The sequence below is a fragment of the Bacillus rossius genome, chromosome 17, assembly GCF_032445375.1.
Source record: "Bacillus rossius redtenbacheri isolate Brsri chromosome 17, Brsri_v3, whole genome shotgun sequence".
Classification (NCBI taxonomy): Eukaryota; Metazoa; Arthropoda; class Insecta; order Phasmatodea; family Bacillidae; genus Bacillus; species Bacillus rossius.
Window position 1 is genome coordinate 31,322,823 of NC_086344.1, and position 72,089 is coordinate 31,394,911.

At 37.0% G+C, this 72,089-nt stretch overlaps 2 protein-coding genes and 1 long non-coding RNA gene across 10 annotated transcripts in view; 2 read left to right on the plus strand and 1 right to left on the minus strand.

Moving 5' to 3' along the window:
- The first annotated feature begins 4,197 nt into the window (after nucleotides 1-4,197).
- Nucleotides 4,198-15,475, plus strand: LOC134540778 (uncharacterized). The gene is made up of 2 exons (XR_010076508.1): nucleotides 4,198-4,589; nucleotides 14,885-15,475. It is a non-coding gene; the product is annotated as an uncharacterized LOC134540778 (long non-coding RNA).
- On the minus strand, nucleotides 8,430-54,840 carry LOC134540773 (mRNA-capping enzyme). 5 transcript variants are annotated; one of them, XM_063383690.1, is made up of 15 exons: nucleotides 54,683-54,800; nucleotides 50,665-50,863; nucleotides 48,041-48,233; nucleotides 45,175-45,286; nucleotides 42,825-42,928; nucleotides 42,662-42,731; nucleotides 40,164-40,295; nucleotides 35,251-35,352; nucleotides 30,830-30,965; nucleotides 29,343-29,468; nucleotides 23,892-24,077; nucleotides 22,644-22,715; nucleotides 18,528-18,656; nucleotides 14,971-15,110; nucleotides 8,430-11,820 (listed from the first exon to the last, which is right to left on the minus strand). In XM_063383690.1, the coding sequence occupies exons 2-14, from the start codon at nucleotides 50,857-50,859 to the stop codon at nucleotides 15,018-15,020; spliced, it is 1,650 nt and encodes a 549-aa protein (XP_063239760.1). In that variant the 5' UTR covers nucleotides 50,860-50,863; nucleotides 54,683-54,800; the 3' UTR covers nucleotides 8,430-11,820; nucleotides 14,971-15,017. The 5 variants fall into 5 exon arrangements, 3 of the variants coding, with proteins under 3 accessions (XP_063239760.1, XP_063239759.1, XP_063239758.1); XR_010076506.1 differs by having other exon boundaries at nucleotides 8,431-11,820; nucleotides 18,466-18,656; nucleotides 54,683-54,840; XR_010076507.1 differs by having other exon boundaries at nucleotides 8,431-11,820; nucleotides 22,615-22,715; nucleotides 54,683-54,829.
- Nucleotides 54,841-58,757: 3,917 nt separating this feature from the next.
- The window catches only part of LOC134541002 (uncharacterized), a 14,743-nt gene continuing 1,411 nt past the window's right edge, over nucleotides 58,758-72,089 (plus strand). Inside the window, exons 1-5 of one of the 4 annotated variants that reach the window (XM_063384120.1) lie at nucleotides 58,758-58,854; nucleotides 61,855-62,824; nucleotides 64,693-64,902; nucleotides 66,065-66,326; nucleotides 69,349-72,089. The exon at nucleotides 69,349-72,089 is cut by the window's right edge and continues 1,411 nt beyond it. In XM_063384120.1, the coding sequence (XP_063240190.1) occupies nucleotides 61,914-62,824; nucleotides 64,693-64,902; nucleotides 66,065-66,326; nucleotides 69,349-70,659 (2,694 nt within the window). In that variant the 5' untranslated portion in view covers nucleotides 58,758-58,854; nucleotides 61,855-61,913 and the 3' untranslated portion in view covers nucleotides 70,660-72,089. The other 3 variants (XM_063384117.1, XM_063384119.1, XM_063384118.1) reach the window with 3 other exon arrangements.

Below are 72,089 nucleotides of genomic sequence, written 5' to 3' on the forward strand. Positions count from 1 at the left end.
TCAAGCGTTGTAACATGAATTTTGATACATCCTGTATGTATATATATATATATATATATATATATATATATATATATATATCTTTGCTTTACTAGTAACTGTTAACGTCAGTAGTATTGGTACAATTATTTTTTCTTCGTCAGGTGTGCATTGTAACTGTGGGGTTCGCCACCTTCAAAATTAAAATTACTCTAAATTTCCAGTTTCAGGGGGGGGGGGAAATCTATAAATACAAACATTTTTATTTTGTAGGTTGAATTCACCTTCAAAAATTCAACCATTTTAAGTTCCTCGGAGTGTTTTAAAAGTCCTTAAAGTGACCTAAGCACCCTTTTAAAAATAAATATTAAGCTGCTGAGCCTGAATATTGACCTTTAACCCAGCTGTCATCTTGTACCTATTCGGTCGTTTTGAATTATGTGACATCCACCATATTGTAAATCCATATATATTATCAAAAAACTTGGAGTATATATTTGATTACAAATTTAATAGAAATTGCACTTATATCATAGACATTGCAGTCCTTGTTTTAAACCTGTGAAGGCAAAAACAATTGGTGATGGTTCTTTAATTGCTGAGATTGATGCGTAGTTTTGGGTCCAAAATCTATGTAGTAGCTTTCATAATATATTACTAACATAACTACATTAATTGTGAGATGTAATGTACAGCTATTATCAGGCAAACTAATCAGTGAAAATTAATTCACTTTGTTTTGTACCCTACCAGAAATGATACAACTCGTTCTCAATTTTATAGAACAAACTTTTTTGACGTGACAACGTCTATTAAATCGACGAACGCTGGCTGCACGCTCGAAAAAGTGTCCCGTTACGCCCATTGTACGCTTGCGCCGCATATATCTCTCTTCCACTCGATTGGCCTATGCGTCCGAGGGGAAGAAAGACAGCGGCAGCACACAACTTACATCTACACGTGAACCGGCAATAAAGGTTAATTATTCTTGCATTTTAAAAATTTGATTACTAGTATTATTTCAAGTATTTATTCTTTTATTATTAAAAAAAGTAGCATCTGTCGGCGAGTGCAGTAATAATAGGTTATGTTAGGTATTTGATGAGAGTTTATTTATATGAAAACTTGTTCATAATTATATTTAAACGAAAAGTTACTACTAGCTCGCTGTAGGAAATTTCCGTCACTCCCCTCTCTGTCGCAAAGAAGGAAGGGGGGAACCTAAGCTGCGCAGTAGGAGCTAGTTTTCGTCAGTTTTTAATATCCAGTAGTAACGTGGTTTTCATTGCTTATTACAACAACAATTTCGTCAATAAAGGTTAATTATTCTTGCATTTTAAAAATCTGATTACTAGTATAAATTCAAGTAATTAGGTTATGTTAGATATTTGATTACAGATTATTTATATGAAAACTTGTTCATAAATTGCAGTAATAATAGGTTATGTTACAATTGACAAAAAATTATGGTGATTCATACAATTGATGATAGATTTTTGATTACACTTTATTTATATGAAAACTTGTTATTGATTATATTTAAACTTTGTTGCTAAACACCAGTTTTTAAAATTAATTACAAGTCATCTACAAGTGAACTGTTTCGTCGACTGTTTATAAAGTGAAGTGAAAAGTTAATGTGGTTTTAATTGCTTATTACAACAACAATTTTGGCATTAAAGGTTAATTATTCTTGCATTTTTAAGAATCTGATTACTATAATAATTTCAAGTATTTATTCTTTTGTTATTAAAATAAAAATGATACAATTTTATTCATGAAAGTATGCAATCATTTCATCACTGTTTTGTTATGCCGTCACGTTAAACTATCGTCGTCCGTAAACCGACTTTACAAACAACCAATTTTTTAGATCCGTCCGGATTAGCGAGACTCTACTGTAATTATAATTAAATGAATAATAAGGGAATAAATATAAATAAAAAATAAGATGGTCTATTTTGTTAACTCGTAACTAGTAGTGTATGTTTTTCCGTAAATGCTGCTAATGATATATATATATAAAGTGTCAAAAATTGTAGTTTTTACACTTGCAACTACTAGGGTTTTTTTTTTGTCATTAAACGTTTTCTACATTGCATTACTCTTTCGCAGTGGGTGGTGCAGGCATGAAGCTCCAGGCACAACCTGTACAGAGATGAACGTACTTATCTGTCCTCATCAGTCAGTGTTGGAAGCTAAACCGATTTAAACTTGTTATATCTGGACTTTGGAGCCCATGTTGCTACTCATTCTCACAGTCAGCCAGTCGAGTTGTGTTAGTGAAGTGAATACAAGTAGTTGCATGCAAGTGGTTACAAAAGTTTGTGCGATTCAAAATGTAATTGTCAAAGATGTCTCATCGTCGTTGTGTTACCAGTCCAGACTACTTCTGTTTTATCTGTGGTGAGTACACAATCAAGAAATACCAACGAAATATAAACGATTTCGTCAAGAAGGTATATTATGCGTATTTCGGGTTAAGAATAGGTGATCAAGATAAAGCGTGGGCTCCTCACAAAGTATGTCATAGCTTCATAGAAAAACTTCGCTTGTGGTACAAACGAGAAGCAAAATCGTTTAGATTTGCCATCCCAATGATGTGGAGGGAGTAAAAAAACCATGTGGATGACTGTTACTTTTGTACCTGTGATGTTCAAGGTTATAATTCCAAAAACCAGAAGCTCATTAACTACCGTAATCTTGAATCTGCTAGTCATCCGGTACCACACGGTCCAGGATTGCCAGTTTCTCAGCCTCCAGATGACTTGGACAGCCTTGATTGGGAAATAAAGGGGGAAGCTTCCAACGTAGAAAAATATGAATCAAACCGTGATAACGAACCACAGCTTTTTTTCACAACAGGAGTTGAACGATTTAGTGCGAGATCTTGGCCTTTCGAAAGATGCTGCTCAGTTACTTAGCTCCCGCCTTAAAAACAAAAATTTATTACATTTTTTTTTTATGGTATCGACATCGCAAAACAGTTTTTGTGCCTTACTTTGCACAGGACGAGAATCTTGTGTATTGTACAGACATTCCTGGACTGATGGGCCAATTTGGTGTACAATATGACTCAAAACAATGGCGTTTATTCATTCACTCTTCGAAAAGAAGTCTGAAGGCCGTTTTATTACACAATGGCAATACATATGCCTCTGTTCCGGTTGGCCATTCGGTGCATTTAAAAGAAATATACAAAAATTTCGCCTTACTTCTCCACAGAATTCGTTATAATGAGCATAAGTGGTTGATCTATGGAGACTTAAAATTAATCACCATGCTGTTAGGTCAACAATCTGGGTGCTCAAAGTTTCCTTGTTTTTTTTTTTTTTGTGCTTATGGGATAGCCGTGACAGCAATTCCTACTGGAAAAAAAGACTGGTCATCAAGAGATTCTCTGCCTGGAATTGTTTCAAGGAGCTTGTAGAGAAGTTTTTTTTAATTTACTATAATTTTGCTTTACTTCACATTTTCCTGCCTCTTTCCCATCAAATTGTGTTTATTAGGACGTTAGAACCGTAACACATTTCCTTAACTTACCTTTCATGTATTCATTTAACCATTCCCTCATAGCTGGGTGATCTAGCTTCTCAAGGGGAATATTGCAGAAACAAATGCACAAACTGTATCGCTTGCAAATTTGACTTTAATTTCCTTTGCTCGTTTATGGAGGACAATATTATCCTCGAGTGTCACTTGCCTTTTGACTCCCTAACCTGATGGTGATGTTTGACTTTTTTCCTTCTGTTGTTTGCAGTGTTTATCACAAGTAGCCTATCTTTTATTTTTCAATCTACTACTGTATTGCAAAATTTACACATCATTATCCGCTTTTCTTTATTAAAAACAACGAATCCTTCATGCTCGTATTCTTTAGCTCGTTCAAACAATGATACGACCTTGGGCATTGTTAAGTATCAAGTAAACTTCAAACAAATCAAACCGCAACTACCTATTTTCGTTCACATTTAACTATTTGCATGAAAAGTAGGATCTTTTAAAACCTCATTTGGTCATTTCACATGACCGGCGTATTGCGACGTTAAAATCCCATAACCTCTCTTATTATTTACAAGCAATACAACAACGGAAACGAATATGGCCAAACGGCTAACTTCATCCACGTCCCGCTAGGAACGCTGATAAATGGTTGCCGCTTTCAGGCCGGGTGTTTGTTATTTATTTTGCTTCAACTTATCTATGGCGCTTTAACTTATCTATGGCGCTTTTCATAATAAAGATGGCTTACAATGTTTTTGTTAACGAATACTTTTTGCGGCATAAGTATTATTGTGAAACTTAATATTCATATCGCGTTAAAATTCTGACATTTCGCGGATAATTCGTGAAACAACAAGAATATAGTGAATAGTAACGAAATGCTGTAAAATCAAAATAGGCGTTTGGAAACATTTGTAAGTGCTTAGAATGTAGTTCCAAAATCGTTTGTAAAATTTCACGATTTCGTCATTAACGAATTTCGAGTACCTCTAAGTATAGTTCAACATGGGAAAACCTAAAAACTGTCAGCCGATCGTATCCATTTATTGCAGTTCCCGTCTGTACATGTTGTGCCTGGAGCTTCATGCCTACAAAACCAACTGAGGGTGAGTGATATTAGAATTTATTACTTATTGATTATTGTAGTATATTTTATATTGTATTGTATGTTACATCATTTTATGTTATTGTATTTAACATCTTACCAAACGTTCAAGGGAGAACAGTACACTTTCCACGTCTATTATATACATATAGGTATGCTATACACCTGCTACTATGTTACATGGTTTGGAAAAAAAAACTGTACGTGATGGAGATAAACGGACATCATTTTCGGTTTCAGCATACCCAAAAACATGAAGATTAGCCACTTGTATCAAATCAAAATTTTGGTTGTAGACCTGTGTTATCATTATAAACTAACACTTTTGAAGTGAACCTTCCAACCAAACTGAATTTTGCTAGTAGTTATGGGGCCAACCAACAGATAGCGTTACAAGTCTAGCAAAACATGGTTTCAGTTTCTACTTTAGAGTTGCACTTCTACATGTATCTTCCACAATTAGCAAGGAATATGATAACTTGGGCTTAGTTCATAAGTGAGTATAGCAGGCCGTTCACACAACTTGTGCGAATTCGGTTCACAATTGCAAACTTAATGTTCTTTTCAACCAATGAAATTTTGGGATGTATCCGACATCTATTGGCAGTGTTAGTTAAGTAACAATATTAACTGCCAAATGATTATTCCGTGACATCTGACCAGCATTTTGTTAGCAGTTTCAACATGTAAATAACTAATGTAGGCTAGTATATAATTTTTTTTTAGTTAAGCATTCTAACCACAACACTTTATTTTTTAACATGCAATCTTTGCTTGTGACTTGTAAGTAAAAGCAGGAATTACACCTGAGTATTGTAATATCTCGATTTTTTTCTTGCTTTCTTGCAACAATATGATTGATGATAAAAAAGTTTTCTAGTTCCGCCAAAATGACATCCTACTCTACTCTCATTGGTTGTTGCGTCAGTAACAGAAATAAAATATATTCATTTACCTTCTATGCGCTATTGTGAATCAGGTTGGAAAACATGGCGGTCAATTCTTGAATTTTTTGCTTGGGCTTAGTAAAGTCAATACATGGTCACCATTTTGGCCACTGAATTAAGTGTATGAAATTATTAGCCCATAAATTTGTTAAAAAAAAACACCTTGGTCGATGGAAAAAATATTAGTTATTGTAATGAATATGACGAAGTGTCCCCAAAGTGGCATCAAGTAAGCACTGAGGTAATCTTGAATATCTTAAATTATTAATGAAAATTTTACCTGGTAAAATGTATTTGTTGTTTCGATCGATTTCTTGTCTTGGTCTGTTCCCTTTGTCAATTGTAAGAAAGGTTAAAAATCATTCTTTATATAATTACTTCCCAAATTTCATTGCAGAGAGATTACTAATCTTAATTCCTGACACCAAGTATTCTATATTTTAGTCTCAAATGCTTTCCAAACCATAAATGGCTTACTAATTTATTTTTATTGTTCTTAATATTGGTTTTACATTTATTAAATATGTTACACAATATCACTTGCCTACCCCTGAGGCCATAATACTTTCAACCGAGTAAAAACCAATTGAATGGGTGAGTTGGAAAAGGTCCCGCAGATAGTCCGTATGGGTCTTTTCACATTATACGTAATTTTACATTATTAGTTTGGGCGTGAGTTGCGACTCAAAACTAATTAATTAGAAACATGACAATCCCCTGCGGTTCTGCATCCACATTCTATTGAATACCGGCTTGGCTTTTCTTCGGTTTGGCGATTTTTGTAATCAAACTTATTTTGATCGGATTGTTTGGTTGCGCTGCCCACATTTTTTTTTTGTGTTTAGTTTCTCTTGTGGGTCATATCAGCACAATATGTTTTTTTGGCTGACAAACTTTGTCTGCAGGTACATTGTGACAAAATAAGCGTGGAAATTTTTTTTATTAATCTTATAGTCTAAAGTGCTTCCCAAACCATAATGGCTTGCTAATTAATTTTTATTGTTTCGAATAGGTATTGGTTTCACACAGATTTATTAAAAATTATTTTACCATAAAAATTCAGCATATAAATTTTACCCCTGTTTAGGTGGTGGTGTGTGTTGCAAAACAGCTTTTAAAACCATAAAACTTGTATCTGCTGCTCACACTTACTTGAACCTTGAACCTGTGTATGAAAATTTTAATCAAATAAATGTGTTGCAGAAACAATATTGCATTCTCCTCTAAACTGTATTTGTGGCGTTGGGATTTCATTTTCCGTCCCTGTACACATGCAACAAATATTTTTCATTCATATTTACATTACGTAACTTGAGAGTGGGAGCAGGCTTTATTTTAATTTTATCCACAATATTGGTGTAGTATGGGGAGAATGTGATCTCATCTATGAAAGAAGGCCTACTTTTAAAGTAAATCATTCATCAATTTAATACTTAGTTTAGTGTGAATTTTTGATTGGAACGTGATGTTACACACTACTCTTATAACAAAAATTGTTGCTTGAATTTTTAACTTTGTATCATATATGCATACACACACACACACACACATATATATATATATATATATATATATATATATATATATATATATATATATATATAATGTGTGTGTAAGATTTATTTCCACCTATGTACTGATTCATCATATATCTCTGGAACCATAAGGCCTATAGACTTGAAATTTGGTAGGAATATTTCTTTCGGCTGAGTAGAGGTCAGCTAAGAACGGATTTTACGAAATTCCACCCGCAACGGGGGTTGCGGGAGCGTTAATTAAAAAAAAATTAACATTTTCAAACTGTAGCTCTTATAGGTATATAAAACTTGGCCAGAATATTCTTTTTGGTATGTTAATGTTTACCAAGAACGAATTTTATGAAATTCCACCCGCAAAGGGCAGTGCGGGGGCGTTCAAAATAAATAAAAAAATCTAACTTTAATCTATAGCTACCCGGTACGTACAGATTTGAAATTTGGCGAAATTATGATTTTTGTCATCTTGAGTTCTACTGATAATGAAAGTAAAAAAAAATTATTAATTATACTTCAGGCTGTAACGAATAATAGAATTAATATGTGGTATTATATACGGGTTTAAAATTTTGATTGCTGATGTTGACAAATATGCTTTTGTTAAATAAATTGAATGAGAATTGTAAATTTTTTGTTTGTCAATAAACTCATCAGCATCTTAAGTATTTGAACAAAATGAAGAAGATTTTAACTAACCGAGTATTTATTATTTTAATTATCACATTATAAATGAAAAGTTATATTTTTTCCTTATTGATATGTTTACATTGCTGAGAATACAATTGAACTTGGAATTCAGTTTTCGGACGTAGATGACGATGGCATTTATTTTCTCTCCTTTTCAATTCTCAATTTTAGATTTATTACCTTCTGTGACTATTATTACCTCTGAATTTGCAAATCTCCAGTTCCAAAGATTACAATTAGGTAGAGGAAGAATAAGAAATTTTACCGATTAATTGAATACATTGAATTTAATTTATTGAGGTCCAAATGTATATTCTCTATTTATTAGTAATTGCTTTAAATCTTTTTTTTTTTTTATAAAATACTTGCCAAATTTATTTATTTATTTATATATTTGGTTATAAAATAACCAAATATAAACTATTTATTTCAATTAGTTAATTATTTTGTAAATAATATTGTTTCAGTTATGGTATTAAATTGAAATAGGTTATTTATTTTGTAAATAATATTTTATTGTAATTTTTAAATATTACAATAGTTGTTATATAATTTCATTATGTTTATAGATTTGAAGTTATCTCAGAAACATATTACATTCATTTTGATACTTTTTTTTATTGTCAAAATAAAATTCTAACCAGACAGTAACTGATCAGATTGATTTAATCAAATCAAGTAGACCGGATTTAAGTGAGCTTAATTGTTCTTATTATTTTTTTAGTTGAGTAGGATGTTAGTTAATGTGGTAGTTGATGATAATTTGGTTAATTGTTACTCAATCAATAGGAAGTTTTGGTGAGTTGTTATCTAATTGGTTTTTCCGTTTAAACGTATATTATTCTAATATACTTTACTTTTATCACCATCATTTTAAATAATTCAACTTATGAAGTAATAATTTAAATATTTATTCCATCTCCATTTAGTAGTAATTATAGGATTCAATCTACAGTATCTGACTATATTAACAAAAAATTAAATACCATCAATAACATAGATTTAAATTCTCTCCTTGGTTCATTGTCAACTAGAAGAACAATCTTAGATGCCATATTTGTTTTCAATTGTTATAATGGTAATCTTATATATGTCCTCATATATTTGATGTTACTGGCATTAAAATTCCTTCATTTAATACCTGTAACCCACCTTTTTTTATGTTCACTTAAATACAAATGATATTATATTTAGACTTGTTAATAATTTAAAACCTACCAGAGAGAAAAAACTTGGTTCAAAAAATTATTTACCTAATCATCTTTATGTTCAAGTGTTTTTTCCCTAAATTATTTAATACTAGATATCTTTTATATCAATCTATGTATACCTACTAACTGTAATTATCTACATAATATTATATGTTCTGTACTTACCTTAGTTACATGTAGTATATTCCACAGTGTTGTAATGCATAATATTATCTTTTACTTTATGCTTAAATTATTTACACTAGATATAACTTCAGATAGTGTGTCAATGTGCAAATTCTTTTTGTTTTGTATTTGTTAATTGTCATTTTTATGTATGGTGGCTACCACCCCAGCTCATTGCTGTTGGTAGTCATCTCACAACTAAAATAAATTACTAGTTTCTTCATTAAATTTAAAAACATCCGTTTATTAAACATAGTGTTTTTTTTTTAATTAGATTTGTTATATTGATAATCAATATATTTTATTTATGGTTGTAATGATTTTTTTTTATTTCATAAAATTCGTTTTTGGCAAATTTTAACATGCCAACAAGAATATTCTGGCAAAGTTTTAAATGAAACTCAAATAAGTTGTTCACTGTCCAAAAACTTCATTTACTTAAGGGGTTTTTTTATTTACCCCTGGTCTGAACAAGCATTTTGGGAAGCTAAATAGCATATAACTTCTTTAATACTTTGTTTATAATTTGCATATAATGTAAATGAATTATTAAAAGTGAAACTATTCAAAAATATTACATAGCAAGAGGAAAAATTGGTGAAAACCAACTATGAGTTTTCAGCAATTTTCTCTCTTGCAACATAACATATTTTTAATGCTTTCAATTAATCATTCATTTTCATTATTATCTAAATTATGTGCCTCAACCATCATTATAAACAATGTATTAAAGAAGTTCACACAATTTAGAATCCCAAAAACGCATGTTCATACTAGGGGTCTCTTACTGCCTCGTAAAAAAAATAACTCAAAATTGAATTGTATAAATACCTTATGTGATACAAGAAAAATTAACAGCATAAAAAATAATGGTAAGGTTATTTTAGTCTCTAATCATCGTTTCAATAAGTATTTCTCTTTATGTTAATTAATTGTATCAATGTTAAACTGACTCCAATACCACAGGTCATACATGTAATAAACTAATCAGAATTATAAACTGAAAGTATTTATTACGATCAAGTTCAGATTTTTGTTTCAACTTGTGCACAGTGAAGTCTCATTACAACTGAAATACACACATTTGTAATTGTGAAAGTACTACTATACTGAATTGTTACTTAACTAAGAACATAATGTAGGGCTCTGAAAAGTATCCTTTAAAAACACTGAATGTCCCAGTTTCAATGATATATTTCAACAGATTAATTTAGACTTTATTTTATGGGCAAAATGTGAGAAATCATTTGAAAGTGCACTTGGCTAAGTTTCTCGTTGTGAGCCAGTAGCGTGCTCTCACTGTTCACATCTGTTATTCACACCTAAAAATTTTGTGATAATTGAAATTTGGATTCCCAATATGAATAGGATACCTACGACTTTCTCACTGCAGTATCTATAACAAATGCTACAGATAGGTTTGCTGCAAAATTAATTGTGAACAAACTATATCTTTAGGAAATTTTTCGCATATATCATTTCCATTAGTCTTGATGTGTACTTCTTTCCCTATCAGTTTTCCATTGCCTTCTGAACCACAGATTTGGGAAGAAAGTGTTTTTTCACTATGCTTTAACTTTCTGTAATTTTGTATACCGTGTTTTCTCGCATAATTGTTGCACATTTTATTCTAAAGTCAAGTTTGTAAAGTAGGGGTTTGACCATTATGTGATAAAAGAGTGTAGTTATAACCCATGTCTAATAATCAATTTGCTCTGGAGCTTGTTGAGAGATCTAGTTTATTCCTGTTTTAATGATAGCAGGTGGTCGAATATGCTTTTTCTTGAGTATCTTGTTTGTTTTTATGAAGAACGTATGTTTTATACTTTTACAAACTCTTTTATTTCTTGACAGAGATATCTGTAATAACGACATATTTTGATGTACAGTTTCACATTTGTGTGTGTGTGGGGGGGGGGGGGGGGGGGGGGGGGGGGGAATGTTAATCACGGGCGTTATGCCAAACGTTTGTAATAATGAAATTCCACTGCATCACAAACAATAATAATACTATTCAAGTAATATATTTTTTTTTTTTTCCCAAATATTTCTCATCTAGATCTTTGCTTTACATTTACAATATTGTAGTGAAAGCAACTGCTTATAAGGAATAAAAATCTCTAATGTTCACTGAAGATAACCATTTTCACAACAACAAATACATGTATAATTATTCTTTAAAAGTTTTTCCAATCAGAACTAAAATTTTGAAATACTTGTTAACATGTATGCAAATTAAATTCATTAAAATAAACTTGTGTCATTTTATCACAAGGCATACTAATTTAATATTGTGCCCATATTTGAATTACATATATCCATCCATTTGATTTTTGGCAACACATTTAAATTACATACACTTTTTTCAATGGAACTTCTTATAAAAGCATCAAAAATTTTGTGATTAAATATTCTATATCTGACTTTCCTGATAAGACAGCTGCAATTAAATATAAACAATTAGGACATTAGGTCTATTAACAATTAAATCCACTGCAAATAAAAAAAAAAGAGCCCAGTTAAAACTATAAAGCCTCACAGTCTGTAACATAAAAACTTACTGGCTACATGGTAAATATAAATATACAGTCATGTTCGATTTGTAATCACTCTCATCTCTTCTTTGAGCATCAAACTTTCGGCCAGATGTGTGTGCTTGATAAAAGCACAGTCTTAACTTCTTTTGCCTGCAAAGACAACAAAAAAAATTTAATTAAAGCATTGATATTCTGATACATGCCAGGCGGTGTTTAGCAGGAATGTAGGGATTTTAAATTTCTCCACGAACATAAGTAATTTCGGCTAATCCCAAGTTGTGTAGCGAGTGCTTCGAAAGAAAATCTAGAGCTTAACAGTCGGAAATAGAATAATGCAAGATATTGTAATTTTTACAATTAACGGGTAAATACCAACATCAACATTTCTTAGTTTTTAAAGTACACAGAACCATATCATTTTTAATTTACTAAATGCTATGATATGTTGATTCTCATTTTAAAAATAAATTGTTAGTTTACAGAACTCAAATATCAGGGCATAATTATTATTTCAGCACTCCACTAAAATACCATGAAACTTTAATATAAGCCAGAGGAGGCAGAAATCATACATACATTATGCCCAAAAAATATGTGCATTCTTATAGTAGTACTACAAATCTGAATCTTCTCGTAAGTAAAAACATGGTGGCTCCTAAATAAAAGTTTACACAAAATTATTTACAATTTTCAATGGTATGTTTGCTCCTCAGTTGTTATACAAACACACATTTGGATATATTCACACGATTGGTCAAATGCTGTGATTGTTTCAATGTCAGTAATGAGGGAAAACTTTTAACTCATCTAATATATATATGTACCTCATTTCCTGTATGTATACTTTCACTTAACATTAAAAAGAAAAAGTAGGGTGTCTAATATTACATAATTTAAAAAAAAAACTACAAAAAGTTTAAATTTATTTTTGATTAAATTAATACATCTTGTATTATATGGTTGTACAAGCATACAAAATATTGAGGCATTTAAAAAGTTTTCAAGTGTTAATTTACACATCAGGTACTCTACTTTAGCATTTGACTCTCTATGACCAGTAAAAAAATTATACAAAACTAAAATATTTTGTACAATAACATACATCTATGAGGGAAACTATTGCATTGCAATTATTGACGCTAATTGCTGGAAACTCAAATACACGGTTTCACTTATGTATTATCAAACACTAGTTTTGGACTACAATGGAACTTCCAATTACATTTCACTGTTTTTCGTAATATACAAATGAATTTAACTCTAAAATTCCTATTCACTGGGGATTTAAACTTGTTTGTAAGGATTTTGTTTACCTATAACATGTGGAATTATAGACCACTGCTATTCCCCAACTTTGCAGCTTTAAGACATATACTGCATTACAATATCACCTGATTATATAGTTAAGGATGGTGATGTGTGAGTATCGGCATCATCGAGAACGAGTCGAGACAGAAATTTTCTCGATCTCGTCTCGAGATCATTTTTTTGGCTCGGAATTTTGTAAACAAGAAATAGGTTAGGTAATATAATATATTGAGGCAGCATTTTGCGTTGCGTGTTGAAATAATTAACATATCTTCAACGTAACGTAGATCGAATAATATAAAATATACTTGTTACGATAGTATACATGATAAATTATTAAAAAGTTAAAAACGAACAACTTCCGTTCACAAGTCACTATATGAAACGGTAAACGTAAACAATGAATTGTGCTGTGGTTATCACATTAAATTCCAGAAGAAAATGATTATTTTCCGTTAATAAAACCAACATTAAAGTTAAAAATAAATCATTTTCGGTATCAATATCAAGTATCAACGTAAAACGGTACGGTAAAAAATAAAAATATAAACATGACTGCAGAATTCTTCCGCGATTGCATTTTGTTTTATGGCCTTAGGTTATACATACGGCCAGCAGTATATAACAAGCGACATGATGTTTAAATTGCGGTCCGTATTGATAGTGACATATCGATAGTGGGGAATGTTCAGACTTTCATGATCAAGTACCATCCATGGCTCAAGGAAACTGTATAGATTATGGAGTCAATAACGTATGTTTACATACGACAGTAGGCAAATAAACTGTTGAGTGTTAAGGTAAAGTTGCAATTGTGGATACGTGATAAAATTATTGAATAATTATGTATGTTTGTCAGATTATTGAGTTTTACTTTTTTGGATCATATTATCCTGTTAACTAAAGTATAGATTTTTCGATCTCGACTCGATTCTCGAGAATTTTTAAATTGCTTTCTCGATCTCGTCTCGAATTCAAAAAAGTCTTTCTCGCACATGCCTAGTTAAGGATCATGACTTTTTTGTAGTGCATGATGTTCATAACAGAATGTACCAGTTTCAATAGTAGATTATGGTGAACACGTCCGGGGTAATGGATGTAATAGCTTCTTCAATTCTGTGTCACAATTCTGGCAAATCATTACGTAGACACGATCCCCCAAAAGAAAGAATTGCATGGTGTTGTCAGGTGAATGTGGACGCCGGCGAAAAAGAACTCTGTCATCTCGACCAATCCAAATGGTGTGTGGGGGGTTGGGTCCTTCGGACAATTGGACTGAAATTACAGATTCAATAAATGCTTTATATACTTAGGAGTTAAGACTTTGTGTAGGTGGCGCTGCTAGCGGGAAAACAACAAAGCAGTACTTGTGCATGCATTTATCTAAAACATTTTGAGAACTTGGATATTCTTTCAAGGACATACTGAAGTTTGTGGTATTTAGTAATGATTTAACTGGTTTTTACATTGTCGGCTAGGTTAATTTTTGTCTAGAAGCATTTTTCAGTATTGTTTTTATGCCTATATTTTACATTTCAGTTTATTTAGAAGATTTCATTATTTTTATAGAACATTGTGTATTGTTTTGGGCATAAGGGAGGACCTGGGACGGGTCTGTAACATGGCGATGCCAATTTTCCAGACATTTTATTGGTTACACTAAGAGAGATTCTGGTGCTTTCTACATGTAGTCGGATTGTTTTAGCTCTCACGGGACATTGCAAATTTTCACAGTTTTGTCACAGCCAACCAGTAGGGAACTTTGAAATTGTATTTCTTATTACAGAAACAACTCGATTTCAGTATAATGTATTTTAAGTGGTATAGTGTCCTCGTACGAGGAAACTGTGTTGTGGTTGGCTGAATCGTCACACGGGTACTAATGTTCCGGATTTCTTTTCCTCAGGTTTCACACGGTGTTTTTTTGAGGATCTGACTGGCCCAACACCATGGTCCTGCCTCTATGACATTGAAGATGGAGTGTGCACACACCTTCTTGTTGTAGAGGTCTCATCTGCGCACTTTGCTGGGAGGAGGCATCATGCTGTGGTCATCGTCGTGCCACCTGTGGTGCTCGATGAAGTCGAACAGTTTCTCTTTCGTGATCGGGTCACGGATGCTGTTGCACACGCCTGCGACAAACACATTACGATACTTTAGCCCAATGAAATACAACTGTCAACTTTTTTATTTGGAATATATAAGAAAAATTAGTCATATTTTTAATAACCAAAAATTGTGTGTGGAATTTGCTATTCTTAAATAATACTACACTTTAATTTTAATAAAACTCAAATTAGAAATAGGTAGGCCTGGGTGATTAAGAGTTTTTTTTTTAGTTTGAATTGAATACAGATATAAAATTATTCTTGAATTCAAATGGTAGGATAGAGTATTAGACGTCAACTAATTTTTTTTCCTCTGGAAAAAAAAAATTGGCAAATATAGTAATGTGAGAGGTCAGCTACAATAAATATGTGGGAAATGTTTATTTAAATTATTAAATTTTTTTTTTTCAACCAACCTTCCATTTCAGTTCCTATTCCCCTACTTTCCACAACCTGCTACTCTATATATTAATCCAAAAATACTGTGAAATCCATTGCAATCTATTTTTTGTAACATTATTTAAAATGATGTACACCTAAATTAGTGATTGAATTAGCTCAAATTTACGTATTAAAACCCTAGTTATTCATAGGTTTTCTTTGTTAGTTCAGTAATATTATAAGTACAATTTTTGCTCATTTCATCTAAACCATTATTTACTAATCTTTTATATATTTTTGAGTCGCAATGTCTTGTTTCATCATAGATGTATACGTCAAATAAGATACAGTGGAACCCGGCAATTACGTTCCCGCGAATTACGTTTTCCCGTCAATTAAACCATTTTTTGCTGATCCCACCATTTTTCCTATGTTTACAATACATCACATTCCCGCTAATCACACGGTAAAATCAAATGCCTTCCCGTGATATACACCGTTGTTGTCATCGAATAAAGCGCTTGTTGTTACGTGTTGCCAACCGCAACTGTAGTAAGAATACATATTCTATCGATTCCTCGAACCGAGTATCGTTCCGTTACGTACATGCATGTTGTGCACTACGTCGCACATGGCAATTCAGGTGCTTTTATTGTTACAAAATTTTTTTCATTCTTCAGATCGTTCCGTGTAGTGAAAGGAATACGTCGGCGTAGTACATACATGTACATTTTCTCGCTCCTTGGCAAATGTTGGCAACATTACTGCGAACCGCTGTGTTCGTGTGTTGGTTTGGTACTACTGATTCTGGGCTTTATTTTTGTTTACCTTGACGTAACTTTATTGACACATTCTACAGAGAATTTATTCACGTTTGTGATTTAATTTTCGCAATATCCGTGTAATGGCGAGTAGTCGTGAAAGAAACGCTTTAACAGTTGAGCAAAAATGTAATATTTTGAGGTAGTTTGAAAATAACGTTGGATCGCGTGTGGCCTTAGCCAAGGCATTGGATATTCCCGTGTCTACATTGAACATCAATCGAAAATGCCGCAGAACAAAGTTGACCAATGGCAAAAAAAAAATCGAAGGTGTCCAAATATCAAGCACTGGAGTGGTTTGATGCTACACGGGCAGCAAACATTCCAGTGGACGGCAGGTTGATTCGCGAGAAAGCAACGCAGATTGTGGATCGCTTAGGCATTGAGTTTACCCCCTCAAATGGTTGGATTGATCGGTTCAAAAAGAGATATAATGTTGTGTTCCATACTGTTTGCGGTGAAAGTAAGTGTTTATCTGGAAACAGTTGAACACTGGAAAAACACTTTGCCAGATGTGTTGAAGGGTTATCACCCTAAGGACATATTTAATGCCGATGAGACCGGTCAAGTTGTTAAATGTTAGGCCTATATCATATTTTTACTCAAGTTTTGAGATTGCCGTTAATTGCAAACAAAAATAATACCTATAGTTATTGTAAAACTTTATTACAGCAAGCGTTGACTTGAAGAATTATACATATCTTCATGAAGTTTTTAGTAAAATTTTACTTTCCCCTTACTTACACTTTCCTCCGAATAACACCATTTTCAGTTTTCCCCTTGAAAAGTGTAATTCAGGGGTTCCACTGTAGTCAGTTTAAAATTGTTTAATATTTAAACAGGCCTAGTCTTATATGATGATAATATGTCTTGTATGTTATTTTTGAAACCTTTGCTTTATTTTTGTGTGTAGCCTTATTATCTATTTCTATTTTACAAATCCTATATTTAAAAATAGTGTGTTGGTACGATGTCCTGAAGCACACACTCACTCCATAGCTACATTTGGGGAGGTGATGGGCGATATTTATCACAATCCCCCACCCCCCTCCTTTTAAAATAGAATCGATCAAACAGTAGGAAAAGTGCTTCTATTTCTACCCCTACTAGGAGTTTAATTCTGCTTCTGCTCTAGTTATGATGGAATTATAATCATTACATTACTGTTATGTGACATCGAGGGTTGTGTGAATGTTGCTATTTTATTACCATGCCAAAATTAATGAAAATAGTTCCCGGAATTACAAACGATTTGTTTATGATTTGGAAAAAGTGAAATTTTTTTGTACAAAGTTGTACTAGAATGAATATGGTACTTAAGGTTTCAAAAATAAAATTAAAAACTGTATTGTATTAACTAGAACAAATTGATTTTTTGACATTTCATTATTAATGTGCATGATGTTCATAAAAGAATGTCCTAGTTTCAGTGGTATATTATAACAGTTTTATTTGGCCCATTTTATAAATTTGAAGGTAAATATCCTTGTAAAAAGAAAAAACTACGGTTCAATATGTGCACCTTTAGTTATACGGTGCTCTTCCCACATTAGCCTCTTCGATTCTGTGTCTCAACTCTGGCAAATCCTAAGTAGCGGTGGAGAACACACCCAATCCTTTATTAGGCCCCTAAGGAGACAATCACACGGAATTATGTCAGGTGACCGTGGAGGTCAGAGAAATAAAAAAAACTATGTAATCTCAACCATTACAACCAATCACAGGTCAGGGACATTCGACCACTCTAGTATAGAGATATTTCAATGGGGGAGGGGCTACATCCTGTTGCCCAATAAAGTTTACGGGTTCACCCTCTGCTAATTGGGGGAAGAGCCATTCTTTTCAACACAGGTGGCGTTGCAAGAGGGGAAATCAACTTGTGCATGCGCTCATTTTAAACTTTTCGAGTTGCTCTTTGATTGTGGACTTGAACCAGCAACGCTTACAGTTGATGCTACTAAAATTTATTACCGGGACATTCTTTTAATGTACACCAATGTGCAGTATTGCGGCCTTGAACCAAACACTCTGCAACGCTTACGGTCGATACTACTAAAATATCTAACCGGGACATTCTTTTAATGTACACAATGTGCAGTATTATAATTTCTCGTGAGAATCAGAAACTGTTGTGTCACACCGGGCACAACCTCCCCCCTACGGCGAAGCGGCATTACCCGCCGCCGTGTCGAAGCTGTTGGGGAACGACTTGTCCGTCCGCTCCCGCATGAACACCCACTGGTTGTTCTCGAACTTGCACTCCACGATCTTGTTGTTCAGCTCCTTGACGGCCTTGATGGAGCGCATGGTCGCGAACGGCCGGTCCATCCCGCCCACGAACAGCTGTCCCACCTTCCGGGGCACGATCCTGCGAACGTCATGCCGCATGTCAGCGGGGCTGCCACTACCTCTTAAAATAGTGATCACCACATCAGAATATTGAATTGCCCTTTTTAATAACTTCCTCTTAAAATAGTGATCACCACATAAGAACATTGAATTTTTTAGTTACATATTTGTGGCAGTAGTTGATCAACGCAATTTTGTTAAAAGGTAATTGTTATTACTTTTTTTTTTAAATATCTGATGACGGTACAGATGAAATCTAATTTTTTTTTAATCACCGATTTTTATAAAACCATTAAATCTTGGCTTTACTCATCAGTTTAATCGGGCAAGATAACAGATATACTACAATACACATTATTATCAAAGGTAAATAAGGTGTGGAATTGATTATAATTTCTTTTCCTTAACTATACACGGTTTGTACCGTTACATGTACACTTTGACAATGCGTAACCAACACTGCACTATAGTAAATAAATGGTTAAGGACATTTAACAGCACACTAATTTATGATACAACTACAGTTTTTTAAATCATTAAGATAAATAATAGTAAGAAAAATATGTTACTAAAATATTATTTTCCCTATGTTTACACATCTTCAAGACTCCTATTGCATGTAAAGTGCCCACTCCAGGTAGAGTAAAACAAGGGGTGGGTGGATTTCAAAAACTATTAGTAAACCTTAAACTATGAGAAAATTTTGATTTAGGCTCTGAAACAAAATTTAATGTTTTTTTTAGGGTTGTGCGATTGTTCGGTATACCGAAACCGAAATTTTGCTACTTTCATTTTCGATTTCGGTAAGAATTTCATCTGTCGAAGTTCGTTTTTAGCGAAATATTTCGAGCCAAACGAAAGTTCAATAGCTTACCGAAGTTCGTTTGTTCTAGTTGAAAAATAACTCGTAATTTAATAAAAATGTAATGTCTTTATATGATTTGCATATGTTATTACTAATAACGTAATAACATATGCAAATCATATAGACATTAATTAGAAAAAAGATTTCCGTTAATATTAATTTACGTGGGGATGAAAATACGGTAAAATCATAATGATTGTGAACAAACATGGCCGATAAAGTAAACAAAATTTAAACGTGATTAGAGTAGGCCTAGGTATCAAAACAAAGTCATGCAATATTTGAAAAATTACCTGATTAATTTGCTTTCAAACAGTAGTGTAGGTACTATATTCGTAAAACGTACATTCCAAAACTGTTAGTACCTACACTATTTAGTATTTACCTTATACACATAAACAAAGAACGTTCCTACTTTTATTCGCGCACGGCCAAACAAAACACTGTCGTCGGCTTTATTTTAATTTTACATACTCTGTCCGGCGTATAAAATCCTCATAATATATAGCCTATTAGACAAAAAGGTCAACGAGTCACTGCGTGTAATGACCACTCGGCAGCAAACATTTGTTATATTTTGTTTTGACGATGTCCCTTGCCTGGTCTACAGCTTCTTGAGCTAGCCATGTGTGACGGTGGTGCAAGATGGCGGCCGTTCCGCAGTAGTCACATGTTTTTTCGTCAGTACCATGCACGTGATAAATATATTATCATAGACTGCGACATTATGTACGACTGTAAAGGAAACAGTCTGTTTGTTTTGTTTTATTTAAACAAATATTTTTGTTTTATTGGTATCATTTTTCATTTACTAATGCAACTTCATAAAAATAAATATATCATCTGCTTAGCAGATTTTATTAAACTATGTAAAACTCAAGCACTGGTTCGGATTAGGGCAAAAAATTAAGAACTTTTTAATTTTCATAATGTTTGTTTATGAATTTGAGTAGTCGAAACTTGAAGGTATGATGTGCCAAGACACAACAGATGATAGGTTAATTAGAAAAGCCTAATTTTAAATCTGAAACAAGTTCATGTAGCTTCTGTGCATCACAACCTTAAACTGGAGTAACACAAGCATTTTATTGGTTCGTCATCTGTAGAAAATTTCAAATTACATTTGAGGTTATATTGTATCCTGCTAGCATGTCATCAAACATAAGTTTATGAACTTTTCATTTTTAGATACATCAAAAGGCACCAAAATGATTTATGTAATAGAATTTATTACTGGAGAGCAAATTTTTGGGCACTTTTTTTCTTTGTTAATTAAAAAATTTCACTTAACTTTCATTAAGAATAGATTTATCTCATAGAAAAATTCATTTTCGTTTCACTTTCGCGAAACTTGATGAATTTTCTTTCACTTTCATTTCGTGTGGATGAAGTCACTTTCGCATAGCCCTAATTTTTTTCTTAGTTGCTTATTTTTAATGTTTAGTATGTCTAAAAACTGGGGAACATCTAATCTATTCTTTGGTACTTTGACTCCACAAATTGTACCTGGATCGAACCTGGTGATTCGCAGGCTATAACGAGGTAATATTAAAAATGGTAGGTCATATGAACAATATTTGGATGTAAAATAAATTTACATAAAACCATTGATTCTTGCCATAATACAGTAAAACCTCCATTAACGAATATTCTATTTAACGAAAAAACCCATGCAACGAAATAAAATTTTGGTCCCGCTGAACCTCCATAAGATCAATGCTGTTTTAACCTCTAAATATCGAATTTTATTTGTTCCGAAATAGTGAAATTCCCTATACAACGAACTGCCACTTTTGAAAAACGCGCAAAAATAAACATCTCCTACAAGACATCCACTAATTTTATTCCATTCACTGCTTAAAAATACGTGCGTATAACCTTAAAATAATATGCACCATCGCGGAAGACTATAAATAAACAAAGCATCATGGATAACACACGTCGTGTATACATGCCACACTTTGTTAAAAATAGTGGGTACATTTAGCGCTAGTGGTGGAAACCTCCCATACCATCGCTCTGGCAAGACAAACCACTAGTATATTTTGCGTTTCTATGGTTAAATATGCGCACACGCAAATATTTTTATCTATGGTGTAGTACAATTTCCATTTTTTTTTTCAGTTTTCACTGTTGTTTATTTATTTCCACACGTAGTTACGGAAATAAACACGGTACTACTGTAAAATGAATTCTAATCCTAAAAAGCGGCGACAGATTGACAATGAAATAAAATTAGCAATTTTAAATGCAGTTGATGAAGTTGGAAAAAAAAAGTGATATAGCTAAACGTTTCGATATCACGGCGTCTACACTTTCGACCATATTATCCAAACGGGAACATATAGAAAACAACGATTCTCTGGTAGATACAAATCGAAAACGTGTGAAAATATGTAAAAATGATGATTTGGACAAGATAGTGATTTATTTCGACCTTATTTAACATGTACTTCTATGTACTTTTTCATGTTTAATTCCTCATATCGTATTAAACAGTTAGAAAGACAGTTCTAGCCATTTATGTAAAGCTTTATGATGACTAGAAATATATCGTTCGAAACCTCCATTTCACAAACCCCTTTACAACAAACACAACAAATTTTGGTCCCTTGAGATTTGTTAAATAGAGGTTTCACTGTAGTCATGTTTTCTGGCCATTAGGTACATGTTTATGTAATTGACCTTGCATTAATATACTAAAGATAATTAATTGCAAGGATATATATATATATATATATATATATATATATATATATATATATATATATATATATATATATATATATATATATATATATATATATAAATGACAATCTACAAGTATGGTAAACTAGGTCACTATGAATTTGAGGCTACATAATCAGCTGATAAACTCGTTATTTAAAGGATATCAAGGCATAAAGATACTACTCTGCAAAGTACGGGAGGTTAAAGGGTCTTGCAATGTAACACATTCTGCTTGAATTTCCATTATTTTCATTCAGAAAGAAAGTAAAATTTGGAATTGTGAACTTCCTGATTTTGTTTTTTTTTTTTCCATAAAGTTCCAAATTCCACTTTTTTTTTTTTTTTTTTTTTTATTCCTGACCGACTGATCACCGCCACGCACCCCTGTCCTTCCTCGATGACGATCTTCACCTTGAAGTCGACCGAGTTGAGGCACAGGGGCTTCCACTTGAGCACGCTAACGCACCGGCCGGCCGTGTAGGGCTGTCAACACGAGCACCACGCTCAGTCACCAAGGGCACCATCGTGATACTCGCACACGGGCGACCAAAGACACTGCAGGGAAACCTCTCTTAAGACGTTCTTCAAGAGACTGTCTTACAAAAAAACTTCTTAGGTGGGAAAAACAAATTCCCCCCCCCCCCTCCTTTTTTCATGGTTGATGGTAACTGTTTTCTTATAGCTAGGGCTAAAACCTATATCATAACAAAAAGTTTAAAATCTTTTTGAAAAAATTAATTAATTCATGTTAGGTTTGAGAACTTACGTATCAAACGTATAGCATAATTGTGTGTTTAACACCCCACATGAAATAAGATATGTTGTATGAACTTAAAATAAATTGACGAGAAAATCAGTGACACTTTAGACAGAACAAACATTGCATACCAATACCTATTGCGTTCAGAATTTGCAAGGTTGTAACAGGGTTTGCAGATTTCAGGTTTTACGTTGCGAGATAAAATAAAATTTTCAGTGTGAGATGAGATGGATGCCACATCATCTCAGTCTTCACAGTTTTCGGGAGAGTCAGTAATTTGGAAATTATACAACAAGCATGCCAGTTGTGATTAATTGAATTATTTTTGGATATTAAATTTTCATGATTACATAAATAACGTAACTCGATTTGAAAAACCTCTGCTCGCAGATGCCTAGTCAAAAGTGTCACACATGACACGTTCAAGAGGCAGAGCGTGTAGTTTTTCAAATCAGCTGTTCCTAATGGTAAGGTAAAGATTTTTGATTGTAATGAAACCACCTAGCCTACTTTTAGTTTCCCTAGTTTTGGTAAAAAATCATAGCGTTAGTCAGGTAAATATTGTAATAATTATAATTTTTTTTTGACGTGATAACGTCTTATAAATTGATGAACACCGGCTGCACGTACGAAAAATTGTCACGTTCCGTCTGAGGAGCCGAGAATGCAAGAACTGGCCAACCACCGTGCGAGGAAAATCTTCTATAATATCAAACAGGTTAAGGCGGGCTTTTTAACTAATTGTTCGTGTATATATATAAATTAAATTTGCAAAAAAAACTGTAAAAATATTTGAAAATTAAAAAAGTACGCAATTTTTCCATCAATGTTTTCTTGTGATGTTATCACGTAGATTTATCATCCGTAAACCGACCCACATTTTCGAGGACGCAACTCACGTCCTTGGACGGCTGGAAGATGAGGCCGTCCGGCTCGTGCGACAGCATCTGGCAGAACTTGTCGTCCAGCAGCCGGTGGGCCTGGGTCACGTCCCAGAACTGCTTGATGCGCACGCTGAACGGCTCCTTGACGCGGTCGATCCGGCCCTCCTTCATGGCCGCGTGCCTCGGCGCCACGATCTCCTTCTGCGGATCGATCACACACACACACACACCGGCGATGGGCACGATCCTACGATTTGTGTGGACCTCGGGACCACGATATGGCCACATTGCACTACCCAAGATCCTACGATTTGTGTGGACCTCGGGACCGTGATATGGCCACATTGCACTACCCAAGATCCTACGATTTGTGTGGACCTCGGGACCGTGATATGGCCACATTGCACTACCCAAGATCCTACGATTTGTGTGGACCTCGGGACCGTGATATGGCCACATTGCACTACCCAAGATCCTACGATTTGTGTGGACCTCGGGACCGTGATATGGCCACATTGCACTACCCAAGATCCTACGATTTGTGTGGACCTCGGGACCGTGATATGGCCACATTGCACTACCCAAGATCCTACGATTTGTGTGGACCTCGGGACCGTGATATGGCCACATTGCACTACCCAAGATCCTACGATTTGTGTGGACCTCGGGACCGTGATATGGCCACATGGCACCAACAAGGTTTAACATTTACCAAACTATCACAATTTTCATATTATTTCTATATCAAATTCACAGAGCCTTAGAAATGATTTTTTTTTTCCAATTAATAAACACACATAACATAACTAACGATAAAACCAGAATATGCTTCAAAGGTATTTATCTGCACACAAATTTGTTGGTTTGTACTACTTTCCGAGAATTTATGACAGAATACTAAAGCAAAGATTTAGAAACTACCTACAAAAAAATATATAGTTATTTTGGAAAAATATGTATGATTTCTAAGCTTTTTTACTTCACTAACCTACAATGAACCAAAGCTGTGGCGTCAGTATTATTTTAGTTGAAACTTTTCTTTACATTATTCTGAGATATTTGCATTAACCCGCGATCAGGCGCACTATGATCAAATTGCTCACGGTCAGCAAATAATCGTACATCATTTCATGAAATCTTCACATTTGACTTCGGGTCTCTTGGTACCTTCAAGTCGGCATTTTGTGATTCGCCTTGTGCCATTCATAGCCCCTAATACACATAGGAATCGAAAGTGTCAACATTCAAAGTCAGCTACCTTCACTCTGTGAGCAGTTTGCTCTATGCGCGCCCGATAGCGTATGTTGACCGCGTATTGGGTGTGAACGTCTATAAAATGCGCATCCGACTATTCTCGAGTGTTATTATAGTCTGTGCATGTCGCTCGTGTATCCCCGATACTTTTCGCGCGGTTTGTTTTGATGTTTGGGTGTTAAGTGATGAAGACTAAGGCACTAGTAATGTGACACAATGAGATCTATAGGGACAGACTAAAAATTAGCTCTTGCGAGTTATTTACCTATTATTATGTTGATTTAAGTTATATTTATAAAGGTTTTACTAGGGCCTCTATAGCTATTCAGCATGGCTGTATTTTAGTTAGATTTTTTTTCAATATTACGATACTTCAAATGTGGATTTTACCTAACAATATTTTTTATGTTAGATTACTATAGATGAAAGTCACGAAGGATGTTTGCAAGAAATAATAATTATAAATAGTAGCGAAGTTGAATTTTATGTGAACTTCTTTAATTGTTTCTTTAAAAAATATAGTGATGATTTAATACTACAATACAAGATACGCATTGCAGTGCATTCATAAAAGTGCAAATTATAGAGGTGTAAATATTTTTTTCAGCATTAAACACTAATAAGTTTTTCATTTGAATCATAATTTGAAACTTCTAGTTTATAAATTATGTTATTTAACTAAAATCTCGCATTTTGACAGAATAATCATAACTGTTGCTGCCGTGAGCAAAATGCTCAATGCGCGCCCTATCGCGGAACTTTTTATAGTGCGCCCGATCGTGGGTTAAAAAACCATCTTATATATATATATATATATTTATTTTATTTATTTATTTATTTGAGTGATGTCACTGAGGAAGTTCCATTACATTTTCAAAATACTGAATAATTTTCCTGGTTTTCCTGGCTCTCCCTATCTTTCTAGAAAGTTAACAGTGTTAACACCCTGGCTCAAAATACAAGAACTTAGTTTTTTATTTCTTTAGTATTTGCCTATTACCCCATGTGAATATCATAAAGGGGGAAACTAAATATTTTCTTTTTTACTATAGTTTATTTATATTTTTAAAAGATATACACGTGCAATTGCAATATATATTTCATTTTAATGGTTAACTTATATATGATAAAAAACAGATATCTAAACAAAATTCTTTTAATCTTAAACTGATTTTTATTGTTGCAGTAGTAGGAAACTATATTTTGTCACTTGTTTTAAAATTACCAAAAATATTTTCACATTGCAAATAATTACATCAACTGAAATTTAGCTGTTTTACTGTTCACTATATATGGGTATGTCACTGAACTCCTCCTAGACGGCTGGACCGATTTTGATGAAATATTTTGTGTGAGTTCACGGGGATTCGAGGATGGTTTAGATTCACAATTTGGTCCACTGGAAAATGTTTATTTAATTAATTTTTTATTTATAAATTGTTGTTGATCTTTGAATGGTTTAGGTTTACAGTATATACATGTGTGTGTTGTGTATTTATTTATGTGTTGTTAATCTTTGGATGGATTCTATGGATTGTTGTTATTACATTAAAATTAAAATAGAATTGCTTATTGAGAATATATTATTATTTATTGAAATAATATTTTAAAGTGTAATTAAAAATATATATTGTGCAAATTTGTGAGGTGCAGTATTGAAGTGAGTAATTAACATTATTTTTTCGTAATTTTAATGATGCATACACGTACATTCAATACCAATCAACTTAACCTACAATTTTAAATTGTCAGTTCTCATTTTATTCTATGCAACTTATGACATATTGAACGCCTCTTTAAAAATAAAAATATAAGTTTGTAAAATAAATTATAACATTTATAAAATAAAAATTGCATATAGTAATTAAAGTTTAAAGTATATTTAAAATTTAAGTTTTATATTTTTTAATTTATAGTTTATTTAGAAAAATATATAATTTTAGGACAACGTCTGTCGGGTCCACTTTAAAGTGTCGATTCAAGAATGGTTTAGATTCACAATTCAATCCGATAAATAATATTTTTAATTAATTAAATTTAATTTAGTTGTTTTACGTTGGATGTTTTTACATTGGATCCGGTAGAAAGCGCTGTTATCGCGTTATCGAATATTCAGAAATATTTTATTTTTATTTCAGTTCGACCCGGCAGAGGGTGCTGTGATCAGATTCAGGGAAATTTCCTGTAAATATTTTCAAATTTAAAACGTTTGAACAGAAAGTGTGTTAGAAAGATAGAGAGAGTTATAGAGATATACATAGAGAGATAGAGAATTAGAGAGATAAAGAGAGATGCTTAGTATATGTTTAAAAAATTGATCGAGGCATTGCAACGCATGCCGGGCATTATCTAGTGTGTGTGTGTATCTCTGTGTGTGTGTGCGTGCGTGTGTGTGTGTATGTATATGTATATATATATATATATATATATATGTATGTATATATATATGTATGTATGTATGTATGTTTACACTGCACAACAAACCCATTTTGTAAATATTTATGCAGGATAGTGTGAAACAGCAGCCATAAATTTTGAAGGCAATTGATACAGTCAAACCTCTATCTATCGAACTCGCATGTATCGATTGTCCGTGTTTATCGTATACTTTCTACGGTCCCGGCAAAATTGCCATACAACTAAGGTTAAAAAAGTCCGCTTGTACCGATGTTCGAATTATCTTTTTGTCCGCATTGATCGTTCAAAATATGTGGTCCCGTCACTATAAATTATAATAGATGATCGTTTAACCATAAAGATTTTGCAGAAATAACCATTTCTTAGAAAGAAACCGTCATAAAAACAGTAATGATAGTATACAGTAGTAACTATCACCTTAAATCTGCAGCCAAGTAATTGAGCACGTAAATATGAAGAAAAGACAAATGAACAACAACGTACGAAGAAATATGGATGATGTACCATAACTACAGTACAAACCCAATTGTTATCCTAAGATAATTACCATAAAAAGAACTAAAGATTCTTTGTCGATACCATAATTACTACAGAAGCACGAAAGCTACCACATTTGCACTGTAGTTACCGTAACAACCGAGATGTCTATTTACCGTGACGGTGATGTATTTATTTATGACATATTAAAATTAAAGAACATTATTGAAAAAAAGGATGTTAAATTTTTATATGTACGTTTGGCACATGTTGCGAAGAAATAATGCGATCTGAAATAATGCAGTACTACTACGAAAACTGAAAAGGGTACTCGTGGATTTTTAGGTTATGGCAGTCTCTCTCGTTTTTCAGTAATATCGGCCGAAAATTAACAAGCGTATCGGAAGTCGGCAGAAATGCCGATTCAATTAAATATTGGCAAAATCGGCTTCTTCAGGACAGCTCTACATTTGATGACATGAGTAAACATATTTCAGACTTCAGGATATTGAAAACGACTTTAATTTCCATGTAGATTTATTGTGCTTATGTTTTTTTTTTGCAAGTGTAAATTGAATTAAGTAAAATACTTCCATTTTTATTTATTTTTCAACTGATTTAACTTTAATGACAAGTAACTGACATATTTCTGACACTAATTTTGAGGTTAAATATTATTTTTTAAAAATTCTTAAGAGTGAAGTCCACATCTATTGAATGTCCGCATCTACTGAATTTTTTTGTTGGTCCCCTGAAAAACGATAGATAGAGGTTTGACTGTAATTCATTCAGTATTTTAAATTTAATTCAATGCAAAAAAAATATTATTTATTTTATTTTTAGAATCTTTTAATAAAAGGTTTTTACAATTTTTCTTGTATCTTAGAGCCATTTTTTGTATATAATGAGTAAATTTTAATATAACAAAGAAATTATACTTTTTGCTGGTACACGTAAATTTTTTAATTGGAATCTAAAACATTTTCCAGAGATGATTTTTATATGATTTAAGTGCTCCATCTCCAACTATTTGTATTAAATGTGGTACTATAACTTGAATTTAAGCATTAAAAAAAAATTCAAATTTTCAAGCGGCAGCCGCAAACGAAAGGTTCGTGACTTGCATGACCATTCAGTTCAGTTATTTTTTTAATGACTCACAATCTACAGACACCCTGTGTACGAAATATCAAACATTCGCGCAGGTCTAGTGTCAGTACACCGAATTAAAAATTTTTTTTAAAAAATCATCTTTTTCTATTTGCTAGAAATATATCCTAGTTTCTTTCATGTGAACAGCGGAGCTGTGTAACTTACGTCTATGCAGGATAACCTCACAGGGTAGAACGGTAATTTCCCAACATCTTGATTCTCGAACTTGATTATGTCGTACGCCAGGTACCTTGGGATGTTCTGGCCACCAACTTTGTCAATAACCATCTCCTGAAAATGAAGATATTTTAACCCACATTAGCATTTTGCAGCAACAACAACAACAATAATAATAAAAGACGCCTATATCACAAAGGTACAATTCCTAACTAACCAGTTAATTGTTCCAGGTTTGTTAAACTATACAGTTACAAGTGTTTCATAGAATGACTTATGTAAACTTGTAATGTTGAGGAATTTTCACAACTTTGCAAGTTATTTACTTAAATTGACACAGCCCTAATACTAACATTTACCAACTACGTACGCAATATGTTTTGACAGCATTTTTCGTCTTGAATCACAACATGAAATCCTCTTGTAATCTCAATAGCTGACAAAAAAAAACAGTATATTCGTGGGGTCCACGCGTCTTACTTATTATTAGGTATAGATAGAGATAAATTATTAGTAGTTTTTTTATTGAACGAGTAGGTAATAGTTGAGAATAGTAAAGATGCGGATATGATTACAAATGAAAAAAAAAAATTAATTGCATATACCTACTTTAAATATAATAAATGTGGTAGCTTCAATTGTTAGCCATTACGAAAACTGAGGAGTAGACAAACATGAACAGAGTTACGAGAATTCCATAGCATCACTGCTACATGATTTTCTAAACCCCCCCCCCCCCCCATGCTATCATCCAATTCGACCGCTAGTGCATGCGTTGTGAGTGGCGTCACCGCTGACGCACTCTCCTCCTCTACTGGTTCCCCCACCACGCACCTGACTATTCGTGCGATCGGAATTTTCATAACTCTCGAAAAATTGTAATCCCTGAGCAAAGAAGTTTCACTTCAAAAATAAAATAGTCAGGAGTTATTTCTGTGTCTGTGGTTTAAAGAAGTGATGAATGGCACAATTATTTTTATTTATTTATTTAAAATTGTTACACGCCCACCAACAGTCTTGAGACTTTATAGAGGTGGGCATGACACGAAACAAGTAAAAACAAACACTATCACAACAAATAGAGGCAGCACAGGATGAACGCAAAACATGAAAACAGAAATTACATAAATACCAAAAGCACAAGACAACATGACACATTACTTAGCGAAATGTTAATTACATGATTATTAAACACCTCAGTGAATACATTTACTATACACAAAATATACAGAAAAATGGATAGTACAAAATATAACATGTGACTAGAGCGACAAGTTAAAGAGGATAAATTTTTAAGTTTAGACAATTGATTATTATCGTGATTCCCAATTAATCGGTATATGACGTCATTAAAGTTACGTAGAGTACAATATGTTCGGTATGAACGAGAATTAAATTGTGGTATTTTTAACCCCTACAGCGTATTAACCGCACCCGGATCACTCACATTCGGGTGGCAAGCCTGCGTCACTCACCCCGTCTAGCAGAGTGTTGGTGAGATGCCTGTTGAAGTCCTTGCGGTGCGGGAACCTCAGCCCCGTCACTTCGAAGACGGAGTTGTCCCTGTCGATGAAATATATTTCGCGGTCTCCCAGAATCAGCATCATGTACCTACGAAAACAAACACACACACTCTTTTGTGCCACAGTGGAACGTTACGTGCACTTACAAGGGTTTCCACGCTATTCCTCTAAAAAAAAAAAAAAAATGCCCGGAGTTTTCCCGTGTCACAACCGAACATCATTTCCTCGTTTCAGCAATCAACCTTTGCAACACAACTTGAATTACATAAACTATAAATATAAACACATTTAAACCCCACATAACATGTCAAACTGACCATAAAACATTTTACTACACAATACACTGTTGACACTGTTATTTCCATCAATTTCACGTAACCAACAAAGCCAGTTTAAAATATTAAATAACTATTTTTTTATAAACACATTACTGATTGACATTACGTTTGCATAAAATTAATGAATCAATTCGTACACTTTTGATTCATTAATTGTTTCTCTTAAATCTAATTAATGATTTAAAAAAATGTGTTTTCAACTGAACATGAATTTGTGATTACAATGTAGGCTGGTGTTAAAAATTACTAATCCAGTTTGTAGGCCTGTGCTAATAATACTTTTTTTTCTTTTTTTTTTCTTTTTGATGTGAAGCTAACAGCAAATCAAATGTTTAAAATGTTGCGAAGTTTTATTGAATTGCTTAAACTGTATTACACTGATTCTATAAAATACAGGATTGAAGTAAAAAAATTATGTTTAACACTTGTAATGTTTGAACTGATTAAGTACCGTATTGGTCCGAATATAAGGCGACCATTTTTACATAAACGAGAGATGCAAAAATTGGAAGTCGCCTTATTTTCGCACCCAAGACATCAGAACCGCAAACATTAGTTCCAAGCTGAAAGCTACAGTAGAAACATTGTTTAACAAAACGTTCACGATTTTTTATATTAACTAAAACTTTGTTACCTCACACGGGGAAAAACAATAAATCCACCTAATATTGCAGTAATTTACAATTGTTTGAAGTTGAAAATTAAAATATTTGTTCTTGAGTAAAAACGTGAATGTTGAAGCATCTCAAAATGGCAACCTTTTATTTCACAATTCATATTTGTACTTTGTGTACAATCGCGTGTTAACATTTACGGTAATTTATCTTCAGATTTTTAACTGAAATATTTGTACTAAAATATCACAGTTATTTTCAGAACGATTGTTTACGTTTACAAACATTTCGGATGTAATGTATGGAAATTCACGGCTGCCAACTGTCTTTCCACAATATTTCTTTGCTGTAAAACGAACATTGCCGAACACGCTCGAAGACGCCATATTAACAGGAATTTGGTACGTTGCTTCAAAAGCTATTTTAATAATCCACTCTTTATTTATGTAAAAACCTTTCATAATTATAATAGATTATTCTTTCAAATTCATAGAACAGACTCTCTCTGTCAGAGAGTAATATGGACAAATATACGCGGTCACGTAACCGAAGTTATTCATGGCCGTATGCTTCATCATGTCAGCTAGCCACTTGTTTTGTTCCGGCAAGATGCATTCTTTGTTTGCTTTTTTTACGTTAAACACACTACTAAATAGTAATACACCTTGTTCTGTGGTAATACGTAGCTTAAGTCAAACGGAAAGTTAAATGCTGTATTTTAAGAGTGATTAATAGCCATTGTAAAAATTTTAAATTCGTAGATACAGTAAACTGTGAAAAATGAACAATCACACATCGGTGGAACGGCGGGGAACGAGCTCTAGACAAATAAACAGCTCTGAAGATGACAATTATGCAGCTTCATTAGAGTAAACACGAAAAAATTTCTAGTGTAATATTTAAAAGTGTAAATATTTTCTAATTGTTTTCTTTTGACTTTTAGGGTAGGCCATTCAAACTTATTTTAAATAAGTAAAGTGATAAATATAAATTAATTGTTATACATAAATGCAAAAACGATTTATCAACACAAAATGTATGTCTAATGAATTTTCACATTAATTTCTACCAAAAATTATTTTTACATTTGTTTGGCCTCCTGAAACTGCAGGTCGCCTTATATTCGGGGTCGCCTTATATTCGGGCCAATACGGTAATTAAACAATTAGGCTATATGTATAACATCATTCAATAAATATTGTACAATTACTGTGCATAATATTAATACCGAGCATGCATAAAAGCAAATGGAGCACCTTATTTTGAATTCTTAAGTGACCAGCTGTAACATTGCAGAACCCTGCCCTCCTAATTAAATAATACTATTTTTATGCATGTAAATATTTCTTAAAAAAGTCTTTCTAATGATATTTTACCGTTTGTTATATATTTTAGGGTTGATATTTTTCACTTGCTATGTTTTTAAGAAGGTATTTATTATTTTATTAGACATTTTTAATCATTACTATTTTTTATGTAATTATTCACAAATGAGCCGCTGTACTAGATTTTTGCCTGTTTAGGCCTACTTTTTCAGGTTATTTCTAAATGATTGTAATTTGTATTATAATTGCTGTTTATAATGTTCATTAATGTGTGGAATGAGTCTAAAACAAGGGACTGTGTCTGGTGTGATGTGTAGAAAGAGAGGCATGAGAGACCTGTAAGTGTAAGTGAGAAAGAAACAGTGCTTCCCCGCCAACCGAGATAAAAACGGTAATTCCCCCACTGCGTGGGAACTGAGTGATAACTGCTCTCTCACGGTGTGGGAGAGAGAACGAGAATGGGAGTCCCCGATTTCGATGTGAAATTGAAAAGAGATAGATCAGGGGAAGCCCAGAGTTCTGTATGTACAAGTTTTTTTCATGTATTGTAACTTGTTCTGTGATTGGTTTGTATCTGTAAGCGTGAAAGAAGCGTGCGTGTGATTGGTCAGTGAGGTCATGTGACGTCTACTCCCTGCGTGGAGGAGAGTGTGGCAGGACTTCACCAGTTGTCCGTCGATTGCTGCACCAGTAGGTCGCGTTCTGTGGCTTCTCGCAGATGATGTAGAAGTATTTAGAAGAGATAATTTCACGTTGGTGGTCGGAGCCAGGCCTATTCTTAAACTAACCTAATTATTTGTTATATTTCGTTCGGACATAATTAGAAATTGCGGCCACCTTCGTAGGCTTTTGGCTCGGGGCGAAATTCGTTTTCGCTGGGTGCGGCCCTGTTCAAGGTCGCACCATCTTCGTGTACTTGCAGTAAAACATTACTGAAGGACTTAATCTACGCTATTTTTTTTGTTAATTCTCATCACGCGAACTGCGGGCATTTTACGACGGGCAGATGTATGTGGAATGAGTGAATAACCTCTTTTGAAAGTGTTTGGATTCGTCTGTGCATTCTATTTGAAAAAAAATAAAAACAACAAAATTGCAATCGGCGTTGAACATCTGTTTATTTTTGTATATAACGAACCGTTATACAGCATAGACAATAACACAAAAAAAAAGTAAACATTTTCGTGAGAAAATCATTGGCTTCCGATGTTTTAAAGCTTTACAACAAATGCGTAGCTTCGCATACCTCACAAAGCTTTATATCAAACCCAAAACTTCAAATAAAGCAAGCAGCCAATTTCCTGCCGAAGTAAAATTGAACATTACACATAATTTTTTTTCTTTTGGGACTCGACATGTAGCCACCATGTCTTTATTTTACCAGAGATGTGGATATTTTTTTTTGTTGAATACTTTTTGACGTGACAATGTCTAATAAATCGATGAACGCCGGCTGCATGCACAAAAAAGTGTCCAGTTACGCATTGTCCCGTTACACTCATTTGATACTGCTCTTTGCTAACCTGAACCTCCTAGCATTGCGACCGAGTCCGTGGCGTAATTATGTTTTCATGCATTTCAATGTAACATTTTCATTGCTCTTTGCTAACCCGTTCCTCCTAGCATTGCTGCAGAGTCCGTGGCGCAAATATCTCTCTTCCACTCGATTGGAACAACCATCGATTTGACTTTTTCGAGGCACATTAAACTTGAAACACTCCCATTCGTTTCTTACTTTTCCTATCATCGTCCTATCATTAACAAAATAACACAGATTGGAAGAAGTTAAATAGCAAACATGTATAAAAGTTATAGTTAAAGTAATCTGTTCGTTAAAGTAATAAACATATTTGAATTAATGAGTGCAAATGAAAGTAAATTTATCAATTAAATTGTGGATTTCATTTCACTCCTTCTTTGTATCTATACAAAATAGTGATGATTCAATTTTTTATTCATAAAAGTATGCAATCATTTCATCGATGTTTTGTCATGACATTGTCATGTTATACTTTCGTTCGTAAACTGACTTTACAGACAGCCAATTTTTTTGCGGAACGAAACGCTGACGTGGCGATGTAGGGAAACGTGGTTACCTGGTGCCGTCTGCTTTCCACGACACCCTGTATGGCTTCTCCTGGAGGAGACTGATGTTCGTGGTGTCCATGGACACCGGCTGGCAGCCGGGGAACCCGGAACTGCAGGGGAAGAAATAAACTAGTATTAAAATCGTCAGTCAGCTTTCTGTTGCAGGGCTGTGAAATGATAGACAACATGGTTCAGTGTAATATGTATTTACTGGGCACCATGTCTCTGCGTGCGACAGTCACACGCAGAGCCTACAAGCACACTGTCCCGTCATGAGCTCTGCCGCTCCCGCTTCACGGCACCCCTCTGTCTGCTACCCTTACAAACCGGTTTCGATCCTCACCATTGCCATGACCCTCTCCTGCCAGTACAGTCTGTCCGTCACCGTTATTGATACACGACATCAAACACTTTTAAAGTATAGACAGTGGTACAGTAGAACATCGTTCACACACCTAAATCTCAATTCAAATCGTAAAAAAAACATAATCTTTTAATGTTTTGAAAATTCAAGGAATGTCAATTCTGGACGAAAAAAAATAATTGTGTACAAAAAGTGCACGGATCATAAAAATGAAATTAATTGTTTTATTGTACAGCTCTTACTGAATCACTCTGAAACCACAAATGCTCACTAATTTATTTTTATTGCTCTGAATGGATATTTTTTTGGCTAATATATTAAAAATTATTTTATCATAAAATGTTGAATATTAATTTTAACGCTATTTTGGTGAAGTAAAAAAAAAATATATTAAAATAAAACCAATACCACAGAAACCCTCTGTTTTAAAAACAAAACTGGACTAAAAAAAAAAACACTAAAATCATGTGTCTATAACATAATTTTTTACTTGCACTCACATCTACACTATGCTCTATGCATTAATATCCCAATTCATGCAAAAGCATTTCCCCCTGTTAACGTTGTAACAGCACTGCATTTAATAGCAAACCATCAGAAAAACGTTTAAATGCAACATTAAAACTTGAAAGTGAATACTGTGAAGTTTATTTATTATACGTTGTTACATGTGGTCACGGCAGCTATGCTTGCCATTGTAAAAAAAAAAAAATCCTTCAGCTACAATATTTTTTTGTATCACATGCCACGATGTAAACCATACGGACATAAAACCAAAACTTTGGTGACGCAAGCACAAATATTATGTTGAAACCAAGATGGTGTCTTTGAGTTTTATACATCTCCCATTTAAACTTTTTTGTATTATGCATAAAAACGGTTGTAAATTTAGTTCCTACATACGTAAACAGTGGACTACTGGGCCCTTATTGAAATACGTTTAGAATCCTAAGAACCAATTTTTGTCTCCATGCATGTTCGGTGATGCTCATTCACAAAAGAAAACTTTTGGAAAGGCACTTGACATCACTGAATTTCCAAAAATTGCAATGAAAAAGTTTGTAAATTTTGTTTGAAAGTGGTTGTGTTCTATAAAAAAATTGTGCGGAAAATCTGAAATTAATTGCAAAAAATGTACACTGTGATGCCTTGACTGAAAAGATTTCATGTTCAACTTTGTACACAAATGTGAAGAACCACAAATCTGTATGGATTTGTAGTTTTTACCATGTGAGCTAATGAAGTACTCGTTAGTGTACAAAAACAAGCAACTCCGACATTTTAATTAGTGAGGTGTATTATTGTTTCCATCACATTGAGTAAAAATTTTTTTACATCTCCTTTTGTTGCAAGAGGCATAACAACACATTCCGTGTGTTAGCATATTTAGAAATCATGTGAACAAAGCTGCTGTTTATTAGCTAGCAATTTTACAGAAAGTAAAAATTATAAGGTAGTATCTCTGAACGTCATGTGGAATCCCATGTCCCATTAAAAAAAAAAAAAAAACTGGTCGCTCCGCCACATACAAGTGCCAAAAAAAAAAAACTGTGACCAAATACTTTAACTTTCAATGATGATTGTCACCCATTGTGCTCTACGCTAACTAGCGGTTCAAGCGCTCCCGTACTACAGCAACTGATCAAATATGCCTTTCTACCACTCAGACGAAATCCTGCCAGGTACTCAAACACAGTCACTACACTTCTGCGAATAGTACTTTTTCATTCCAATTAAATTTCAAAGCGAATATTACAAAATTTATGAATGCAGAATATTTTACAAAACAAAGTACAAAATACAGTAAAAAAAAATTTTTCACACATCACACAAAATTCCTAGAGAAAATTGATCTAAACTACAGTAAAATAAAAAAGAGAGGAATATTATATGGAACCATAAAAAAATGTTTAAAACCTGGCAATTCATTTTCTTATTAAACTAGAAAATTTCGGTAAGTTCGGAAAATGTTTTGTTTATATATCTGGTTATTTACACAAAATCAAGTATTATCAATAATTTTAAATCAAAATCATTGATTTGTCCATTATAAAAACAATGTGTAGATAATTTTACTGAAAAAAATCCCAATTTCTCAATTATCTTAAACTCGTAACAGTTACTATTTTTTCTGAATATTTATTTTACGCTCGAGTTCTAAATGATGTAACGAATATTAAATATATTTTTTTTAATACGCGCGTACCCCTCACGGACACACACACAAGACCAGCAGACTGTCCTGAGAAATGAACCTGGCCACAGTGGACCAGGAACCGAGGGTCTAAACCAAACGTTTGGGTTAGGGATGGGGCGACCGAATCCAATATCCGCCGAATCCGCCGAATCCTAGGGATTCGAAGGTTCGGCGGGTCTGATATAGGATTCGTCAAAGGATTCGGTTTTTACTATTTACGGGAAAAAAATACAGTAAAACTCGCTTACGAGGTCCCGCATGGTAGGTTTTTCCGTATAAAGCGTTTAAATTGCCCGAGGTCTCGTCATTTACGCCATTAAATGTGTGATATAATGTCCGTTAAAATTTTTTCTGAAACTTCTTGTCTCAAATAATGGCACACGTAAATATGAAGAAAAGACAAATGAACAACAACATACGAAGAAATATGGATGATGTACCATAACTACAGTACAAACCCAATAGTTATTTTAAGATAATTACCATAAATAGAACAAGATTCTTTGTAGAATACCATAATTACTACAGAAGCATGATAGCTACCATATTTGCACTATAGTTACCGTAACAACCGAGATGTATATTTACCGTGATAGTAATGTATTATTTATTTATGACATATTAAATTAAAGAACATTGTTGAAAAAAAAAGGATGTTAAACTTTGATATGTACGGTTCGCACATGTTGCTAAGAAATAATGCGATCTGAAAGAATGCAGTACTACTACGAAAAGTGAAAATGGTACTCGTGGATTTTTAGGTTATGGCAGTCTTTTTTCATTTTTCAGTAATATCGGCCGAAAATTAACGAGCGTACTGTATCGGAAGTCGGCAGAAATGCAGATTCAACTAAATATTGGCAAAATCGGCTTCTTCAATACAGCTCTACATTTAATGACATGTTTCAGACTTCAGGATATTGAAAAAGACTTTAATTTCCATGTAGGTTTATTGTGTGTATGTTTTTTTTTTTGCAAGTGTAAATTGAATGAAGTAAAATGTTTTTATTTTTATTACTTTCAATTGATTAAACTTTAATGACCAGTTACAGATATTTATGACACTAATTTTGAGGTTAAGCAATTTTACTAAAGCATTCCAGCCAAGCAGGTTGCCAGCGAGAGACGCTTCTCTTTTGCTGGAAACACTATCTCCAATCGTAGAGCTAATTTAACTCCTGAACGTGCAGAACAAATTATTGTTCTGAATGATAGATTAAAGAACAGAATTTAATACTCTGTGACAATCTCTCTCAGAATTATTGTGCTGAAAAGTGGAAATGTTGAAACAATGTGAATGTACTTTTCAAACAACATGATTTTTGGTGCTAAGTTTGTTGAAGCTCAGTAAGGACTCCAGAAAAATTGACAAGGGTGAAATTTTTCCAAAGATATGTTACATTTACACAAACATATACTTGGTTATGTTAGTTGGATGATATTAGTTACTAATGAACCAATGGAAACAGGTAAGATTCAATGGAAAAAAATGTTATTTTTATTCTAGCAGTGCAAAATGTAAATACACTCTGTAAATAGTTACCCAAAATTAATAAGCCCACTTCATTTTAATACTTTATTCAAACATGATATTAAGTTTAAGATAAAAATAATTTCCCAAAAGTGTAACTGTACCACAAAAGCTCGAGCTAGGCTCGAAGTAAAATTCTTAGGCTCCCAGACCTCTAGCTTATTTATAGAAAAAATCCTAACCGCTAATCTGTACTAAAACTGAAATTTCTCAAGAAAAAATTGTTGTCTTTATATACACTTATAACAGAAATGTACCAAACTACATGTGATAAAGTCAAGGGACTTTTAGTGCAAGCAGAATACATCTCACTTACATTAGATATGTGGACATCATCTATTAAAAGATTCGGGTTTGGGTTCGAGATTCGGCAATTCCAGTCGAGGATTCGAGTTAGGATTCGGATTCGAGGAAATCAGGATTCGCCCCATCCCTAGTTTGGGTGTTCCAAATAAAACTCTACGATAGTAGAACTGCCTTGAAATATATATGGTAAACTAAAATAGTCATTGTAAAATGTAATCCCAAGTTTAAAAAATACATAAGAAAAAAGACATTGCAATGATTAGGAGGAGAATTTTTCAGCAGTAGAGCACGCGCTTGAATGAATTTTTTTTTTTTACAACATTTTTCATAACAATAATTTTGAATCAGTTTAGTAAGGTTAAGGTACGTTCGAAGGAAGTATTTATAGACTATCAATCGTTTCTAAGCTGGAACGAGTATATTTAAAATTTTAATTTTGTTTAATAGTATGTACTTTAAAATATTTTAGAGGCACCATGGAAGTGTAACTTGGGAGATTTACGATTCAGGCAGGGAATTCTACCTGGTCCAGCCGCAGAAGTGCTGCACCGTCTTCTGGATGTGTCCGAGCTTCGGCTGCGTCATCACAGGGGTCACCCCGGACACTCCGTCCATGAACGTGGGGTCCTTCTTCTGGAACTCCCTTTTCCGCCGCCTGCGCAAAGCAACGAGTCCTCGAGATGCTACTTGAGATGCATGGTGAATCGTAATAAAACCGAAAAAAAAAAAACTCCGAAAAGCACATCAAAACTCACGATATGGCACCGAAACCTTAAGTTAATGCATCAAGAAGTACCCAAATGACTTGGTGTAAGCTTTTGAACATACGCCATTGCTAAGCATGCTTAGCAATGGCGTACGTCCAAAAGCTTACATCAAGTCATGCACTCCCATTGCACAAATCTTTCAAAGATAATAAGCACCCAAATGCCACTACCACCATGAAATTAATCAGCATTTTTAATCAAAAATTAATTCAAATCACAAAAACCGAAAAACCTTATATTTTTATACAGGGCCGGCGCGTCCATATAGGCGAACTAGGCAACCGCCCAGGGCGCCAAGTAGCTGGGGGCGGCGCAGCACGACACATAACATGTTTAACGATTATTGAAACTAGATGAAAATGGATTTTTGTAACAGTTTGGAGTGTTTATATTGATATGAGTAATTATTTAAAGTCCACTGTGACTTGTTTATGATTTGTAATAAGTAAAAAAGTAAAAAAAAAACACAAGCCTGCTTACATTTGATTGTTGACAAAATCTTAGGCTTACATGATGTATTTTGAGGCTAGGAAAAATTTTTTTGGGGTGTCCGGCCGGGGGGGTGGGGGGGGGGGGGCTTGCCCGGATTAAGGTTTTTCGCCTAGGACACCAATTTACCTTGCCTGTTTTTATATTAAATAAATGTATTCAGCATAAGATTTTTACAAAAATGTATGTACCAAGTACATACATTTTACTAGTTCGTGATCTTAAAGGTAACTCATTATTACATTACGACAATGGTACATTCTTCAGACAAGTACTTGCCGATTTATTTTTACTGTTCCGTATGCATCAGTCCAAATTACACTGTTTTGGTGAAACAAGTATCATAAAACATTTGTGTGTCGTGTGTGTTCAATAATACGCTATCTTTACAAATAACAGTATGTATTCATAATATGTAAAATAAAAACTGTTTTGATAACATAATTGGCATAAAAATAAAAGCATACAATCTTGCCTCTACACATTTTGCTTGCCTATAAATGGTGTAACAACTTGAGCTAATGCCCTCCCCACTCTATTAAATGGTTTAAGTAACAATTTATTATGTTGTTTCATCATGTTCAGTACTATGGTAAATTTTTTTGATATCATTTAAATAACAGATTTCTATTTCTTTTAAGAAGTGCTGTTGGGCTTGTGGTCCGGGTGGCGCTGACTGATAAACATTTTTGGACTTTGTATTTAAAATTTGTTGACTGCAGTCGTCTGTGTTCAGCCCATAAGGAAGTAGTCCTTCGGCTTCGTACCGTGAGTTTGTGTGTAACCACGTGACTTAACTACGAACTATACTTAAATGTGCAGCCTTTGATACCTGTGAAAGTTTACGTGTTTGTTTTTGGGAGTCAGAGAAGAGGTTATGTGCCAAAATTTGTATACTCTACTTACGCCGTTTTTTTTTTTTTTGTGGTTGCAAGATGGCTGCCACAAGGTCAGTGAAATTTCTTAAGAGTATCGATAAAAATATGTTTATATCAATTTAAGTCTGAGAGACATTATTTTAATAACTAATCGACGACAGAACCAACATTTCTTTGGAACTAACTTGGTTTTTCAGCGCCAAAACTTATTTATGCAAGTGTTTACTAATGTCCAGTTCTGGACAAATTTTTAGCTAGACCAGGTCTGAGGTGCAACAATGGCTATGAAGCACATTGGAGTCCTGCTAATACAAAATCTGGCTGATCCGAATTAGTTTAGGGTAATGGTAATAATAATAATAATTTTTTTTTTATTTCAAAAAATTATTTTTGATGTCTTGATACCATCATCTGCATGGCTAGTAATTTCTTTCTTTTAAAAGTGTTATGGGCTGGGTTACGTAATCACTGAAAGCTTATAAAGAAGTTTTTTTAACACATCCTATAGCATCACGGCAATTATACGGTAATCCGAACAGGTCTCTGCTCCAATAAGTTCTGATTAGCAGGACTCCACTGCAATAGAAAATTAGTACAATTCATTAACACAGTGGCATATTATACATTAAAAACTATTACATCGCTTTTTTTTTATTTCAAACTTCATATGCTAACAACTAGCAATAATCCTATGTACATACTAAAATACTTTTTAAAGTAATACGTACAAGAAAATTGCCTAATGTAATAAACGAATTTTGGTCCTATAGAGTTGCATCAATGGTTGTTTTACTAAGAACCAACATTTCAATGCCGGCAGAAACGCGGCGATACGACCGAGCTCTGCGCATACAACAAAGCGAGAGTAAAACGAGGCTCGTACGCACTTGTGCGAGGGACCCCGGTCATTCTCCGCAGCCGCGCCGTTGTCTCCGTGGCCGTTGGAGTCGTCGGATTCTGGAGGAAGAGAGAGAAACAGTCACTCACAGTCACAGGCGGGGGGGGAGTCGTGACCTGCTTCGGTCGGCGGGGCATCGCCGGACCACTCACCCGTGTGCCAGGACGGGAGGTTGGGGGCGGGAAGCGCGTCGTCCACGTCGTCGTACCTTCGGAACAGCTCCTGGATGTAGTCCGCCTTGTATATCCCCGGCGGCCTGGCGGGACATTCACCCGCATAAGAGCGCATGCAACTCTGTACATGCTTTGAATATATATACCACTGTATAGAAGTCGCCAGCCCAGGTTAAAATTTCTAATACGGTTTGAGGCAGTTGGTTAATCCACCGCCGCAATCGCCACCAGCACTAGGGCATCGACTTGTGGTGGTCCCTAGCGGACAAGTGTCGAACTCTTCAAACACCCCTTACCCACCCTCCCACAAACATGCGTTGTCCTCCACCCACCCTCTACCCCACCTCTCATCCCTACAGTTTTGTGACGCACAAACTCCCGATGAACGACCTTGAATGTTGGGTTGGGGGGTCCAGGGGAATGACAGCGGGCGACAGTGCTGCGCTCTAACGTGCAAATAACAACCTAAGACGATACAGGGCAGCGCCCTGCAGCGGTGAAGTTCCCAAGCTGCTCATCATACGCTCCTGCAAAACGTAGAGTATATCCTATCCACTTGCGACTTCTATACAGTATATATATTCAAAGGTACATGTGACAGAAGTGAAACTCCTTTGGCAATTCAAACCTCGACTCGTAAGTATACCATAATGGGTAAAACGTCAAGAGAAAGAGAAAGATAGGAAGAAGACAATTTTCTAAATTAAAAAAAAATTAATACGCGTGAATTAACCAGATTATTACTCCAAAATAACAGTTTCAGGATATCAACATAACTATTTATTTATCAATCAATAATGATTAATTAACAACAAATATTACTCACTGTAAAGAAAAACTGTGCATGTTACTGTTTCTTCAAACAATCCTGCTATTTGGAACACGCCAAATACAGCACCCCATAAACATAAATACGTAGTCTTAAAATTTGAATTTGCGAATATCTTATATGAATCTACAATTACGCAAATACCAAAACATGGGAACTGAGTGGAAACGATTGAAAAGGTAAGCATTACTACCCCAAAAACATTCACTAACTTCAGCTGGAAAATGTGCAGATTTATTGACCAGCAAACTCGGAACAAAGTTACATGTATTACTCCATGAAAAATGGCTGTTGACAAAAACCCTATAATGCTATTAACATAACAATTGGTAATCCTTAAAAAAATTATATAAAAGTGTACATTAAAATATAGCAAATTAAAAGTAAGATAAATATTACAATACATATATACTTTTACCCTTATTGGCTTTAAAAGAAAGGCAGACTGCTCCAGCCTAACTTAAAAATTATTAAAAACATATTAAATAAAAAAGAACATCCCGTTCACAATTTAAACTCCTTAAAAATTATGTATACTATGATTTTCAAAGATACGTATTTAAATTTCTACAAAAATTCCCTACCTAACCATTAACTTAAGTTTTTTCATAATCAGAAATTGTGCCGGTGTGGGTAACTTCATTATTAATAACACAATAATTATCCACTCGTAACTCTTCGGTTGAGAGAACAATTTTTTTAAGAATGCTAAAGTTGTAGTCACTTGCCACGAATATGTTTCTCCAGTCCAATGGGGAAGTAACTGCAAGCAGGTCTACACTAAAGCCTTTAACCGGCAAAGCTCCAAAATTTGAGCCGCAATTGTAACTACCCCTGGCGCCGTAATATACCGTACAGTTCGTTAACAAATTCATGAATTTTGAAACTGTTCCTTCCTGTGTCTCTGATGTCCTTCAAGATGCTGAATTAAGTTGGCACAAGCATTATAAAACTGTAAATTTACAACTTATAGTTTCTCTTCCCATATTGTAGGCGGCACACAACCAGTGTGAATTTTCGTCACAGAAATCACACAACCGTGCTCCGAACAGCTGTCGACCGTTATCAAGTCTCATCCCCAATTACAGCTCTTACGTACATCTAAATGAAATTGCTAACAGCTTGTTCAGTATATACGTATTTATACACAAGAATTACTTGCTTGTTTAATAGCATAAGATATCAAGATGTGCATCATGAGCTAGTAATACATTACCAACAACCATCACCCATAAGATTTTCAGTCACAATGTATTTACAGTAATACTCTGTTTAAATGTTTTACAAGTGACTTAAAAAATGTAATCTTATTTAACACGGAAAATAAAAAAAATTCATTTTTTTCAGCCACGCTTTTCGCGAATGAACGGAAAGTACCAAAATGAAGACGATGACAATAAAATCCTTCAGCTTTGGAAAACGATGACGTGTCTGGAAGTGAGGCCATGAAAAAATATCTTGCCTCCGCGACCACCTCGAGCGCTCTAGAGCCGGACCCACCTCACTTTGGCGAACTGGGTGATCGCGGCCTCCACACTGAAGTCCATCTTCTCCACCAGGTAGCACGCGATGAGGAAGCCCGTGCGGTTGAAGCCGTGTGTGCAGTGGACGCCTGGGCACAGGGTTTCCTTTCATTTCATTTAGTAATAATACCATAATATTAATTAATAGTTTTACAAGTAACGGGTCTATCATTAATCACATTCATCACTACATTAATATAAAGATTTAAGTTAAAAAAATATATATATAATTTGAAGTTATAAATAAAAATCTTTAAGCCTCAGTAAAATTTATCACATCATTAAATTTGTGATTTAACATCACATAACAACCATAATTCCGGCATTATTTTCACTCACAAATAAATTTACAATTTATCGCCTGTATTCAGCCACTTTACTAATGCTTCGTGCAATCAAAAATTAAGGTCTTTCTACAGACCCGTTTACTTCATTGCCTTCACCACAATCGGGAGGTAAAAAACCATTTGTAATATCACAAAACCTGTCACGGAAAAAACAATGTTAAATAGTTAATGCACAAAAAAATAAATTTCCTTGGTTGGATCAATTCTAACAGATTACACCCCTATTATCCACAAGTATCCCTAACCCAAGCATTGTATCTATGTATCTGAAATTAGAAGCCCTAACATTTAGTTTGATGACACATTTTCTTTATGAATTAAACTAAAGACAGTAAAACACATGTTTTCAGTTTTAAGGTGAGAAGATACAAAGTAAAAAAAAAAAAAAAATTAATTCAAAAACAAAATCTGATCACTTGGCTCGAAATTTACTGGCCTGTAGACATGCAGTAGAGTCTAGCACTAGAGTCCAAAATTCCGTATTTTTCTACATCCCACAAAAAATAATGCATTAATAGGCAACAAGACTGCAATTAGCGAGCGTGAACATAGTCTCTTTTTTTGCTGCTCCCAAACTCTAGCGCAGCTTATAAAATACAGTGTTGAAGCAATATAAAAAAAAACTGTTTTTAATATTTAAATTTTTTAAGTGATTAACCAATTGAGCCCGATTTATAACATCAATGAATAAAATTATAAAATAACCATGCATAATATTAATATTGAGCATTCATAAAGGCAAAAAGTGTGCCGTTTGATTCTTTTTGTAACCAACTTTATTAAAGCAAAACATATACAATAAAAAAAACTGGATACTTTCATGAGCGATTATTTATTAGACTTCCAATGTTTAAAAGCGTTGCAACAAATGCAAAGCTTCAAATCAGATGCAAAGCTTTGCATCATAACCAAAGCTTCAAATAAAACAAATAGCGAAATTTCCTGGCAAAGTCAAAAACAAATATTAAAAAAAAAGAGCTTCTTTTGATTTGCCTAGTCGAAGCTTTGCGCAGGCCTATGCTGACAACAGATGGGTTTTCAACTACACATTAAAATATTGTGATTTAAGAACTTACTGGTTTTAACAAATCAAAGTAAAAAACTGATTTCAAAAAAATTACTGACAGAGTTTGGCAATTAACATTTAGTCGATTGGCCTGTCCCCCCCCCCCCCCCCCCCTACAAGTAATGAAGACGCCTTTTCAATTCCCCGCTGTTTTCCAGTATTTCCTCTGCGGGAACCCAGGTACTATTGTTATTACACATGCACAAGACAATAGAGACAAGGATTGTTTTAACTCCCCGGGTAGCCCTTGCGCGGTTCACTTGCCAGAAGCAGTATTGACAAGTGGTCGGTCTACTCGTGGGGCGAGATTCTCTCGGGTCACTCAGGTCATTCCCTACATGATCCTCCTCGCGAGGGCAAGTCGTCTGCTGGCAATCACCTGCTTCTGTGTTGCTCGTAATGTTCAGTGTGTCGTGAATTTCAGGATACTGAATCAGCTGGAGACAAGATGTTATGTTTTTAATTTTTTTTTGTGAACTCTGTTCATTCATAAAGATAGCCCATTTTTCAACAAATCCGACGCTTAAAATGTTAAATGACGTTAACTTCACCAGAACCGTGTCATTTTGACCGATACATGATGCACCTACAATATAACAATTTGTAAGAAGCAAGTCTAACTACTGGTAACGATAAAAATTAATCGGCACGTATGTGTGCATTTGAAAAATGTACCGATGTCAAATATAAAAATAAGTTATTACTAAGAACTGCAATAAAAAAAAAAAAAAGCAAAAACTTTTTCCAATCCATTTAGTACATACATTTTAGTAAAAACTCAATGTTAAATAATTTACATTCAATTCATTTCTTTGTAATATTAATTGAGTTTTGATTAAATATGATGATTTATTTCACTATTTTTGGGCGCATTTCGGTGCATCATGATTAGAGCCACGGAAATTTCACGTATTCATTTAGTCGCAAGCTAGAATGCAAACCTTCACACTGTTGCACTATGTTCGTGATTGGACCGCAGTTATCTGGACACGCCCCTATACGACCGTGAGCCAACGATGCCCAGCTAGGAGAGAAGTAAGCGAATCAGGTAGTGCCAAATAACAAGGATAAAAATGTTCTCGCTAAGAAATCAACCAATGGGAAAGTAAACATGGGTCGAGCACACCTATAACTTTGAATTCTATCCTGAGGCCAGAGGAATACGCAAAATTTCCGGGACTCTAATCATGATGTATTAACGTGCATTTTGGTGTTACATGGTGCACTGACATGCTTTTGGATGTTATTTTGTCTTTATCGCAATGCACCATATAATCTTGTCCCTATGAATAGCTTATTTATCTCAGTACAATAAACAATGTGTATTTCTAATTAATAATTTTTGAATAGAGCTTTTTTTTTTTGTTTGTGAGTTTATTAAATTAGTGCAGGTTAACACACTGAATCGGGAAACGGGGTCCCGCACGCACCTATGATCTCCAGGGGGTGGTGCGACAGGAACTGGTGGCATATCTGCACGAAGGCCCGCGCCTGGTCCTCGGAGGGGGTCTCCGCGTGGCCGCGGCACTGCAGCTTCAGGTACTTGCAGCCCTGCGTCTCCACCTCCTGCTTGTCGTAGAAGCGAGACGTGTTGGTCAGGTCGATCCACAGCCCGATGGAGACCTGGGGGATCACGGCGCGTTCCGGCCCGTCGCGACATCCACCTCGCAGTCGTTTCACTTGCAGTCAAAGAAAAAGGCATTGAAATGATGACGATGATGATGATGATGATGATGATTATGACGACGATGATGATGATGATAATTATTATTATTTATTTCCCTTTTTTTTTTACACGCTGTCAAACAATATTCACTTAATTAACCAGGAAATTTCTGTGGTGTTATGGAAATAGAGGGTTAAGTCAAAAAAACATCAAATTTTAAGAGAGGTGGAAGAGAGTCAAGGATTATTAGAAGGATATGCCCTTTCGACACTTCATATGGTTTTGTAGTTTCGTGTCACCTGTTAGAGATATCAATAATTAATAATATAACGACTGATATTTGATCGTGAAAATAATATTAAGACTTTCTTCCACCTCTCTTAAAATTTGATGTTTTTGACTTGACCCTCTCTTCCATAACACCGCAGATTTAAGCACTCACGAAAGCAAGCTTGTGTGCGAGTGCATCTAGTCACTTCAAAATTACATGCGGTATTTTGACGATTTTAAACATTTGTAAATTGTGCAATAACTGAGAAATAAATATATGAAATATAACCTAAGAAACATCACATTAGTTATATAAAGATGAAAGATAAAAGAGCAATTTATTAAAATTCAATATTGACGTAATACATTCTTACAAGTTTCGCAAATTTCCCGTGCAATCAAAAAACCAAGGACTTTCTAACGACCCTTTTAATTCAAATCATCTTCACCACTATCCTGCGGTAAAAAAAAACTATTTGTAACATCATATACGCACCTTTTGTCCATAATTTTCTCTGGGAACACATATCTAACCCAAGCATGGTATCTATCTGAAATTCAAAGCCCTAAAATTTCATTTGATGAAACATTCACTTTATACGTTAAAAGTTTTCAGGTTAAAGGTGAGATATTAAAAAAAAAGTTTAATTCAAAATTTTTTGTTGATTACAAAATCTAATCGCGTGGCCCGAAATTCACCAATTTGACTGTGCCTGCACAAAGCATTGTTTTAAAGCAAGTAAGAAACAAAAGAACATTAAAATTCCTGCATTTATCCGTTACTTGCATGCTATTAGTCTTTATTAAGGAGTTTTTAAGGAGTCTTGGTTAAATTAAAGGACTTTTAAGGGCCTTTATTCAATTAAAAACAAATTAATGATTTTTAAAGGATAGTTAAGGAGGCATATAAACCTGTGTTAGTTGCAGGTAAGAGACAGGCTATGCTTAAGTAAACACAAAATAAAACTATAATGTGTCAACACAAATCAGTAATGAAATTTTCATGACTTTTTCCTGACCAAAATATCAAATTTTCCTGAGTATCATTTCCAAATGTTTTTAAGTATTTTGCAATTTTCTGGGTGAATTTTTTTTTTAGAAAATCCATCCTCCAAAATGTCCCTTGCTGGCCTAGTACAAACTGTGAACTTGCATACTATGCAATTTTATAGTGTGTTTGACAATGCACTAACACTAACACAAAATATAGGGGGGAAATGCTCTCATAATTAGGTTGCTCACCGACTTTAAAATACATTTTCCTTTTAAATTATTATTACTGAGGAATTTCCAAAACTATTCCAGAATTCCAGGTAAATTTCCCGACTTTCCCTTAACATTTACAGTGTCCCTGATTTTCCCAGACTTTCCAGAATACGGACATCAAAGTTGTCAGAGAAAACAAGGTGTAAAGAATAGGGAAGAGATCAAGGGATTATATGGTGAATTGTGATAACAACAAAAAGCGTATCAGTACACAATATAAAATCTGAAGACGTGATAAATGAGCGATTGGTGTACTGTCCATTTTGTTAAATTCACCAAACAGCTAATACCATAAAGTTTCCCTATGGCTTTAAATTTGGGTTTGTGCCATCCACCACAGATGGCAGCACTGCGGTTACACATTTCTGTTCCAAGCAAACTTCCTTTCCATTCGCAAAAATTTTTTTTCCCCCACCAAATGCAGTATACCTAGGGACGGGAAAAATTCGCGGGTTCAATGACCTCCAGGACCAACTCCATAGTTCTACGTACACTCTGTCAAATGCCACCCGCTAATTGGCTGCTGTCTTGTGAAGGCGTCCCAACGTAGCAGCCTGTGATTCGATAAAGCCTTTGGTCGGGCGTTTCCCATTGGCCCAGTGTCATCCAGGTGAGTTGCGAGCCAGTAGCAGAGGCAGCACTGAGGTGTAACTATTTGTATTTTAAGCCTTTCGCGAAATGAATTTGCGAATTTTTCCTGTCTCTAAGTATACCGATGTTACACGTCAGTGATAGTTCATACAGATCTAATTCGAGGCTGAGCATCTCCGTTCGCTCACGAGTGAACCCGGAGTGTGCCAACAGGGGGAGTGCCGAGCGAAACGGAGCACGCCTCGAATGCGAGCCACGCACCTTGTAGCTGCGCATGGAGGTGAACACCATGCCGGGGTAGAAGCGGCACTCCTCGGGGACCTGGTCGTCGAACTGCGCCCCCAGCGGGGTCTTGAACGCCAGGAACTTCTCCGCGACGAGGCTCGCCGCCTTCCGCGGGCAGTGCATCCAGCGGTGGGGCGGCGGTCCGGACCCCCGGCCGTCTTGGAAGCTCATCGCGCTGAAAAAAAAACCCGACAAAACCCGACGGTTTTCAAGTTCGACAAGACTCTGCGTCACGTGGTTACACACGGGACCTCCGAGATTACGCTCGCCTCCAAAACCACTTGGTGCCGGCTCATGGTCCGTAAATTGGGAGTCCATGCTGGGGTGTTGGGATCAGACCCATGAATCTCATCAAATGAGAATGAAAAGTTACTGCTCTTGGCCCCCCAAGATTCCTAACAAATGAACGGTTCGTTGCCTAAAGGCGAGGCCAAACAGATAACTAGGCTACGTTCGCTATGTTCGACGCTCTAGGTGGCCAGACAAACCAGTCCGGTTCGCAATGTCCGAGTCACACACCCGCCATGGGCTTAGAGTGATGATTCCGACGATAAGAATATTCTGCTGGCTCGCACAGTACGTGAACGTAAAATGAAATGGATCCACTAAGTTAACTTAAAAATTTCATAACTTCATAAAGCAGTTGCGAATGAGAACGAAGCCGAAATTATTTATTATTTCAGAATAAACATAACTCAGTTTGATAAAATTCCCTTGAAATCAAATCCCAGGCAAGGTGTCCCTGCATATCCCACCTTCTATGTTCTTTCAATGATTTATTCCATAAACATGGATATTTTCATACTTCTTCAAGGAATTTATTTGGAGAAAAATTATTCTTCATAAAAAGCAAATGCAGAAGTACAGTCCAATCCCGTGCGAAAACTAATGTTGGTTTTATTATCTACTCATACGCGAAGTCAGCGTCGTTTAGAAAACTAGCCGAGAACCAAACACACTCTGCAACATTGCCAAGATCGCCAACATAGCTGAGACAGCGAACACATCTTGGTGTGGGCAGCAACACCTCAGATGCAGCTAGCTGCATTTTACTCGCATAGCGAACATCGCAAAAACAGTGAGCATAGCGCCCCATATGGCAGAAGTTTAAGAGTCCTATTTTGAGTGGCAAAAACCAGTGTGGTTTTTTTGCACTAGTACAAAATAGTATTCTTTGAATTATCATTGAATTTTTTTACTACATAAATGCTAATAGGTTTTCAAAAAAAAATTATGTACACACCCAAACTTTGTAAATGATTTTCAGTTAACTGGAAAGTAAACACTTAAATAAACAATGGAAAATTTTCTAAACAGGGTAGTCACATAAATCTGTATGAAATTTCTTTGACTTTCTCAGACCACAGTTGCAAATTTTCCCCTTTTTTTAATTTATTTTTTATTATTATTATTTAGAAATAAAGAAAATCCTGCTTCAACTATTCCCATAGCTGGTCTATTACTCTCTCAACTTTATTTCAAACGGGATCTTGCTTACATAATTTTAGATTGTGTATGAATAATTGGCGAGTTGCTTATTGCGTATACAGAAGTGTTTTAAAATAAAATATTAAAATAAAGCAAGGAATTGGTTGTGTTTGTGATGCGAAACTGTAGAATTACAAAAATATATTTGATTTTCAAAATATGTCTAATAAAACTTTGAGGAACATTGTTCCCAGGGGTAATTTTTCAAAGCAACACATCCAATTGTATTTTAACGTAAAATATTAAAATAAAGTAAGCAGTTGAATATGTTTGCGATTGTGAATGTGGAAGATTCAGGGAGTGGAGAAGAACGGAAAGCGGAAGGAAAATATTTCTGGTGAGGGAGTGGAATATGATTGAGGGAAAGATACTGGGTAAATCTGTATTGTACGGATTAGCGCCAAAAAAAATCGTACAAATATGAAATAACTTTCATTATATGCTCTTTTACGTCCTCTTTTCAAAACCGCCTGCGGAGATTAAAAATTCCAATTACTTTTGGAGATATCGCCGTTCTTATTTTGCAATACAAGCCCTATGTAATCATTCAACAGACGCCATTTTATATTTTGCCGTGTGTGCGTGAATGCCTAAATAACAGAAATTTTCCATTATGTAAGGTTAGTTACATGATAAATACTTCAAAATAAACGGAAATTAAAAATAATATCAATTAATTTTACTTGTATAGTTTTAAGTATTTATAATGTAACTGACCTGACCTAACAAAACGGGACAAAGGTAGATTAGGTCAGGTCAGCTACAGTATAAATACTTTGAAACTGAACGAACATTAAAAATAATAAAAATTAATTTTAATGATTGTTTAGTTTTAAAGTATTTATAATGTAGCTGACCTCACCTAACAAACCGGGAAAAAGGATGAACAGTAGGAACTCACGTAATTTTCTTTTTACGTGATGTAGTCGTTCAACTACGTCGCGAAAAAAATAAATAATAATACTTGTAAACAAGCAACAATGGTTGGCAAGCCTTCTTTCAACAGACGAGAGGCAAACGCCGGATCGTGCATCTTCGGGGGGTTTTTTTTTTTTATTGTAAATAAATATGCAACTAATGAAAACTAATGGTCAATTAGGTTGTTAGCTACATTATAAATACTTCAAAACATTGTGGATGGTTGATTTGGTTAGGATAGCTACATTAAAAATACTGTGAAATCATGTAAACGGTTTCCTAGCGCTGGATAGCTACATATTAAAATGTTATTTGCTAAGCAACCATAAAATGATTTTACAGTTTTTTTAATGTAGCTATACTTACCTAATATAACCAAAACCATCTACAATGTTTTAAAGTATTTTTAATTACTTCTTGCTAATTTTAAGAAAAGAAGGCTTGCCAACGTGATTATTCGGGTATGTCCAGAAAGATGTGTGAATCGTAGGCTTCCCGCTTAACGCCGCATCAGTGCACAACATGAAAATTAAAAAATTCAATATCTCCTAAAGTATTTGGAATTTCTGATCTCCGCCGGGTTTAATGAAAAGAGGAAGTTAAAGAGCACAGAATAAAGGTATTTTCGGATTTTTAAATTTTTTTTTAAAAAAATCGCCAAAAAATGAATATTAAAAAATTCGATATCTCCAACAGTAATTGGAATTTTTTATCTCCGCAGGCGGTTCTGAAAAGAGGACGTAAGATAGCATATAATGAAAGTTATTTCATATTTGTACGATTTTTTTTGGCGCTAATCCGTACAATACAGATTTACCAGATACTGGATACGAGAAGAGACTTCATATAATGGGCGAGAAGGAGGGGGGAAGGGGGGGGGGGGAAGGAAGCCCAATCACAAGTGTATCAAACAACTGTAAAACAACCAAAACAAATTTTATTTATTTTGAAGACATACATTATAAAGCTTTGATATAAACTGGATATGAGATAAGGAACAATGACCAATTAGAAATGGTTTCATGAAACATATTGAATTGTATTTTAACATATTTAAAGCAGTTAAATGTGTTTGTGATGCAAAACTGTACCATAACCAAAATATATTTTATTTAAAAAAAAATTAATATTAAAACTTCGATATAAACTGGATCTGCAATAAGGAATAACCTGAAGAATGTAATAAAACTACACCTGAGAGAGAAAACATATTTAAGTCTGCGTGATGGCAGACTGGAGCATTACATTATCCCCTAAAGTTACCATTTTGCTGAATTATCAAGCAACATTAGTATCTAGTACACACAATTATGTGTCCAAAAAAAACTGTACCGTGAGAGACAATCAAAACTTGTAAAAAAAACTATGGCAGCAATATTGCATACAAGATTATAAATATTTAAGTATTCAAGCATCAACCACATTAAATGGTAGTACGATCCCCCAAAGCTCAGTGCATTCGTCTGGCACAATTCACATTGGTTAGGTTCGTGAATGTTTAAGTAGGCTAGAGCCATATATTAACTAATACTTTCACGTTTTCAAGAAAATGTTTTAACTTTTATGAAAATAAACTTTTAGATCTTACCTACGTTACACTCCCCAAACATTAACGAGAAAGTTAACACAGAATTCAAGCACTTTAGCAATATTTTAACAAAATCTAAAAAAATTTGATATAATTTTTTTTTACTCGTCACAATAGTAAACAGGTTGTGTTCCGACAATTCCAAATATTTATTTGTTAGTGTTAGAAAGATGGACATAGAGTAATGGAGTGGTGAATGTGTATATTTATTAGTTTATTTCATGAATTATTATTTTAAATAATCAGAGAGTAAAATACATGTTATTGTCTAAAAATTATTTTAGATTACCACATTTTTAAAATAAAAAAATGGGGTGTGGCTGTGTCATGGACACGGCCATGTAGTGTACGTGAATATGTTGACGTCGTCCCAGGTGCTCCCGTGGCTGGCACAGGTCGTTATGCCACCTCGGTGCCTCACTGATCGGCGTTTGTGGTTGGTGGTAAGTGTCTCGAACAGGTATAGGTCGATTGTCATGGAGAGCGGAGATCAACTCGAGCCCTAACGGGACCTGCCAGGATGCGCCAGTTGGCCTTCACCCCACGGCACGAGAAGTCCTGCGTGACTCGCGGAGTTCGGCGATCGGCGTTCGTGTGCGGACTGGACAGTCGTGTGCGTGCCGACAACATTTCGAGTTAGTTGTGTGTGTGGTCCAACCACTCCTGTCTGCCACGTGGGATGTCACGACCACCGAGAGAGAAGAGTCTCATGCTGTGAACTGACCCACAGCAACCACCACTATTAAAGGTTAGTTGGTGCCCTCAGACACCACCCAGCAACATAACACCCGGGCAGGAGCCGCCCCCCGACACACGCACCAGCGAAGCAGGGGAAGGGCACCCGGACGACTCCACCCCTCCTCGCCCTGCGAGTACCACCGCCCTCCCAGCCAGTCTAGACACCAACTCCGCTGACACCCTACCCAAGGGGGCGGGGGAAGCGATCTTTTCCCAACCCGGTCCCATTACCAATCCTCCTGACGCAGACGAGGCACAACCCATCATCGACCACCCGGACGACGAGGCCCCAGAACCCGTGTCCAATGAGCACGACGAGCCCTGGTGGCCACTGGACTTGGACCTAAGTACGTCCACTTTCCGAATAGTCGTAGAGGAGCCAGAGGCAGGGACGGGGGAGGGGGAAGAAGGCGCGAGTAGGTACCCCCGTCGGAAGCGGCGGCTGGTTCAGCGCACTGCTGCACGGGAAAACCGTCAGCTGCGCAAGGGGGGGGGGACAGTCGACACACAGGTCATGCCGTCCGGGGACAGCGAGGGCGCCAGGGAACCGGACGCACATGCTGACGCCGGGGTGACCCGACCACGTAGGGACCGCCGAGCACCCACACACCTGAGCGACTATGTCACCGCGACCAACCAGAACACTAGGGGGTCGAGCGGCAACAGGGAGACCAGAGCCCCGGATAGTAGCCGCCCACTCGAAACAGAACCCCAGAGTACCCGCGGCCGCGCGCGCCGGGCCCCGCGCCACCTCAGGAACTACTTCTTGTGGGTGATCACGTCACCCGCCAGTAACATACGAGCCGGGTCATTCGCCGTGCACACGGGAGGGAACCACCCAGGACAGTCGACACCTCCCGAAACACAGTATGGGACACCACCCGGGGAGCCCCTGTTCTTGTGAGCGAACCACACCGAGACACAGTACACCACGCACAGCCTAATCCTGCCCACGTGTGAACCAGTGCGACGACGCAGTGCGTGTAAGGGTGTTGAGGCACAGAGCGGCCTCATCGAGGTGGGGGGGGCAATTGACGCCGCTGTCGGTGCTCCCTCTGAGAGCACAGGCGGCTATGTGTCCTCAACACCAGAGCCAGTGCTAGTGCGACGAACACGCCCGAGCGGGTGTCTTAGTGCAGCGCCCCGAACGGCGTGACGTCAGTCACGGCCATCTAAATGCTCGAAGCGCCCAGCCGGGTGTGGCAATGCGCAACACATATTCAGTGCACATGCAAATTATTTAACAAATAGAAACTAACAATTCTGATAAGCATAAAAATTGTCTTTAATTAATTAATGATATTGTAAATTATTTCCGTTCACAAAACTGGCCGGCATCGCCTTCCCGCGCTATGTCGTTTTCCTCCTCTCCCTGGCCCGGTTGCCAGGGAGAGTAGTCAGTCGCCATCCAGCACTTACCAGGGCCGGCAGCCCCGCGCACGGGGATCACGCCAGTTTCCACGTTTAGCATCAATAGGTAATTATCTCCAAAACCACTTTATACAGCTCCCCGGTCGGCCCTAACCGGCCGTACGACATGTCGTGCGGTCCTTAGATAAAGTGTGCAACCCGACCACGGGTTTTTCAGCGTAATACGTAATTCTGTGTTTTTAGGCGACCCACCAAGGCGCCTGCGCCTCACGCTGTAAAACCTCCCCACGGAGAATTAGAACTTTGCCCATGCAGGGCGGCATTGCACCAAACACGTAACTGAACTTACGAACGCCTCAACCCCTGGGACGTGCAACGGACGTGTACGAGAGACCACGTAGGGTTCCGTCGCGCCCGTTCCCAGTTTAAACATGGCTCACGCCACTGCGAGAACCAGTCTCGCATCACCTGATCATTAGAAGTCTGGAGATTACTCCTGCCTCGAGTCTGGGACGTACTAGTAATTATTCAGTGTTAATTGCCGTGTTTCAGATTAGTGTGTGTCGTCATCATCATGTTCATGTATAAGTTAGTATTAAATTGTTAACTCGCATAGTCAATAACAGATTCACATAGCAAGTGCAGTACGAACTATCACGTGTTACGCGCCGGACTTGCCACGCCACGAACCGTTATCACCATAGCTCAGGGTAGCCTGCACCCCTCGGTGTAGTATTCTTCGGAACACTGTGAGACGTAATCAGTGCTGCCATTCGAGGGCCGTGTAGGTGGAGTGAAGGTTGACGACGATACGGCCAGTCATATGTCAGTGCCTTGTGTAACGTTCTGTACCGTATGCTACCGGAATAAAACACTTAGGGCCATATTCCAAGACACAAAAATAAGGGTTTAGGTGTTGAATATGCGATACCTGTACCCTAACCATATTCCAAGTGCACGATAGGACACGGCCAGTACCTTATTTTTAGGGCACTGATTTTTGGTGTCCTATCTGTTGCCGCTTCTTTGCCAAAATCACGCGCATGTGCAGAGCTCACTTTTTCGTTGATTTCTCCCAGATGGCTGAATCGCATCTGGCGCCATTAACTCATATATAGTCATTTTAATTATAATCGGGGGATGTATAATGTGTTTTAGTGTGTCAAATAAAACTTTATAATAGCAAAAACTATTCTGAAATATATTTGATTACTTTAATGGTCATCAAAACAAATAATCAACAACTTTAAAATTACCTAGTGTGTCAAATAAAACTTTATAATAGAAAAACTATTCTGGAATTATTTGAATAGTTTAATGGTCATAAAAACAAATAATCAACAACTTTAAAATTACCTGAGAAAATTTAAATTACGCCAATTAATTCGCACGATAGTGCTGCTATCTGTAAAATTTTGGCGTAGCAAATCCATCGATAGTTGCCAAACATCCGCTAGAATGCACTGAAATCAGTTTCTAGCCTCGTACAGGGTACAGTTAATTAAAACAGTTGCTTTTTCGTTTCCTAACAGGAATTGGATTGGGACACGTTCTGGAATACAGTCTGCGAGATAGGTTACAGTTGTATCCCAACAAGGTAGTGCTTATTCGCTACCTTACCTGAATGTTTTGGAATACCGCCCTTAAAGTTACGTGTGTATTTCACTAATACAGCATCCTGGGAGGCCATAACAGCCCGGGGGGGGCCCTTTGTCGACGTGTCACTGCCTGCAGCCACGAGGCCAGGAACCCCGCTCTTGAGACCAAATTCACTTTATATTAATTTCATTAACCAAAATTTCAGGACAGGCAGCGGGGACGGCGTCAACAGCAATTACTATATATCCTTTTCAAAATGCAGAATATATCTACGAATACGAAAATTCAATTTAAATAACATGGCTGCTTTCTCGCCTGTTTTTTTTGACTATAATTAACAAACACTAATTCAATTGCCAAGAAATGGCATGCGTGACATAGGTGGTCAGTTTTTAACCTCGCCATCGCCATATTGTATTCGCCAAAAACATTGCGTAAATGGTGTTTGACCACTTCTGATGATGGTTAGTAAGTATGAATTAGAATCTCCTTCGTTAAAAACAGTCACTTTCATAAAAATAAAATTGAAACTGTTTCTACATTGCAAACCAATATATTGCAATAATTAGCTAATTTTAGGGGGTTGGGGGGATAAAGCTTCACGCTGTTAGCATGTAATCATGCAGACATAACCACCCCCTGCATAAACTGGATATTACTTAATAATGTGCACGTTTGCGTACAGGTTAAGTTTATAATTATTAAGTTTTTATAGCCATCTTAAGGCTGTCTTAAACTGAAGTAAATATTTTTTGAAATGCAATTTGTCATTAAGCTATGCTTAAAATTTTAAATGTGCGTGGTGATATTGGCACTAATTATATTATAAGGGATTTTATATTCTCCGTTAAAAGATTGTTTCTTGTTATCTCAAAAAAATCAGTGGCTTACGAAACGCGGGGAAATTTCTTGTAAAATATTAAAGGAATTTTTGAGTAAAAACGTTTTTAGTGCGATAGTAGAGAATTAAATTAATTTGGGCATGTCAACGTTGGGAATCCCCTCGTTGCTCGTTTTTCGTAGACGTGTTCTATTGTTGGGGATCGTAAAACTTGATTGGGTGAGTGTTTCGACTTGTTGCCACCCTCATCACAGCCAGTAAGAAGGTAAACAAATATATATTTTTTTATTCGGGCTTAATATGTTTGTTGGCAACGAGGTCGTAGGAGTAATGCTCGTTGCGTTTAAGGTAGTAGTACATCGTCATAGACAAGGAAAGCTGAATGGAGTGATTTAGGGAATCCACGGATAGACGAAATAGGAATGGCTGGTTCGTGATTCGAACCAAGTCCTCTTGGAATGCGAGTCCAATGGTGTTATCGCTATGTCACCATGCCTCCTAATATATCGTGTCGATGGTAATTGCAGAAAGGATAATTTTGGAAGGTAGGTACTCTTTAAATATTGCACTTTTCTGAAGTTTTAAAATCAGGTTTTCAGTGGGTGTTGTGATTCTTCAAATAGATGACCAATAGTTAATCATTTTAGTGAGTGGTTAGGTTATGGGTAGGTTTAGAATTTTTTTTTTTAATATTATAAAATGCTGTGGATGTTTGTTTAGGTTATATTTGCTACATTAAAAAAAACTAAAATATTTTAAATGATTAGTTAGAAATGGTAAATTGCTAGAGTAACAATTATTCTGTAATTAAAATAATAAAATTACAAAATCTTTTTTCTAACCTCTTACAGACATTTCTCTATGTAATCCCAAAACAGCATTTGAAAATTCCACTTAGATTCTGAGAAACTTACATTTATAGGTGAAGGATGGAAAAGCAATTAGGGTGGCTCTAGCAGTAACATATTGATTTACATTCAACATCCGTATCTTTAAGAAAACAGTCTCGGCTATGCTGTATTCCTAAGGATCTCTGGGGAACCACAGGTTCAGGTTGGAGCTAGTGTCAAGGAAACAGTATGGCAACAAAAACAATTAGGGTTTTCTCTTGTGTTTTTTCCTTGGAATCTGTTTGGAATTTTTATACACTGTTTTTAGGGCAAATAGACAAAGTACTGTTGTGTTTGAAAAACCACTTCTGTAAATTTATTTTATTTTTTACGGAAAAGCTGCCACCCTAGAATTTTACATTAAGAATTACTAATATAAAATGTATCTAATTTAACATAATCAGCCATTTTTCCTATTTTATAGTATTTTCAATGTAACTAACCAACCATTCATGCAATTTAAAATTCTATTTAATGTAATTTAACAATGTGTTCACACAATTTTAAAACCTTAAAAATGTCGCTAACGTAACCTAATCAGCCGTTAATACCAATATAAAGTATTTTTAATGTAGCTAACCATACCTAACCAAACATTATCACAATTGTACGCTATTTTCTGTGTACCTAACCCAACATAACCACTAGGGTGGGCTGAAAATAAATACACTTTTTTATTTTTAATTACTATAGTGCAGAAAATGTGCCTTTATCAGTAAGAAGAATAACTATGCGAAGTAATTTCAAATTGGTTGATAACTTCCGGTCGTGCATAGTGCCGAAAGTTTATACAAATTGTCAACAATGGGTCATTTTTTATTTATTTTTTAAATCAACTTATACCTCTATGATAGACACCCTATAGTTTGCGATGTTTGTTTTAGGGTTGTATAAAGAAATATAAAGTCAAACTTCAATAATATTACGGTATTTATCGGTCGCACTTTGTGTTCAAAAAGTGAACATTTTCCTCTTACTGCTTGCACATTATGTTGTCCTAATTACTATAAGTGTACAAAATTTGATAAAAAAAAATTGGTTGTCTGTAAAGTCGGTTTACAGAATATAGTTTAACGTGACATCATAACAAAACATTGATGAAATGATTGCATACTTTTATGAATAAAATTGAATCATTTTTATTGAATTATTACTATTTTGTATGGATACAAAGAAGGAGTGAAATGAAATCTACAATTTAATTGATAAATTTACTTTTATTTGCACTCATTAATTCAAATATTTTTATTACTGTAACAAAGAGATTATTTTAACTATAACTTTTATACATGTTTGCTATTTAACTTCTTCCAATCTGTGTTATTCTGTTAAGGATAGGACGATGATAGGAAAAGTAGGAAACGAATGGGAGTGTTTTAAGTTTAATGTGCCTCGAAAAAGTCAAATCGATGGTTGTTCCAATCGAGTGGAAGAGAGATAGATGTGGCGCAAGCGTACAATGAGCGTAATGGGACAATGTGCATAACGGGACACTTTTCCGTGCTTGCAGCCGGCGTTCATCGATTTATTAGACGTCACGTCAAAAATATGTCATCCGAACGACATAGCTTCCTCTTGTTTGTTATCAAGATTCCTTTAAGATAAACTTTGGAGTGTCAAATTTTTCATGTTTGATGGCCTCTGGTTATTGAGAAGACGGTACAATTGTTTTATAGAATCTGAGGTTTTTTTTTTTAAATTCAGTAATTTGACGGTAATTTTTTTGTTTGCAGTTGACTCCAAGCAAGGATATAAATTTATCATCTGCGTGAGTAATAAAAAAAAATAAGTGATGGAAAACACGGTGGACGAAATAAGCCACGCCTTGTCCGAAGCGAGCTTGGAAGACGGCAAACGGGAAACGGGCCAGGACGCCGGCGGGGAAGAGGCGCGCCTGTGGGAGGCGCTGAAGGCGCTGCACTGCCCGTTCACGTGGGACGACGTGCTGGAGATCCAGCGCGAGGACAAGGGCACGGACAAGTGCAAGGCACGGCTGTCGCAGATCGAGGAGAAGCTGGAGGAGATAGCCGAGCCGGACTCGTTCCAGTACCGCAAGCTGGTCCTGAACGTGGTGCTGGTGTACGAGCGCTTCGCGGACGGCGACCCGGGGGGCGCCCTGGCGGTGCAGCGCGAGACGGAGGCCCTGCTGTCGTCGTGGTCGCCCCGGGCCGGCGACGCGCTGGGCCGGCTGGTGGAGGGGTCCGGCGACGCGCTGCGCCACGTGGTCCTCGCCTGCCGCGCGCACCTGCAGTTCCGCTCGCGCGTCCTCCGCGAGGCGGGGCGCACGCTCGCCGGGATCGTGCCCTTCGAGCGGCTGGATGATCCGTGCCGGGCGGCCGTCTCGGGCCTGCGCGCCGCCGTGCTGATGGAGTTCGGCTACAGGGGCAACGTGGCGGCCTTGAAGCACGCGGAGGCCGCCGTCGCCATGGACCCCGACCAGGGGGAGTGGCACTTCGTGCTCGGGAAGTGTCTGGGGCGGCTACGCCGCATCGACCACTCGTTCCAGATCCCGGACAAGCTGGAGCTCAAGTCGCTGGAGGAGGCCGTCAGGTTGACCAAGCACCCGCCGTACATCGTGTTCCTCGCGCAGGCCTACAGGGAGACAGCGTTCAAGGTCTTCTCCGAGACTCGCCACTCCGTCACGAAATCAACTGTTAAATCGGCCATCGATAAGATGAACGAGAAATCTTTGACACTCTACAAGTAAGTACCTCCTGTTATGGGTTGCAATAGTTATCAAAGATTAAATCACATGACCGAACACTTTTTTTTTTTGCTAACAGTCTTGCGCAGCATGCTGGCGCAGTGGCGAAATATTGGACTTGCACTTGAAGAACCTGTGTAGGAGTTCTGGTCTAGCCATTTCAATGTTAGATTCCATGACTACCACATAATTCCTTCAGGCAAATGCTGATACGATTCATTACAATAGGCTACCTCCAATTGCTAGACCAGTTTCCCTGAATGTAAAGTGTTCAAGGGTGGGTGTCTGGAAAGTCAGGGTAAATTCAAGGATTTCAAAAATTGTCAGGGATTTTACTTGAAATCTGGAAATTCTCCAATGATGGTAGTTGGTAGGGAATATGTCATACTTCAATCTGCCATCACTGGCATACTTAGTCTACCTGATGATGGCAGCTGCAATAACTGCCGAAACATAGCAAAACAACTGCCTGGCACAGCTCACACCCAGAAGCCAAGAAAAATGCATGAAACATGTTGGCAGGAAAGGATTGTTTGAGATTTCTTTTGTGTGATTTACTTTGTATACCTACTAAGACACTAATTAGTATCTTACGTCCTCAATTGCAATGGTAATAGTTCATAGTAATTATATCATACTTTTTTCTTAGACCACATTGTATACATTCTGATAAATGTATTGAATGCACAAATTTATAACAGTTGTGTAGTATATCCTAAAGATATTTTTTAATTACCTACAAACTAAATCAAAATATAAAAAATCCTGGAAATTATTTTTTCTTAAAGGTATGTACAGTTATTTTTTTGCAAGTGTATATTTCAATTAATAATGTCTCACTTTGATTTTAGTGTGCTTGTGGATAAGTAAACTGTGAATATTCAATGATTCACGTACAAATGACATGTTCCATATCTCTTTATGTTACCTACCATAATTACATAAAGGCTAAATGAAATAAATAAAAATACTCCTTTGCTAAATCTAAGGACTGTGATAACACTTGGAGTTAATGAGAGTTTTAAATTAATAGGTGCTTTAGTAACGAGACTACTGTATCAGTTTCTTGAAGGCAAGACATGGCATTCAAAAATTTGACCCTCTTGTTAGCCATCTTTTGTGCTGCTGAAAAGTAACCATATTGAGCATGCTCAGTTGATTAAAAAGAAAGACTATAGCAACAGAGACTGTCGTCTTGAGGCACCTACCTAGTCAGAGGGTGTATCTGGGCTAGCGAGGCGGGATGATAAGGCGCGACGCTCGCTGGTGCTTCTAGCGCGGTGTCGCCTCTGGACATGCACGCAGTCTTCTCGTCGTGCATTTAGCGGCGACCGTGACATTGTACGGCGGAGAGACGAAGATAAAGGTGTATTGCAAGTGCTTTCAAGGATCTGTAACTTAGGTTTATCATGCCTAAATATTATTTGGAAAACACACGTTCTAGCCACTTTCATTCTTCTAAAAATACAGCTTGAAAACGAAATACAAAAAACAGAACTACTCATCCGACCTGTATTCTCGAATGCTTTTCATGAACGGACACCATTCGGATATCTTGATCAGTGGTTTACTTCTGAAGCTCTGCGCACTGTGTTTTTGTGGGTGTGAAGGTGTTGGTTTTGTGTGTGTGTGTGTGTGTGGGTGGGTGGGTGGGTGGTTGTGGGTGTGGGGGATGTGTGTGGGTGTGAGGGGGGGGGTCTGTGTAGGTGTGGGGGGTGTGGTGGGCATGGGTGCGTGTGTGTGCAGGTGTGTTTGTGCATGTGCAGGTGCGTGTGCACCCTGGTAGGCGGAGCGCTCGAGGCATCGTTGCGACGGGCCTGGAAGAGTGCGGTGTGTGAGACGCCGGCGCGGGGTGTGTGTTTGGCAGGGAGGCGCTGCAGCTCCGGGGCGAGTGCTCTCACATCAACGTGCGCTGCGCGCTGGGCCTCATGAAACTCCCGCACCCCTTCAAGGACGTGGCGCGCGCCAAGCGGTGCCTCGACGTGGCCCTGGAGCTCGCCCCCAACAACGCGATGGTGAACCACGTGACCGCGCAGTACTACCAGAACAACGAGCGGGACCTGGCCGCAGCCAAGAAGTACTCACGGAGAGAAGTTTTTATGGTTTTATGTTAAAAAAAAAAACTGTGAATCAATGATTTGAAGCACAATTCTAATGCTCACAATCATTTTTTATTTATTTACCCCCCCCCCCCCCCTCCCAAAAAAAAAATTGATCTAAATTTAGTTGTTCAACAGTACAGACTGGTAGCATTGATTTCATAGCATTGATGGAAACGATAACAGTGCAAACTGTGTATCGCTGTGAAAAAGACTTTACGTTTTGGTTTGACATTTTTTATTTGTATTTGAATATACGTAGTTATGTTATCTTGCAAGATTGATTGATTCGACAGGAAAAATAAAAATGCTTGGTTTAGACAGTGGAAAACAAGGAGAAACTCAGGGGAAATTTTCAAAGGGAGGAGTGTGGGAATCCTGGTTCGGTTAGATGCATAAAGCTACATTTTATTTTTAAAATTGATAACCAAACAAATATTTTACATGTTAGTTACATTAGTGTTTCAGCGCTGTTGTAATTTTTCAGAAGTCGCTACTTCCAAGTATTTTCCGTTTCCTTTCCCTACGTGTTTGTTATGTGATGATGGTTTTTTTTTTTTTTTTTTTTAGATGAATTTCAATTATTTTTATTATTACAATTTAAACTCGGGGGATTCATTTTTGATTCAAGCTAAAATACTGATATTGGCGTAGGCCTACTTTTTGGTGTCATTTTTGTGTTATTGCTAGGTATCTTAATTTCCCCTTGGAATTAAAGAAGCCCCCTCACTTTGGGGAGGGGGACTCGCTTGTGCTTGCGAAATCTTTAATTGTGGAACAGGAATGACGAACGTAACTTGTGAGGTTAACTCGTGGGGGAAATTCGATAGGTTTTTTTTTTTTTAAATTTTCTTTTGTGCCCCTTCCCAGGTACTACAGGGTTAACTCGTGGGGGAGATCTCCCAGGTACTACAGGGTTAGCTCGTGGCGGAAATCCGACAGGTTTTTTTTTCTTTTCTTTTGTGCCCCTTCCCAGGTACTACGGGGTTAACTCGTGGGGGAGATCTCCCAGGTACTACGGGGTTAGCTCGTGGGGGAAATCCGACAGGTTTTTTTTTCTTTCTTTTGTACCCCTTCCCAGGTACCACGAGGTTAACTCGTGGGGGAAATTCGACAGTTTTTTTTTTTACCCCTTCCCAGGTACTACGAGCGGGCGAGCGAGCTGGGGGCGTTCGGCTCGTACATGGACCTGCTTCGCCTGCGCTACCAGGAGAGGAGGTCCGAGTACGACCCGCTGCCCGACCTGGAGGCGGGGCTGGACCGCTACAAGGAGGGCCCGTACCGCCAGGAGCTGGTCATGCAGACGGGCTCGTACCACCTGTTCGTCAGGGACGACGTGGAGGCTGCGTACGGGCACTGGGAGAAGGTCATCGACGAGGATCCCGACTCGGAGAAGCTGAGGGTGAGTGTGAACCCGCGCTTTGGTCCGTGGTTGGGGCCCCCCCAGGGAACGCCCGTCGCGATCCTGAACACGTGGCCGGGCGGGCAGAGTGTTCACGGTTCCAGTTTTTTTAATTTATTCGCGCGGTATCCCGCACGAGAGAAGCAATCTGCAAACGGCTCTGCGCCTAGTGAGATACTGTAAAGGACGCCAACAGCAATTCGATCTGCTGAGGGATCGTCCATTAATCACGTGAGGCCCTGAAGTTGGTGGGGGGGGAGGGGGGGGGAAATCACGAAATATCGCAAGGGGGGAGGGGGGGGGGGGTGGTAGAGAGATATCACGTGTATTTATTTTTTCGCCAGATTTCTACTAAACCGAAAATAGACGCGTGACCTTGACTCGCCGTAGCCAGGCAACAATATCCCCGCCCGCCGCAACATGAACCACCCGGCTCGGCTTGCCAGTCGCCAGTAAGACTGACTTTGGCGCCGAATACATGCTGTAAAAAACTTATAAGCCTTTCCTTTATTATTTTTATGCCAGTGAGAATAAACCTGCAACCTTAATGTGTGTCTGGACATTTTTATCACTGTGCTTAATATTCCAGAATTAAATTAGATTATACCTATATTTAAAGATAATTTTCTGAAATTTTTAAAAATATTTTGTACCATAAAAATACAGTTGATTTATTGGCGGGAGGGGTATTAGTCTAAAACCTCACCACAAATCACTAGGGGGGGGGGGAGGGGGGGGCGGGGTTAAAAATATTTGCCAAAAAAACATCACGTTATTAATGGACGACCCCTTAGGAGCAGACCTGGGCACCATGTGACCTGGTCTAGAAGTTAAGTCTCGTCGTCACGTTTCAAACTATCGTTACCAAGACTTAAATCGCCAGGCAAAACAGTCTGCCACCTGGAGTAGGCCTTGAAGTCAAAGAAAACGTTTAAAAAAAAAAAAAAAAAATAATTTAGTCAAAATTGAAACTAATTTACCACTGATATTATTGGCTGGTGTCTTGCTGCGAGGGTGGTTGATTTCATCACCGCAGGGCCGTGACGTTCTGCAAGTCTGGATTTTTTGAGTTTTCACCCTGTGTTGAGAGGGCCCTGCCAGTTTCTCCAGTGTGATAAACACAGTTCGACATTGGCATTGGAAATGGTGTGTGTTACAAAAAAATTTCTCCGTTGCTAGTACCTTTAAAATAACTTATTATATTCTCTTGTTAACAAACATGTGGCATTTCACAACTACGCTACTGTAGGGCCACAATCTGCATGCTCTTTTTTGTAATAAAAAAAATGGTTGTCTGTAAAGTCGGTTTACGGACGATAGTTTGTGACGTCATAACAAAACATGGATGAAATGATTGATCCAGAAGAAAAGGAAATATATTCGGCCTGAGACTGAGCCGTAATAGGTTTTTGCAACCAAACCATTTATGCATTAAAAATATTATATTCTTTGAGGAAGGAATTTTTTTTTAATTTTTCTATCTTTTGTATGATAAAATCTACCTCTGCATACTTTTATGAATAAAATTGAATCATTTTTGTTGAATTATCATTATTTTGTATGGATACAAAGGAGTGAAATGAAATGTACAATTTAATTAATAAATTTACTTTTATTTGCATTTATTAATTCAAATATATTTATTACTTTTGAAGTGTCGCGCGCAGTATTTATTATTACAAGTAAAATAAATATTCGCATCGGCCGAGATTCGAACCGTCACCTTAGAATGGTATTATACGACGCTGACCACTCAGCCACATTAAATACTGCTGTTTCAGATGGTATACATATATTTATAAAAAATTTGTTTTGTGTTATTTCTTATAGTGGTAGGCGGGAAATTAAAAATATATTGTCGGCTGCAAATCCGTGGACGATCGTTAAATTACATAATATTAATAATTCAAACGACGAAAATTTGATTGAAAACTCAATTCGATTGTTGTTCCAATAGAGTGGAAGAGAGATGCCACGCATGCGTACAATGAGCAAAACATGACACATCCCTAGTGGGACATCCGTAGTGGGACAATTTTTTGTGCGTGCAGCCAGTGTTCATCGATTTATTAGACGTTGTCACGTCAAAAAAAGCCTTGATTGTTATGATTCACTGTCGTTCACGCGTATGGCAACGGCAATATCGGTTATCCTAGACACCACCTAAGTTGGTAGTAGTGTGAGATGATACTTGCTGTGAATGGCTCCCCACTGGGTTTTTTTTTGTCGGACCAGGATCAACTTGGGTAGGCTTGCCCTTGGCGGTGGTCCTCCTATCACTAGGAGCAAGCTTTAAGAAGGGTTCCTTAGCCCTGTTAAAAGCTGACACAGTGAGGTTACTAGCCCGGTCCATTAGGAGAGGTTGGACAGTTCTCCGCCGGACCACGGATTCCCCGGGTGACTCGAGGGGTCCTGGTGTGATGTAGTGGATCGGGGTAGACACCAAGCAGTCCTGATAAGTGTTTGAGGTCCAAGGACAGTTAACTGTCTCACTAGTTAAGTGAGCTTCCCGGCGGTGAAATTGCCGTGATGACTTGCAGCCAGGACTCTTTTAAACGGCTAATGGATTGCAAAAGCGGCGAATCAATTTCTGTGCCCATGCTGGAGCCCCGGGACAGCAGGGCCTAACAGCTAAGAGCGCTGGGTCACAAAAGAAAAAAAAAAATAGGGTGGGGGGGGGGGGGAGCAACAAACACCTCTATGGAATTTTGTACTGTACTGTACTGTACTCTTATTCACGTAATGTAGGCTCAGCAGTTGGACTTGTTTGATTGGAAGACTGACGGATATGTTCCAGTGGCCGTGTGGGCTCGCTCTGTTACAGGTGCACAAGTGTCTCTTACTGCCCATGCTGAAGCCCCGGGACGACAGGGTCTAACAGCTAAGAGCGCTGGGTCACAAAATAAAAAATAGGGGGCCAACACCTGTACTTTATTTACATAATGCAGGCTCAGCAGTTGGACTGGTTTTGACCGGCAGGCTGTACATGTTCCAGTGGCGGTGTGGACTCGCTCTGTTCCAGGCGCACAAGTGTGTCTTCCTGCCCATGCTGAAGCCCGTCAACGTGTACGAGGTGCTCTGCGACGAGTCCCGCCTCGTGCTGCAGCTGCAGCCGCACCGGGCCAAGGGCAAGGAGCCGCTGTACCGCCAGATCATCCTGAAGTGCCGCAAGCACCACCCCTCGTGCGCGACCGACTCGCCGGTGGCCCGGCGCAAGATGGTGCTGGCGGAGGTGGAGGAGGTGGAGCGGGCCCGCTGCCGGCCCAAGACCCGGGGGCGCGGCAGGGGGCGCGGGGGCGAGCGAGGACGGGGCTACAGGGGGCGCGGCAGAGGGTCCAGCGGAGACAACTACAATAACAGGTATCAGAGCGGTGAGAGACGAGATACCAGCGGAGACTTCTACAATAACAGACATCAGAGCGGTGAGAGACGAGGTTCCACCGGATATGACTACAGTAACAGACATCAGAGCAGTGAGAGACGAGGTTCCAGCAGAGACAACTACAGTAACAGACATCAGAGCGGTGAGATACAAGGTTCCAGCAGAGACAACTACAGTAACAGACATCATAGCAGTGAGAGAAGAGGTTCCAGCAGAGATGACTACAGTAACAGACATCAGAGCATCGAGAGACGAGGGTCCAGCGGAGACAACTACAATAACAGACATCAGAGCAGTGAGAGAAGAGGTTCCAGCAGAGATGACTACAGTAACAGACATCAGAGCATCGAGAGACGAGGGTCCAGCGGAGACAACTACAATAACAGACATCAGAGCGGTGAGAGACGAGGTCCCAGCGGAGACGACTACAGTAACAGACATCAGAGCGGTGAGAGACGAGGTTTCGGCAGGAAACGTGGTGGTAATCGTCCTTATGGGACCGCGTCTCATCGCGGCAGAGACACCAGTACAGATGGCTACAACAGGCACCACAGCCATGAAAGACGTGGTTTTGGCGGGAGCCGAGGCGGTGGTGAGTCCCGCAGGACCGGGCCCCACCCCGGCAGGGACTCCAGCCGAGAAGACGGCCACGGAGGCGCGAGCTGTGAAAGGCGAGGGTCGTACCCTGGCAGGTACGGCGAGGACGGACTTCCCAGCGTCCAGAGCCGCCGCCGTTGGTACGAGCACGGCCGCGACTCGAGCGCGGATAGCCGTGGCAGCGCGAACAGCTGCCCGGATGAGGCGAGGGCCGACTGGAAGAAGGGCTGCCAAGCGTCTTCATTGCCGGTTGTCGACAAGGACTTCGTAGACGCCAGGAACTCTCACTTCAAGGAACAGCACAAACAGCTGAAGAAGAGCCAGGAGGGCTATAAAATGTGGTGGGATGAATAATTTAGAGACAAAGACTGAGAGAGAGATTTATATACATATATACATACATATGTGTGTGTGTGTATATATACCTAATTGCAGGGGGTTAATACTTTTTTTTTCCCTGTTTTATATTGTCCTTACGTATATGACTTTTAATGTTAGAGAATAAGGCCTAAGAAACTTTAAATGATGTGTGTTTTCATTTTTAAAACTACAGTAGAATCCCACTGATGCGACCCCTCACGGTTTCCGGAAAAACGGACTTATAAACGGAATGGTCGCAATAGAGAATTCGGGGTGTCACCGCGTCGTCGGATACATCGTGTGAATGCTGCTCGGGCAGTGTCTAGCCGAGCTCGGCGCGTCCACTATCGCACGAAAAGCCGTCTCAGCTGTCATGTTATTTCACCCGCCCGCAAGAAAAGCCACTGTAGTAGCTTACCTTCTGCGTGAGAAACTGTCAGCATCCTCTTCCCCTCCCACACCGCGTGCGGCAAAAGCCAGGTTGTATTGTCCATTCTCGGTAAAATAAATATTTTTATGGGCTTATACGACTGTCCTTCGCCGTTAATAAATGCTTTATAAGTTTTTATGATACAATTTGTTTACTAGTCACACAGCAGTTTCTGCTGAAAAATCACTAATACCTCAAATTTTATTGAATAGAAAAATTTAGCAGGGCCATAAATATATTTATTTTACTGCATAGTTACTTTTCCGTCTGCATTCCAACATGTCTTTTTTCTTCCTTTTTTTTACGCTGTGAAGGGCCGTGGAAAAGATAATTGCTTGAGCTGTCAAAATAAACATCGCTGACGGCAAGGGCAGGAGCGCATCCTGTCGGTCTGTCGCTGTGATTATCTACTCCAAAAACATGTCACAGCATTTCAGGATAGAATTGTTCTTATATCTTTCGTTTATAGCCGAATGTTTTCTACCTGATCCACACAAGTTCCTTCGCCACGTTTTGAACAAAAATAACCACCAGCCGGCTAGCATAGCCGAACTCGCGTGACATGAGTTCACTTAGCGCGAGTATTTATCGGAACCCATTGTTCGGGGTATGCAAGTCCGAGGTTTATAGCATAATTCCACGCAATTTTTTTTGTTTATCTGCGCATGTGCGAAGTCAGCGATGTTATAGAAAAATAGCAGAGAACGAAACACCTGGCGACGTCGTTAACACAGTGAACACAGCTTTGTGTGGCCAGTGACACCTGAGATGCAGCTGGCAAGATCACATCCCATTAACCAGTTGCAAGACAAAGGCACGGGACGGCAATAGACGCGCGCGTAGATGCTATCAGGTGATGCGCGCAGTTTACAGTCTAGAGGGGTGGTATATCTATTTTTAGCCGTCTTTTGTATGCCTGCCTGCTTACAGTACAGCGCTCGCCAAGGTAAACGTGAACACATAGCGCCCAACAAAGTGTAACAGACTTGTTTTT

What these genes read in the sequence shown, in the direction of transcription:
- LOC134540773 (XM_063383689.1), bottom strand. Translation starts at nt 50,859, where the DNA reads ATGAGCTTCCAAGACGGCCGGGGGTCCGGACCGCCGCCCCACCGCTGG. An exon ending in CACTTCTGCGGCTGGACCAG is followed by an intron (nt 35,353 to 40,163) that starts GTAGAATTCCCT and finishes CTTCCCCTGCAG; the next exon opens with TTCCGGGTTCCCCGGCTGCC. An exon ending in TGGAAAGCAGACGGCACCAG is followed by an intron (nt 30,966 to 35,250) that starts GTAACCACGTTT and finishes TTGTTTTCGTAG; the next exon opens with GTACATGATGCTGATTCTGG.